Source organism: Onychostruthus taczanowskii, unplaced genomic scaffold (genome assembly GCF_017590055.1).
Source record: "Onychostruthus taczanowskii isolate IOZ18803 unplaced genomic scaffold, ASM1759005v1 scaffold49, whole genome shotgun sequence".
NCBI lineage: Eukaryota > Metazoa > Chordata > Aves > Passeriformes > Passeridae > Onychostruthus > Onychostruthus taczanowskii.
The window spans coordinates 639,423-699,147 of record NW_024502458.1 but is presented as its reverse complement, the minus strand read 5'-3'; the positions used below and the strand labels follow the sequence as shown (position 1 = coordinate 699,147).

Below are 59,725 nucleotides of genomic sequence, written 5' to 3'. Positions count from 1 at the left end.
TATCTTGCCACATTGCAGGACTATGAACACCATATCCCCACCCTCCTCTTCATTCACTTCACTTTTATACTCACCAACTTTGGACAAGTGCCTGTAGGAACAGAACAACTTCCTATGGACACACAGAAGTACTCGCACATGGCTGCTTTCGATATATGGCCTTGAAAAGAAACAAGGCATTTTAATGATCCCTTCCACTCCAAAGGGACACTCTTTGGTGTGGGCTTCCAAAGAGTTTGCAGCTTGCTGCAAGCTGGAGCCTGGAGGAAGGGCAGCATTTCAAAATGAAAACACAGAAGGGTGAAGAGAGGCTTGAGGGAGAAGGTAAAAACCAGGAAAACTCCTTTGGATGAAGTCCCTTCTGACCATGGTAGCATACAGGGGCTTCAGTCTCCAGTGATGGAGAGTCTGTGTTCATAGCCAGGGTTAGGATCACTCAGTTCACAGCACAGCCCTGGGCACAAACCTCACTCCTCTGAGGAGCTTTTCTCACTTCTGCCCAGGACCAGAAGCCTTGGACTCTTCCACAGTGTGGCACTTCCTCCATGACCCCAGGCTGAGTTGGCAGCCCCCTGGAAAGTGAACACCTTTGACAAGCACTGGTCTGTGCCCAGGCCTTCAGCATTTAATGTGTACAGGAGGTGATCCCTCTGGAATTTCCACCCAGCTTGCCCCTGGATAGTATTACTGAAGTGACCCAACACCTGATCACAATCCTTCATGTGTATGCACATCCTCAAAGCCTGGTTAAGACCAGGGTATGACCCAGAACGTGTCTGGAGAACAGGCTGAGACCTCTCAAATGTGCTCAATGTGTGCTCAAATGAGTATGGCTGAAATATGTCTTTGCTCTCAAAAGGTCTTTCAGGCTCTCTGTGCCAAGACAAAGCAGCACCAAGAACATGGTGTTGGTTAAAAAAAAAAAAAAGGCCACAGAGCTCAAGAAAAACTGATAAATCACAAAGCTCTTCTCTCCCCAAGGTCAGCAATTGCTCTACAAACGAGTAGCCATGCAAGGAATGATTCTCCAGAATTTATCCATTCCAAGCACACTGGCTTTTTGTAAACTGCAGACACTTCATTTTACAAAAAACACCTGTCAGCTGCAAAGACCCTTGGCAGCCTCACCTACCTGCACACAGTGAGAAAGCCTTGGGAGAAGACAGCTGCAAGGAGATTGGCCTCTGGAAGCTCTTCTGGAGGTGCTTCTCATCCAGGTTTGGCAATGGAGGGGATGAGCTCAGAGTAGGAGAGGGCTGCGCCACGAAATCTCAGCACCCAACCCCACTGAACATCTCTCAAGAATATCCCCAAAGGAAATTAATTCAGAGTATCTGGAACATGAATGTTCTTTTATGAAGGCAGACCCGAGCAAAAAGTTGGGGGTGGTGTGGGATGAGTGCATCCAAAGCAGAGAAACCTTCAGGAGTGGCCTTTGCAGGTGTGAACACATCCTTTGTCACATCCAGAGTGTACACCAAAGCCAAGTGTTTTAACTGGACTGTCTTAAGTGAAAACCTTCATGCCAAGATTCAGGCTTCTCTGTCTAAACTGCTCTGACTTGTATGTAAAAGTTAAGAGGAAAATGCTCTCTATCCAGGGCAAAACCAGATGCCATCTGGGCTGGTTTCCACGTGAGACAGGCACCTCTTTCATGGGCACTGGCTCTTCACCAGCTCTGCCAAGAGGGCAGTGTTTATTTACTAAGTCAGCAATGACTGATTCACAACTCAAAGTGCCCGTTTCCCACAGAGAGTTTTTCAGGCTCAGACAAGGACATCTGCAATGTCCATGTTCACGAGCTGGGTGATGAAATGCTCGTTTGCAAACCCACCATCTTCCCAGATGCTGCTCACATAATGTAAAATACGATATGGGTTGGGTTGTTTGCAGGTCAAGGCCTCTTTTCAGCTCAGTTAAACTCCTTTTCCTAACTGACTCTGTGCTTGTTTCTGCAGTTGAGTGGCAATAAGTGCCTGCAGGGGTTTCATCACCTCTCTGTGAAGTCAGCAAAGCTGGTTGAGAAATTCCCATCTTGTTGACATGCAACAAGTCATCACTGATGGGTACCCATTCACCCAGAATGCTGAACTTCTTCAGGGAGCACTTTTTGCCCAGCAGCATAAAAGCTATGGAATCTTCATGCTGCTTCTCCTTTGGTTCCATCCCACCTAGACCTGAAATCTGGAGAAATTAGAAGTCTGTTTTTTCCAGGTCTGCCCACAAAGTTCAAATTGGAACTTTGGGGAGCACCTCTGTGCACCCATTATTATTCCTGTTCCTCAGACTGGACTGTCTGGGGCTTCTACCCCTCCCTTCCTGCCCATGGCAGAGCACTGAGATGTAAAGTGGTCCAAACAATATTTCTGTATCCAGAAGCAAAACAAGCCCAGCCTGGGGCAGGAACAGTCCCAAATAGAAGAGCCCCAGCAGCAGTCAGAGCAGGGGAAAGGGGCTAGGAAAAGGGAGGAGGAAAAAGGGAGAGAAAAAGGTAGGAGAATGAGGATAGAGAAAGGAAACTAGTGATAAGGATCCAGGAGCTGGAGCTTTTAAAAAATAAGCCCATGCATGACAAAAGTACACATTTTGCCCATAAAATTGCAAGGCATAGAGATGCTAGCTAAGGAATATTTATAAAGCAGGCATGCTTGCTCCTAGTGAGAAGAGCTTAGATGCTCTCCAGCTCTCAAAAACTCTAAGACTAGCCAAAAAATCTGTGGCTGGAGGACAGCCAGCCCATACCCAGGCCGAACGATGACAGCCCGTAATCATTTTTGTCTCACTGCAGACGACTGGTGACAAGCACATATGAGGCTCAGCCTTCTCCTTGTGCAGCCCTCCCATTTGATTTCCTTGAGTGCAGGGACAAATAACCAAAAAAAAATCACTGAATGAGGGAATAATTAACTTTGGAAGGGACTTCTGGAGATCAGAAGTCTTGGATCTGGATGTAAATAATCGAGATTATAAATCTTAATAACAAACACCTCAATTTTCAGTGCTTCTTGTCTCTTAACAGACCTCTGCTTGGCCCAAGCCCTGCTTTTTGCCCTGCCACTGACCTGCAAAGCTGCTAATTAAATGCAGAAAGACAAACTCCCCCGACAACCACCTGGGCACCTTGGATGGATTGGATTCCTGCTTTTGCCCCCCTTAACCACCAGCAAAACCCTCTTCGCTCCTGTGGCGCAGGATCAGGCAAGGGCTGGCTCCTGCCTCCCGGGAAAAGCCACTGGGACACCTCCAGCATTGCCACATGGCTGCCAGCGGGCTGTGCAGCCACGGGAAGGGGCTTGCAGAGCATCGCTGCTTTCTCGCCCTCTTGAACACGGGCTCCATCTCCGGAAGAAGAAATCCTGGCTGGTGAGGCTCTAACGGGGGCCGCAGACCAGATGACACAGGGACCCAGCTCAGAGCACGTACTGCCCTGCCCTCTAGATGTAGACACGGGAATACAGAACAGACGAAAGCTGAGCAGTTGGTTTTCCCCCTCCTTTACTTCTCCTGTCTCATCTTCCACCCTGCAAGTGCAGGAGGAGCACTGGTGAGGCAGAAGATGCTCAGACATCTGGCTTTGATCGATGAGGGGCAACCAGCCCCGCCAAGGCCACAGGGAGGTGAAAAGGAGATGGCTTGCACACGAGACAGGGCTGTCTGCCTCCCTGCAAACAGGCTCCCGAGCACGCTGTGTTCATTTGGGGTGAAATAAGGCATGAAATGAAGCCCAGATCCACCAGCCCTGCTTCAAACAGCTGCCAGCAGATACTAAGAGGATCCTGCCAGAGGAGGAGAGTGCTCAAAGCCGTGCTGTAAGCACACAAGGCTTACTGAGAAAGAGAAATGATGACGGAGGGAAAAAGCAGCCTTGGTGGTGCATTAAAAACTGGAGCTGGGTGGAGAACATCCTCACCTGCTCGCCTCTCCCTCCTGAACAAACAACCCAGTTTGCTGAGATTTACTGCATAAAGGCTCACTCCAGGTTGCCCAGAGCCAGCCCAGCTGGGTGCTCACTCCCACATTCCCCAGCCTTTCCCCTAAAAGCACCATGGGCTTCCCTCTCCAGCTCTGCTCACCCAGCACTGCGCTGGTGATCCAGGCACTGAGCAAGACCAGAGCTGGAGAGAAAAGGGGCAGGCACTGGTATGGGGAGTAAGTAATGTTTCTCAAGGAGGGGCTGTCTCTGTTTTGCGACTAATATGCACATACTTTTATGCCCAGCTCCATAAATTATGCAGTGAACCTCAAGGCTGTGACTTCAAAATAGGGGGACTGGAAAAAGCACATATACACACACACACACAAAAATAAGAACTGCCTGTTCCAAAAGCCATTTCTAGATGCTGCATGGCCCTAAATCACCACAACAGCATCACCAAAAACCAACCTGGCGATAGATTTGGAATGCCAAACCCAATTCAGACATGTTCCCTTCTGCACAGCCTGTTCTAGGCTGATTCTAATGTTGAGACTGAAGGCTGAGGCTTTAAAACCTCCAAGTCTTTCTCAGGTGACTGATTTCCTCCTCCATCTCATTAGCAGCTGCCAGCAGATGCTGTTTCCCCAGCAGAAGCCACACTTCACTTGTTACAGTCATCTCAAAACCACCCTGTCATTTCTCCCCTCCTCATGGCCACAGCGAAGCCTGGAGAATATTCATCAAGAGGCAGACACAGCAGCAGCTTTTTGTGGTTAAGCTCAGGTCATTAATCTCTATCGAGACTTTTCATAATCTTCCTCAGCTTCATGTTTGTTTAACTCTTGGGTAGTCACTCTGTGGAGCTCTGGTTAATCACAGATTAACTGCTTTTTAATATTAATAGCTTTTCATTAATGTGCCAGGCTCTCTCCCCTCCAGAGTCAAGGCAATAGCTATTAGCACTGAGCCTGCAGCTCCCTGTGGTGAAGAGGACTTTTATTCTTTGGGGCCAAAATTCCACAGCATGAGCCCAGATCTTGTGTTCTGCAGCTGCTTTGTAGCAGAAGGATTTTAGAACAGGAGCAATTCCCAGTGCAGGGAGCTTCCTCCTGCAGATGGCTCAGAAAAGCTGCTCTGGAGTCACCCCAAACTGCAGCATACTCAAGGGCATGTAGCAGCACCACTCCATGCCCTCATCCTTCTAGGAGAGATCTTTGCTTATGTAGCCTCAACACCAAGGCCCACAAAGCAGGGTGGGGCAGGACATGTGGCCACAAAAAGCCTCCAGATTAAACATGAAACCTGCCCAGAAGTGACATGAGGGCTGTAAGCCAGCCTTTACCAGGGTGGTGTGATCACAGTGTGAAAGCAAGAGCCTCATCCCCCTCCACCCTGGCAGGACCTCCAGGTGCCAGAGGTGCAAACCCTGCTGTGCCACTCCTGTAGGACCATGTGGGGTGAAAGGAGGCATGGGGATGGCCACTGGTGAGTCCCAGAGCCTGAATCACATCTTAGTGTGCACAAATCATCATGGGCTGAGAACGGGCTAAGTGTGAAGCCACATTGCTTCTCATTTAGCCTCTAGCCTGGACACAGAGCACACACTGCAGACACTAAAGAGCTAGTCCAGCATCTCCAGCACCTTCCTCATCCACCTGTATTCCTTCTCTCTTACATTCTTCAATATCTTGGTCTTGTTTGAAAGCCTTCACAGGAAACATGAAGCCTTTCCAAGAACACGCTTCTTGCCAAGTTATTCACCACTAAAGAAACTTCCCACCCATGCCACCAGCACGTTAACCCTCTGCTTTATAAATATCAATGGACTCTGTTTTGCATGAGCCTGAAGCTCTGTGTATTTCCCCTCCAGCCCATGAGCAGTTGGGATGAGCTGGCTCCTGCACCCATGACATCCCCTCTAGCACCTTCTGCTCCATGTCCAGCCTTCCTCTGGGATGCTGAGCTGCCCTGACCCAGGTGTAACACAGAGCATGAGCTGACCAGTAGCCAGATCATCTCTTGGCCAGAAGGAGTCCCAGTCCCCTCTTTGCTGACAATGAGCTGGGACCAACATGCCTCGAGCTTGCTGAGCAGAACCTCTTCACTCATCCACAAGCCCACCATCCTGCTCCCTGGGTGGAGAAGGAGACCACCACTATCTGGAGTGCAGGGGCAGCTTGAGGTGGGACTTCAGTCCCAGGGCTTTGTCCACCACCTCCGGGGGCTGCAGGATGTGCCACTGGGCAAGGGGCCGGCGTGGGTTGGACAGCATGTCGGACCAGTGCCGCAGCTGGTTGCCTGTGGCTCGGCAGCCCAGGAAGAGTTTGCCGATGGGCTCATTCTTGGTCACTTTGTCATGATCCCAGACGGAGATGACCACGTCCACATGCTGGGAGGGAACACAAGAAAGGGGGTCAGTGGGAAGAGGTTTGCTGCAGTGGGGACCTGCTCAGCCCTGGGCACTTCAGGGAAACCCACCTGGATCTGACTGAAAGGCACCTCAAAAACAAACACCTCATTGAAGTAAGGGCTTAAAGTGTTTTTCTTCACACTTGTCCTTTTTTTCTTCCATTTCTTCCTGTTCAGTATGAGATGCACCTTGACAAAAGGATCTGAAGAGAGAGAAGGCACACCTGGCACAAGTGACAGTTTTTGACTGAAGAACTCAGCCACAAAACAACTTTCCTGAGCCATTCCCAAGGAGACCACGGCATCCCACTTGTCACTCCTCATGGTGAGAAAGCCACCTCAGAGCTCACTTCCTCCTGCCAAGCTGCCTGTACAATCCAGCCATGGCATCTCCTCCTGGGAGACACCTCCAGTACTGCCCAAAGCTGGAGTATCTGTGTTGGGAATCAGCCAAGGACTGAATATGGTGGTCACAGCAGGAAGCAGATCTTAACACCAAGAGTTTTCAAGGCTTTGCAGCTCTTGGTGCTACCACTGAGGCCTGGGCAGGAGTAGGAAGGTCTGAGCACAAGCAGCCCCCACTGACCTGAGAGTCCATCAGAGTCCATCCGCTTCAGCTGCCTGGCTTCCAGGATGAGCACCGTCAGCTTGCCAGTGCTGGGGACGTAGCGCAGAGAGAAGCAGATCTCACCCAGATGCTCTTCCTGATGGAGAGATGCCAGTAATTAATACCAGGCAGAGGAGCCAGTTCACCTGAGGCTGGAGCACCAGGCTGGCCCCAGGTTTCCTGAATCTCCCCCACTCTCATGCTTGTCCCTAAGGGCTTGCTTCTTGGAGTGGTGGCAAGCCAAGCAACAGCACATCCCTCCCAGCAGTTTCCCACCCACCAGGACCAACCTCCACTTTACTGGCCACCGCCAGGTCACTCCACTGCTCGATGACATGCTGCAGGTTGACACTGGCCAGGGGCAGCCGGACCTCACCAATGATGTCATGCTTGGAAAAGCGGTTGAAGTCATAGACCTGCATCACCAGTGTGGATTCAGACACCTCAGCCTGGGGTACCTGCAGGGGAGGACCCAAAAGCCTGGACTCACTCCTCAGTGGTGGCCCTGCCCCATGAGGGTACTCCTTTCTCACCTTTCCCAGTCCTGATTGCACAAGCATCTCCTAGTCTGGAGAGGTTTTTGCCCAGGGAGCAGTGTCTATGCAACACTCTTGATGGGACCAAAAAAACATCATTGGCTTTGGTTTGTACCTGGAAAGTGAAGCTCTCATTGAAGATGGGGTTCAGGGTTTTGCGGTAAACTTTGGTCTCATATCTCTTCTTCCTATCGGATGTTAGGTAGACAATCACATATGGATCAGATGTGCCTCCACTGTCCATGGCCTTCAGCTCAACTGCCCGCTTCACGCCAACCTTCAGCTGGAGAGGAGTGAGGCACAAGGTCACCGGCTGGAGAAGGATGGGGCCAGGCATCAGGGGGCTCAGTGGGAAGTGAGTGCAGCAGTGAGGAATGCCTTGACACCATGCAGGCATAAGAGCTAGTGGGCTGCAGACAGGTGGGAGAGGGCACGTCCACCTCAGTGGGCAGCAAAGAGTGACCATGCAAGAGCATGGCTTTTTCCCTGCTGTCCAGGGCCATGAGCATCCCCACCTCCTGCATGCGGAAGTTGTACTCCAGGGAGTATTGCAGCTTTCCTCGCCTCTTCTGCTCTACTTCCCGCTCCAGGTCCTCCATCTCGGGCTGGACCTGTGGCAGAGAGCAACACTCAGCTATATCCCTGCCATGCCATGCTCCCACCATCCTGGGGCTGGGCAGTGCAGCAGCAAACCCCTCAGGGAGGAGGGAGGAGGGACCGGGGGGAAGGCAGGACGCACAAGGTTGATCGTGGTGGGGTTGCTGACGACGCACAAGCCAATTCTCTCCTTCTTCTTGGGCTTCCTCTTGGTGCAGCAGCACTTGATGATGCAGATGAGGAAGAGAAGGAGGAGGATGGCCCCTGCCACAGCCACAGTGATGAGCGCCCATTTGGGTACTGGTGCAATGTTCAGGGAGCAGAGTTGGATAAAAGAGTTAAAACAAAGCAAAACATACAGAGTACATTTAAACCTCTTCCTGGTCCTTCAGCATTAAGGGGTTGTACTTTCAAAATTGCCCCTAGAATCCTGGACAGGCCCCATCCAGGGAGACTGAGGCTGAAAACCATTCCCCAAATGGGTAGCAAAGATACCCTCTGCTTCTGAAGCAGTGTGGTACCACTCTGCAGTAATACCTCCCTGATGGAGCCTACTAGAAAATGGAATTTGAAGGGAGGGTGAAGTGAATACCCAGCCTCAGAATCCAGCAGCCCTACCAGGTAACACAGCCTGGGAGAGGAGGGCAGGAGACACTGTACTCACGCGGGATCCAGCTAAGCCAGCTGTCCAGGGAGCCCGGCCAAACCGTGGTGGTGATGCCGGTGTGTGGGGAGGCTGTAGTCCTGCCTTTCCTGGCTGCCACTGCCATGGCTAATCTGGGGTGACCTGGGAACACAGGCAAAATTAACAGGGTGGGGATTTCCTCTCCGGTAGCACGTGTGCTCCCGCAGCCCAGGGCTCTAATGACAGCAAACACAATTAAAATATAGAGCTTAGGGTAAGCGATTAGAGCTTGGCCACATTGACAATGAGATGTGAAATGGAGCGGGAGGGAGCTGCTGGCAGGGAGGGCTCTGCGCCAGCCGGCCCCTCCCATGAAGCCTTCTCCTTCATATCCTTGCAAGTCTGCCTGCTGAAAGCAGAGAGATTGAGGGGTCCAGGGCGTTATGAGAAGAGGAATCATTTGGCTGCAGGGGACAAAAGCCAAGAGCTGTTTTATGCTGGCTCCTCCCTGGCCAGGCAAGTGAGCTGAAGGGTTCACTCAGCTCCAGGAAAGCCCCATCATCAGCTAACACCCCTTTTTGGCTATTTTCCCTCCTGTCGCAGGGCTGAGGAGTGGTAAGGTTGGCTCCTGGGCTTGCAACAGGGCTGGTGCCCTCGTTGCCGGTGGCAGTGCTGCCACCAGGCTGGGGCCACACCAGCTCGGAAACTTTCCGTGAGCTCGGCCTGTGCACATGGCAACGCTGACACAGCCTGGGGAAAGGCTTCAGATTCAAAGCAGGATGGTTTTACAGCATTGCTTTCCCCATGGCAAAGCTCTTATTCTAGCGTGAACACTTCCTCATAGCCAAATTCCTTTCGCGTCAGCAGCACAGGTGTGCCCGCAGCCATGCTGCGCGGTGAGCGGCTCTGCAGCCACCACGGCATGGTGGCACCCAGCCCCGCTGCCCGGGCTGGCAGGTATGTGCCTGTGGCTGCCCAGCCTCCTGCCCTGCCTTCCAGCGGGTCCCTGCTCAAGCAGCCAACTCCACCTCGCTCTGCCCATCCCAAGGTGCTCCTTGCATGGGGGTCATCCCAGGCAGGAGGAGACCACGTCCGCACTTCCCTTCGCTGAGCCCGCGAAGCCAGCATGCACCCTTTCTTTTTCCAGCAGTGTGCTTTGCTGCATGTGGGCATGGGGCTAGAGAGATGTGGGAATTGCTGTCACCCCCGTGGCATCATTGCTGGGACAACAAGTGCAGGTTAAATCACTTGTCTAGAGCCACCTGGGACTTCTGTGTCATTGAACATCCGAAACATCGCTCAGGCATTTTAGAGGTGCCAGACTACAGCTTTGGAGTGAAGGGTGGACAGGACAGCACAGGCAAGCAGGCATACACCCAGCACACAATTAGGAGTGCCAGTACATTTTGCCTGCCACAGGCTGTGTCACATTAGTCTAACATTGACCCTGGTTTAAAAAAAAACCTTTATCCCAACCCCAAAGAATTAACTAAGGCACCACTTTGGGAACAATGGGGACAGCCCTGCTGCAGTCTGGCACAGGAGGCAAAGTCTCAGTGGGCAGTCTGCAGGGAGCATCAAGCATCCATGGTCCTGGAAAGGGGGCTGGGGGAGCCCCGACTCTCACTCCCACCCTGTCTTGACTGGGTTCCCAAATCCAGACTTACCGACAAGTATCCTTCCCAGCGTCAGCCTCCCCTCCCTGCTGCCCAGGCTCCAGTCAAGCTGCCTCGTGTGGCAGGGGCATGCTGTGGGCTGAGATGGGAGCCCAGCAGGCACACAGCTGAGGGTGCAGAAGGGATGGTGGCTGCACTGCACAGCTGAAACAGGAAAGTCTGCTTTGCCAGCTCAGGAGCCGGGTGGCCCCAGCAGCTCCGCTGGCCCCACCTCACCGCTGACCCAAGCAGCGTTCATGCAGGCGAAAAGCCAGCGGGGAACTCCCTGCTGGACCAGGAAGCAAAACCTGCCCTCCTGCCTGCAAGAAGCTGGAGGGCATTGCTGCCCGGCTCCATGCGTTGGGAAATTCACTTCTCCAAGTTATCCCTGCAGCGATGCTGCGCTGGACTGTGCGGCTGCAGGCACTTAGCACAAGGGAATGGACACTTTCAAGGGGATGGGTGCACGATTGCATGCATCCCTGTGAGCTCTGCACTGGGGAAGGACAGCTCCTTGGCCCACAGGGCATGCACTGTGTGAGGGCCTGCAAAATGTGTGTGTGGATGAACAGGAATACTCTGTTACAACACAGCAAGGAGGACAGACAGGACAAGGGGATGCTGCTTGGGTGGTTTCATCCTCCAGCACCAACAGAAGCACCAGGCACACAGCCAGAAGCAATTTCACAGGCTTCCATTGCATTAAATTTATGCTTGTAAACTTCCTCCCTTGCCAATTCAGCAAAACCTACCTTTTTGCCACGTAAATTTGGGGTGATGTCAGAAGCAGGGAGCCATACTGCAAAACTGCCAGTGTCTAGTGGTTGATGTAGTGATGGGAGGAGATGCCCCAGAAACCAGAGCTGTCCCAGCTCTGCCCCACCACCCTGACTCACCAGCCCTTCCAGATTTTCACATGGCCACCAAGGCATTGCCACAGCTGGTGCTTAGCCACAGGAGAGGGGCTAGGGCTGCCCCTCAGCCACCCAAAAAATAGCCACACTCACAAGGGCCTTGCACTCCTGCTGCTCAGAAAAGCACCATCTCCAGGAGCAGGAGATGCAGGAATGATGCTGCAGGAATGATGCTGCAGCAAACCTCTGGAGGAACTTTTTGCACTAAACTGGAAGTCCCAAGGAATGCACAAGAGAAATGCATTATGGGGATGGGGGAATAAGGAATATTAAAATCGGTCCAGGGAAAGGGGAGTCTGCATATGCACACTAAGAGCTGAGCATGTAAGTAGCATTTTCAACAGGTTGTTTGCTAGAGACAGCTAAAAGAGAAGAGATTCAGATCTTAGGAAGAAATTTTTTACTCAGAGGGTAACGAGGCACTGGAACACATTGCCCAAAGAAGTTGTGGCCTCATCCCTGGAAGAGTTGAAGGCCAGGTTGGATGGGGCCCTGAGCAAGCTAATCTGGTGCATGGCATCCCTGCCTATGGTGGAAAGGGTGGAACTAAATGATCCTTAGGACCCTTCCAACCAAAATCACTCTATGATTCTATGACCTCACTGAGACCAAGTTGCACAGGACCCTGGTGCCTTCCCACATTTTGGGAGGAAATTTGGTTATCCTGGTGATAGCCTGATGTCATGTGGGTGGACAACTGCTCAGACTTAGTGCAGGTGAGTTTGGTCTCCATTTGGTCTCCAAGGATGGGCAGGCTGCAGCAGTGGATCTTGTTCCAGCAGTGGGGCAAGGGAAAAACTGCAGGATGGTCCTGGGTCCCTGAACCCCCCTCCCATCATCCTCTTCCCCCCATATCCCTGACAGTCACACTCTTGGACAGAAAAGGGGTGTTGAACTATCCTGGCACCATGAGCCCCACAGGCTGGGTGCCACACCTACCCAGAAAAGTAAAATCCTAGCCCCAAAATCAACGCTACTCAGGACAGCATGTAAGACATGGCTTTCAGAGAAAAAAAAAAAAAAAAAAAAAAAAAAAAAAAAAAAAAAAGGGAAAAGAGGCCCAAAACAATTACAGTAAAATTACAAACGTGCCATGCTCTGCACCTGCCTTTGCTCCCTGCATCCCTGCATCCACCACGAGTCACTCTGGACCAGGTACCCCCATTTTTTTCGGTCAAAAATACAACCATTCAGGGGCTGGGAAATGAGAGGACTAGAGGCACGCTATAAATACTCCAGCTGCAGAAATAAGACATCACGGCTTATGGACAGCGATCTGAGCACAAGCGCCGAGAGGGCTCCGCAAGCAGGAGCAGCGCCGAGTCCCCTGCCCAGGGTGACCGCGGCTGTGTCCGAAGCCAGGCCCAGGTGCCCGTGATCCTGTGCGATGCCAGCTGGGAAATGCAGTCTGGCCCGGGCACGACGCCAACCAGCTGGCTGCCTACAAATCCCAGCGCGCCGGGGAGCGGAGCTGCGCCCATCCCGGCTCCCGCCTGCTTCCTGCAGCGCGCCAGGGGGAAATATAAACAGCGGCGCCGGGCCAGGCTGGGGATGCTGCCGCTGGACGGGCCGGGCCGGGGAGCTGAGGCAGCGCTCGGGGTGAGTGAGTGTGGGCTTCTCTCTCTGGCAGAACCCTGCCTGTGTGCAGGGGAAACATCTGCTCCCTGCTAGGCAGCCGTAGGAGGGGACCGGCAGCACCCGCCGGGAATGTTTTCCTGGGGTCTCGCAGCGAGACGTGTGCCCGTGCGGATCCCTGTGTCTGGATGCGAACAGCCCTGCGGGTTATCGGGGCAGGGAGATGGAAAGGAGAAGTCGAGCTTGGTTTGCAGTGCTTGGAAGAGCCAAGCAGAAATTAGAGGTGGATTCTCCCACCAGGAAGGGCTGCTCAGCTCCGTTGCCTCCTTGCATTTAGTTTTGACTTTCAGAGAATACTTGGCTGAGATTGTGTCAGAGGAAAGCTTCTGCCTGCGCTGGGCTGGTGTTTGCAGCCCTCTCTGGGAGGAGACCCCTTCCCAGCATGGGGCAGGGGGTGGAGGAAGCAGAGGGATGCTCAACATCTCCTGGCTTTCCAGGCAGCCCTGGCTGGGGGAGTAGCCCTGATGCAGGACTTTCTACTCCTGGGACAGTCGGGGAGCGCACATGCAAGCTCTGAGCCCCCCATGGCAAGGCTGTGGCTCTCACGGCTGGCATCAGCCAAGTGTGTTGCCTACTGGCCCAGGCAACATTTTGCAGTCCCTGAACAATAAACATTAATTAAATAAAACTGGGGCACAAGGCAGGTCTCTGTGGACACCCTGACTTGTCCTTTACACTGCATGTTGGCTTTGCTCTTTGCTTGCCCAGCTCCCCTGCACAGTAATCAGGTAGGGCCTGACTGGCTCACGGGGCTGTGGAGGGGCAGACCAACCCCATCGCAGAGGTCTCAGCCTTTATCCAAACCCTCACCACACTCTGCTACTTACTCTGGACTTTTACAGCTGCAGTTGAGCTGCTGATGCAGTGAACTCCTTCATTTGTAGATACAAATTCACCATTCAAGCAGAAGAAGCAAAAAAGACAAGGATGTGAACCAGAAACCTGCCTATAAGATCTAACCTACTGTGGCTTTTAAAGACAGCCTTATTTTGTTTGGAAAAGAGATCCACAACAGCTTTCAGCAGTTCCATACAGAGTTTTTCTTTTTGAGAAAAACAAAAGTAAAAATAAAGCAGTGATCTGTGTTTGAAAAGCCATTTTTCCATCACATTTAATTGGAACTATTAGAACAGTTTTTCTCGGAGCAAAGTGGCTGTCAGCAGAAACAGGTTCATTTGGGCTGCTGTACTTGTTGTGTAGGATGTTTCCTGTCTCCTTTCCACTCTTCCCCCTCCCAAGAATGACTATAGATTGACTACATTATAATCTTTCAGTTTAATTTTATATTTTCTCTTAAAGGCTGAGAGTTGAAGATGGCAGAGCTGGAAAGCACAGTCATAAACACCAATGTAAAACAGGTAAAAGGCTGTCCATTACAAAACACACATCCTGTATTTCCAAACCAAGTCTTGAAATGCCACCACAGAAGAGAACACACCACAACCCAGAAATGTGGTGGCCTGAATTGCTCATGCCTGGGTTTCAGCAGAAGTGGCTGTCCCAGGGCTGCTGGGCACCTGGTCCCAGTGAAGTCCATGTGATTTCCAGTTGCTGGGACTGGGCAGGTACATTTTCTCACACTTAAATTTTGGAGCAACGAGGGAAAAAGCAGCAGCTTCTCTACATACACAGAGACTTTATTCAGCTGTCCAGAACAGACACAAACAAAGGGTAGTACCACCAGTCTATGCAGAGAAACCCAGCACAAACAGATGACCGTGGCTGTGCTGTCCCCACGAAGAACAAAATTATGGAGCAATCCCCTCTGTGTGAGCTGTCTTTGGGGCATGTGGCACTTACCAGACAGGTTAGGGTTTCACAACTGCCAGCCCCATCCTTGGTGGCCTGAAGATGAAGACTGGGTGTGGTATCTCTACATCAGAAACCGTGACACAGGGGTGATACCTCCAGCACCCAACCCTAGCACTGTGGTTGGAGCCCCCTGCTCACCCCACCTCCCTGAGTTCCTTCTCTGCCGTCCCCTGACTCCTCTTTCCTCCCTGTCCTGCAGAAAGACCCCAGTACATCACTGGTCATTGCTGTGACCACCAGAGCCATCTTCAACCTGGAGGAGGAGCACAAGCTCTACCTGGAGAAGGGCAAGGAGGAGTACACAAGGCACCAGCAGGCCAACCAGGACAAGCCCCTGCCACCAGGCACAGCATTTGCCTTCATCCAGGTAAGCCCCACACCTGGCATGGGGAACATGCAGACACTCGCAGGATGGGGTGAAAGCTCAGTTTTCCCAGCTTTAAGTCTCAATTCCCATCACAGGGTGTAGTTTTGCCTGTGCTGATCTCTTGGCCTCATTGCAGGGCATTGAGACCTGTGCTCCTGACCACTCCCTCTCCCCCTGGCTTTTCCAGGATGATTGCTCTGTCTGGCTCATGCCAGCCTTGCCATAGCTGGCATGAGCCAGATAGAGCTGACAGATGCAGCACAAACCACTAACCTTAACTGAAAAAGATCCCCTGCAAAGGTGCTGCAGTCATGCCTGTTTAAAAGAGTCCCATCTCCTCCCAGGCAGTGCAGTATGTTAACAAGAAGATCCTGGAGAGCAATCCAGCAGAGAGGGACCTCTTTGACATCGTGGTGCTCTCCAACAACAGCCCAGAGAGCGGCGTGCGCATCATCAACAGCGCCAAGCACTACGGTAAGGGAGATCCATCCCTGGCAGTGCCTGATGCCCCTGGGAGGCTGCAGGACAGATCAGGCACCACAGTGGATCATCAATGGCAAACAGAGAGCCAGGGGATACAAGAGGAAGTGGGGAAGGGTTCTCCTGGAGGCCAGCTCCCCTCAGCCGTATCTTTCACACCAAGAAGTTGCAGCATTTTGCACAGCCTGGGAATGTTCAGGCAGGTACTGAAAATTTTAAAAAGTTGTTTAAAAAAGCCCCCCTAAATCCCAGAGTGCTGGAGGAATGCTCATTTAAGGGAGGGATGGAGGGAATATTTACCTGCACTCTGCAGTTTTACAGGAGCAAAAACAGGTCAAGAAGATGCAGCAAGAACACAGGCATTGAGAAATTAATTGCCCCGTGCTCTTCCAGCAAAGCACACTGAGACCTGGGGGAGGGAGTGAGGGGCTATGAGGAGGATGTTGCTCCATAAGACTTCACTCATATCCCTTGTCCTGAAGACCTAGAGATCTCCAAGTTCTGCTTTGTCAGTGATGAGGACTCCACACAGTACCTGAAGTCCCACAGCGTCAAGCTGTTCCTCTCAGCTGACAGGACAGATGTCTGCAACGCCCTCCGGAGAGGTACATTCTCCCCTCCATCCCACGTCCCCAAACCCACCACACTTTTTCCAAGCAGCTCAGTACAAGAGACAACACCAGAGCCTGTGATTCACAGGGACAAGGGGTGAATGGTACATTGATTACCAGTACAGTCCTGAACAATTCAATCTCCTCTTCTGTCCTTACCAGTAGCCTGCAAACACACCAGGCTTGCTCAGATGCCCTCACAAGTCACTGAGTGCATTATGCATCAATCTGAACACAGCTCTGTCATGGGCTGGTCATTCCCTGCCTGACATTTAAGCCTTTCTAACCAAAAATGCAATTCCATTCATCAATGAAAGTTTATCAGTGATTCCCAGGACTTTGTGAGGATGCCACAGAAATTTGCTGTCTTGGTACATGCAGAGTTACTGTGTGCTCAGTAAGCACATATCTGACCTCAATGAGATGAAGTGCAGTCTCCCCAACTCCTCTAATGGGGTTAATCACCTTCTTATTAATTCACTTGGGTATGAGCACATCAGCTGGCCACCATCCTTCAAGGTCAGGAGCAAGCCATCTGCAACCTGGACTTTCCTTCACTACACAGCACATTCTTGGAACCTCCTTGAGAGAATCATTGCCCTGACAAGTGTCTCCCATCTGGGAGCCTGGGTCCACATATGAGGGTGGGCAGGGAGCAGCTTGTAGGAAGAGACTGTAATTAAGCCAATTACCACAATCAATGGAGATGCCAGCCCGTATTATTCACACCACAGTGTGCTAAATCTGGGCATTAAAGATTGAGGCTTGGCAGGGTGAGCAAGCACCAGGAGGAGGGGTGCTCATGTCTTGACAGCCACCCACCATCTCTTGCCACACTTCAGTATCTCCCCAGACCTCAGTTTCTGATCAGCAGCACTTTCTCAGGGGATAACACAGCCATGGAAAGGCTGGGCTGACTCCCCCAGAAAGCTCCCTGACTTGGAGGCCCTGGCATGGTGATGTGGGACAGGGCTGTAGCAGATGTGTGGGGAGCAGCTGGCTGTGCATGAGCTGCCCCAGGGAGGGCTGTCTCTCCTGACCCCACCTTGCTGTGCCTCACAGGGGTCTCAGCGGCGCTCGTCTTCCAGCAAGAGGTGCAGGCCCCCAGCACTCCACTCCGCGTGGTGTTTGACGGGGATGCCGTGCTCTTCTCCGACGAGACAGACCAGATCTTCCAGGAGCAGGGCCTGGAGGGGGCAGTGCAGTACGAGTGGGCGATGGAGTCCGTCCCCATAGGAGAGGTGAGCATGCCACCTCGCTTCCATGGGCACCCGCAGGCTCTGCCATTTCTCCTGCTAGGGCTTTGGCATGAACAGTCACAAAAGCAGAAATCCTTACAGAGTCCCTATGCATCCAGTACTCAGTCCCTGGTGTGGGCCTGATCTGGAGTCTCACTGGAAATGGATCTGTTATTTCCTGTAAATAAGCCCTAAATATCTAGGACTGTGGCTAATCCCAACACCACCTTTTGTAGGTTGTGCCCTCTTGCTGTCCAAGTTCCTGCAGGACTCAGACCCAGAGGCACTGCTGTCTGTGATGGCACCTTGCTGCTCACTTTAGGATTAGGATGAGCACCACAAGGCTCACCTTCCTCCCAGGGACTGCAGTGCTCAGCCCCCGTCCCAGCATTGCCTGGTCCTGGAGCCCACAGGCATTGTGTGCTCTGCAGAGCCCTGAGAAAGCCTGTGAGAGGAATGAGTGGCTTGTACAGGCAGAGTAGGTGTTTCCTTATTTCCCACACACTCCCAACTGTCCTGCTGTCCTTCCAGGGTCCCCTGAAGGCTTTTGCCATGCATCTCGGGAAGATGCGTAAGAAGTTTGGCCAGGAAGAATCCCCCATCCGCACCTACCTGGTGACAGCGCGCAGCGGCAGGGACATGGGCGTCCGAGCCATCAAGACGCTCCGGGAATGGGGTCTGCCCATCGACGAGGCTTTCTTCATGGATGGGGCTCCCAAAGGCCCCATCCTCGCCCAGATCCAGCCTCACATTTTCTTTGATGATGGGCTTCATAACATCCAAGGGGCCCAGAATGTGGGGGTACCCTCCGCCTGGGTCCCTTCCTGCTGCTGATGGGCTGCAGGCCAGCAGTCCTCCCTCCCAGCAACACAGAGGACTGGGTCAGTTGGAGGTAAAACTTCTGGTGGAGAAGGAAAGATCTCCTAACGTGCAGCAAGCAAATCTCAGGGAAAGGGGACGAGAGCATGGACTCCCATGCAAAGCTTGATTGGGTATTTCTGCTCCTGATAAGAGGTTCTCTACGTCTTAGGATAAAGCCAAAAGACACAACTGCCCCAGGATGGGAGGACACCTTTGTTGTGACACTGAGGACTACACCTACCTGCCATGTAGGACCTGGGGACTTCTCTCAAAGAAATTAGTGAAGCTAATGCCTCACACACAAGCAGAAAGAAGCAAGAAAAAATTGCTAGTTTTGGCTGTGCTCAGACAGTCTCCAAGATTGAGCAACACAGGAAGGACATCAGCCTGTTGAGCCGAGTCCAGAGGAGGCAGACCAAGATGATTAAAGGGATAGAGCACCTCTCCTGTGAGGAAAGACTGAAAAAATTTGTATTGTTCAGCCTGGAAAAGAGAAGGCTTCAGGGTAACCTAACTACAGCCTTCCAGGACCTGAAGGGATCCTACAGGAAAGATGGAGAGGGATTATTTACAAAAGCATGTAGTGACAGGACAAGGGGGAATGGCTTCAAACTGAACAAAGGCAGGTTTACATCAGATATTAGGAAGAAATTCTTTTCTGTGAGGGTGATGAGACACTGAAATAGGTTGCCCAGGGAAGTTGTGGATGCCTCATCCCTGGGAGTGTTAAAGGTCAGGTTGAATGGAGCTCTGAGTAACCTGGTCTAGTGAAAGGTGTCCCTGCTCACACCAGGGTGGCTGAAACTGAATGATCTTTAAGGTGTCTTCCAACCCAAACCATTCTATTATTCTGTTATTCTATGATTTATTCCCATCTGCCTAAAGGGAGCCCTCAAGACCCTGCCTCACCGGACATACTCATCTTGGTTTCCTGAGGAGACTGATGTGCTAGTGAGTGCTTCAGGCAGCTCCAGCCAAACTCAGAAGAGGGAGAAAGACTTCAAAACTGTAAAGGACCTACAAACCTTTTAGAAATGGGTGAATGGATTGAAGAAAGAAAGCCCAAGCTATTCCTCCTCATAAAAGAGATTATAGCACAAGACAGCTTTCCTTAGACATGCATACTGCTCAGAGTGCTTTTAGGAGACAGACCTGTGGGACACTCAGCTCCTGGAGCTGCAGGACGGGGACAAGGCTACAACCCAGCACTGAGGTCCCACCAGGAGAGGGCACTGGAGATAGGCTGCCTGCAGCACAAGCCATGGAGGGGCCCGGGCTGCAGACCAGCACTACGGGGGCTGGGGCAGGACTGGGAACTGTGGCCAGCCTTAAATGGATCTCCAGAGCCGTGGGTGAAGGGCAGGCGTGGGGGTCTCAAGAGCAACTGCTCCTTGCACATGGGGTACGTGGGTGTGCTCGGTTCCCTGCCTGACATCACACCACACCCCGAACAGGGATGCCTCTCCTCTGGCAGTTTGGACTCCATTCTTAATTTTCCTGGGGAACAAGGAACCTGCAAGGTTCACCTGCAGGTTTCTTTCCCCAGGGCTGGATGTGAATTGCCCCTAGAGGCCACTGTGCTGCCTGGGGACATGGCACCTCAAATCCCTGCCAGCTGTCCAGAAACACCTCCTAAAAAAACAAACTGGCTGCTCAGGCAGCAGCGGGATTATGGACAAGGAGATAAAGATGATGCTGACTTTTTTTAATCTCAGTGTAATCAGAAAATAATTCTTTTTAAAGGCTTCACAAGTGTTGCTCTCACCAAAGCTTATTTCCTCCCCAATAAATAAATAAACAAGCATCCCAGTGTGACTGCTTGTTCCTCATGCCTGTGTCTAACGGTGTGGAAGGAAGGGTGGAATATCTCAGTGCTCCTTTCCATACATTCATTTATTTATCAGATGTTTGACATGTTCATCAAAATGGCTTAAATACACAAGAAACCTTCAGTGGGCTTTGGATTAGTCCCCTGAATGTCATCTTGTATCTGTCTCCAAGCTCAGTCCTGCTACCTTGAGCACGGGATTCTGCACTTCTTGCCTTAGCAAGGGCAGCTGCTGGCCCTGACATGCCATTGGCAGAGGTCCTGTCCCTGCCTTCGTGGCCATCGCTTGGGTCCAAATTCGGGGCTGCTAGGGCAGGGCATGTGCATAGATTTGCTCCAAAGAAGCAAGGCCTGGCAGGGTCTTGGCACCAGCTGTCTGGCCCCTGGCCCTTTTGCTCAGTACAGATGCTGAAATTAGATGTTTCGAGGTAGCAACATCAACAACATCAGCCACTCATCATTTGCTAATAATGCTAAGCAGCCATCAGCTGAACAAACATTAATTACAGGATGCTCCAAACATGCTCAGTAAGCAGGTGCAGATATTTGTCCCACTTTTGTGCAGGTCAGATACCACCAGGCTCCGTGCGGGGATCCAAGCCCCCCTCTCCAGCCCTGCCTGCCACACACAGCCAGCTGCTTCTGTGGCAACTGCTGCTGGACACGGACCCAGTGCTGGAGGTGATGGTGGTCCTGGGCATCTTCCACCATCCTGACCCATCACATTTGCTGATGTCTGGACGGGGCCAGCAGGAGCTTGGTCACCGCCTTGGGAGAGAGGAAATTAGCTGAGTCAGGGGTGATGGGGACAGGCGCACGTGAGCCACTGCAGTGTGTGGGATGCTAAGGCAGCGGGAAAGCGCCACATGCCTTCCTCCAGCACTGTCAGCACAGTGGGGGATGACAGGGCAAAATGTGCCCAAAATAGGAAAAAAGGAAGGAAACTCGAGGCTTGTGGGGTTGCATCATATAGGGCCAAGTACAGCTGCTTCAGGCCATAGTTCAGCTTTGTAGCATCAAAACTGCCCTTATTGCCCTGCTCCAATGATGTGCCATCAAAAACACCCTCTGTCAAGGACTGCTGCAGCTTCATGCCCTACTGCAAGGACAAACTTGCTGTTTCTGTCTTACAGGCAGCTGTAATAAGTTCATTTATGCTTGGGATGCTCCTCAGGATTTGGCTTTCAGAGGCATCTTAAGCTCCTTCCTTCAAGGGATTGCTGACGCCCCAGGGTCTTGTGACGCGGCTGCGACCTGAAGAGGGTTTAGCTGCTGGGGCTGGTCATGGCATGCTTCTCTGATACCATTTCAGGTTTTGTTGGCCAGGGCAAGGCAGGAGCAAACTACACTGCCGTGTCACCACCACACACAGGCTCCCTTTGAACCCTGCTGGGTTTCATACCTTTCCACTCTGGGAAGAGAAGTGCAAAGGGGGCTCTGAGCACCTGCACTTGATTCCGACCATTGCGTTCCAACAACCCCCCTCAAACCCAGCCAAAGCTGCCTGGTGTCTGGGTTCCCCTCTGAGACACCCTCCTGGCCCAGAAAAGGAAGTGGGCCCCTACTCTTCCCAGCCACAGGCAGGCCAGCTGCCTCTGCAGGGCCCAGTTCTGCCAGTGATGCCAAACAAGTGGCCCTTGTTTCAGGGTGGGGCGCGTGACCCCAGGGATCAGAGGCTGCAGCTGGTTGGCCCCGAGGAGTTGTGGGAGACCTTTGCCCAGGACCGTGCCCTTAATCCTTCCCTCACTGCACCAGTCAATTTAGAGTTGCAATGCTAAAAACAAAACAACTCAGTGCTAAGCAAGAGAAAGGGTTTTATGAAATGGTGGTACTGCAGGGAGGGAAGATTGGCAGGTATTTGTCTGCTAATAGAGATCTGCAGTGGCAGTGTCCAAGCTGTTCAGCTTCACTGACTCCTGGCTGCAGAGGGAAGGATGCTGGAGGCTGCAGGACCTGGGCACAGCTGCAGTGTCTGCCAAGGATGCTCCCACACCTCCCTAACCTACAAGCACCTTTGCTCATGAGCACTGAGCAAGGCATCTTTACATTTTTGACCATAACCCTAGCCCTAAGTCACCCTGGTGGCAGTGTACCTTGAGAAACACTCAGGAGTTCTCAGCCAGAGAGGCCGAGATGCCACGTCCCACGCTACAAAAAATTATTAACAGGCTGTTGTGCATGTGGAAGGTCAGAGAGAGGGTGTGCAAAGCCACAGACTGTGTTTGCCAATGTGCTTAAAACTGGTTTCAAGATCTTAACCCCAGGCAGTCACACTTAAAATAGTGGTTGTGGTGGCAAGTAAAGATGGAGCTTAGCAGAACGGTGACAATAAATTAGAATTCAGAGCCTTTGTGGAAATATTGACACAGCAGAAACTGCCCCAGGAGGTCCAGACTGACTCACCAAATCACCAGTGAGAGCTGGTTGCTCCCACTTCAAGAAAACACATTGCAACTTTTAAGCTGATCCTTGGGTTGCAATGGGGTGTTGACCCTCATCCTTCTGAGCCCACACTCCTCTGAGGATCAGAAGTGACAATTACTTCAGTGTTATGTGGAAGAGAAATTATTGTATAAATGATGGTCGTCTTAGGGCAGCTTCTGCTGGAAACTAAAGGAAATAATTAAATGACATCTAGTGCTGCAAAGGAAATGAAATGTGTGCTTGGATGTGGCTGGAGGCATTTCTCTGCATCATGATGGAAACTCCACCAGCATGCCAATACCCCCCCTCCCAAGTCAGGCTTACATGGGGGACAGAAGCAGTAATTGCTCAAGGTGGTGACAAGGTGAGTTGGGTCCCTGTGTTCCCCATCACATCCTGGCGTGGGTGGGGATGAATCAATATCATCATTGTCACTTATCACCCCATCCTGTCAGCCACGGGTCACGCTGCCTTGCTTCCAGGGTCTGCCAGGATTGTTGTTGCCCTTCCCTGGCAATTTCAGCCTGCTACAAAATAACTCAGGTGAAGCAAACAACATGAGATCCCTGCCCTGAGGAGCAGACAGGGCCAGCAGCCAGGGAGAGGCAGGTCTCCTCCTCCCCAAGGTGGTGCCAGGTGTGTCACTAGCCATGGGAGAGGATGGGCCAGGGGATGATGAAGAACATCCAACGCCGAGCAGGGTCAGGAGCGGACAGGAGGTGTGGGGGTGGCAAGGATTTGGGCAGGGCCATGAAGTGCGTGGGACACAGGGACAGGCGACGTCAAGCTTGGCAGCAGCCCACTGAGACAAGGCAGTGTGTAAGTAAACCCTAGTGAAGATACCAGAGCAGCTCAGAATCTTAAAGACAGTAAACAGATTTCACTTATGAAATCCTTTCTGGGTTTTGTTTTTAAATAGCTAGGAAAAAGATGGAAGAGCAAGATGTGATGAAAACACTCCACATTTGAAGGCTGCTGCAAATGGCCCTGATGAGGATGGAGCCATGCTCAGGGCTCCTGCCTGTTATGACATCCAGTTGTGTCACACGGCCACAATGAGCCACCCTCGCCCGCCAGCAGGATCACGGTTTGCAGCATGAGGGACACCAAAGGAAAAAATACCAGCCTTGGCCTTTTGCAACTCCATTTAGCATTTCCCCAAGGTCACTGCAGCCCATGATGGCAGCCAGAACATGTTTCAGCAGGCTGCTGGCCAGCTGTGCCTCCAAACCAGCCCCAGCCAGCTGGTATGAATGGACTGGGGATTGCCACCACCCATGATGCCAAGGACATCTTCCCCACTGGGACACAACGGCCAGGGCCTGCATGAGTCACCTTGTTGTGCTCAGCGCAACCCCTCCTCTGCTCCCAGGTTTCCCACCACCCAGAGCTGCTACTAAACCACCTTTTAGTCTTGCTTTTGTGGGTGTTACCCTGAAAAAGGGTGTAGTTTGGGATGTGCCAGTGCCACTGCAAAACGCACCCTCACCTTGTGAATTGTACATCAGTTTAGGAAACGGTGTAGGGAGTGGGCGAAGTCCTGGCACTGTGCCGGGAAAAAGTTACCACTGCTTCCCTCAGGATCTCAGGGATGGTGAATCAGGCTCTGCTAATGAGCTGCATCCAGCACCTTCACAGCGGCACCAGCACCAGCAGAGGCAGGCTGTTTGAAACCAGACTTGCCCAGGCTTGTGCACCCGTAGGCTCTGCTCAGCTCAGATGGGAGAATGGTTTTCTTTTCTTTTAGCAACGAGCTTCAAAATCAGAAATGCACTTTCTTGAATTTGAAGACGCCCTCTAAAAATCCCACCCACAGCTGAGCAAAAAAATAATCTGCATCTTTGAGCTGAAGCTTTCCGTGCCATGTAGGTCATTGCAGTTCACAACATTGGTGCTGCTGTGATAAATAAGTTTATGAAAAAAACACCAAGGAAAGGGTGAAGGCAAACACACAGCCATGTGTAAGGACAAAGAGACCACTGCAGCAACCCTGGCAGAGGTCTGCCAAACTGTAAATGGGAGACCTGCTAGAGGCCCCCAAAAATAAGGCATTTGAAACTGAACATGAGCCAGTGTGCTCTGGTGGCGAAGGAAACCAGTGGCATCCTGGCCTCTATCAAAAATAGTGTGGCCAGCAGGGCTAGGGCAGTGATTGTCCCTTTGTACTGGGTGCTGGTGAGGCTGCTCCTCCAGTCCTGTGTCCAGTTCTGGGCCCCTCACTACAAGAAAGTCATTGAAGTGCTGAAGCATGTCCAAAGAAAGGGAGTGGAGCTGGTGAAGGGCCTGGAGCACAAGTCCTATGAGGAGAGGCTGAGGGAGCTGGGGGTGTTTAGCCTGGAGAAAAGGAGGCTCGAGAGACCTCATCACTCTCTACAACTGCTTGAAAGGAGACTGCAGTGAGGTTGGAGCTTGTTTTCCCAGGTAACAGATGACGGGATGAGAGAAAATGGCCTCAAGTTGTGCCAGTGGAGCTTTAGACTGGATATTGGAAAAATTTATTCCCTGAAATGGTGATCAGGCATTGGAACAGACTGCCCAGGAAAATGGTGGAATCACCATTGCCAAAGGCATTTAGAAGCCATGCAAATGTGGCACTTAGGGACATGGTTTAGTGGTGGACTTGGCAGTACTGGGTTAATGGTTGGACTCGATGATCTTTCCAACCTAAAGGATTCTAAGTTTATAAACTAAGCTGCATCAGGTTCCTGCCTGTGGGGCAAAGGGCAGATGGCACAGCCAGGTGTCACTTGCAGAGGAGACCCCAATCTCCCAGAGCTGGGGTGCTCTTCCCAGCTGGAGCTATTGGAGCTGAGTCATTTGACCCCACCTTGGGAATCCTCTCAAGCAGGCACCGAGGTTGCGAAAGCATGGCTGGGCCCCAGGGGCGTGTCACCCCACACCCACAGCTGGGGCTGCCCGGGGAAGATGCGCTGGTTCACCCCTTGGAGCCACGGGGGATGCAGGGGGCTAAGGAGACAGAGCAGCAAGGAAAGGGGTGTCATCCACTGTGACAAAAATAGGAGTGAGGAGGGATAGACCCCTCCATAGTGTCTCACACGTTCTCTAGATACCTCAGCCATGGCACTCCCTGTTTGCTCCACAAACAAGGAAAAGTGTGTAAAAAACCTTAAGCCCAGGCTCGTGCTACTCTATCTTTTTAAGATAATATAGTGCAACTTTCATGGTCCCAGCCTATAAATACCTAGACGTGCTCCCAGCTCCTGGTTAAACATACCCACTGTGCTTCTCAAGGCTTTAACATCAGGGCAAACATTCCACAGAGGTGCTGAGGGAGCCTGAATGCAGAAATCCTGTCTCCTTGCTGGAGCCACTGGCCTCCCAGCATGCAGGCACTGCAGTGTCAGCTCCAAAACTCTTGGTGCCAAGGGACAGAGACAGATTAAAAACTCGGGGGATAAGACCCCCAGTCCCTTCCCATCCTGCAAGCACCCAGGAGAGGATCACTATTGTAACATTCCCTGACACAGCCCCATTCTCCCTTTTTCCCAGTAAACCATTGGAAACAGGGGACATGTAAGTCACTTTGCTCAAAAAGCAGCGAGCCTCTTGCAGGTTATGAGAGCAGTCCCAGATGAGGACACAAGCCTTGCTACCATGAAACTCAAGATAAGACTCATTCATAACAGCAAAACTTGCCTCTAATCCCTTGGAATCAAAAAACCAGACACAGCCTGGGTCCAGAGTTCTTTATTCTGCTGAAGCACTTTGCTGCATTGTGTGATGGTACGTGACTAGTGTGGCATGCTGTACTCACCGGCCCATCCCTGCACACTGGAACCCACTCCATAGCCACGGGATTCTAGCAGAGACTGGCCAGACTGGAAACGCTCGAGGAGCTACCATATGTGCCCCAGCCTGGGGGCCAAGGTGCAGGTTGTCTGGCCAGCTACAGTTTCCCAGCCACTTCAAAGAGAAGGGAGGAGGACTGGTACTTCACTGGCTCTGCCACAGGCTCCAGGAAAGCCTATAAGGGACGTAGGGGAGGCCTGGGCCTGGTGTCAGGGCTGTCCTTTTTGTCTGCAAAGCACATTTGTAAAGGGGTTGTTTAGAGCCCTTTGTGAGGGTGGGTTTGCTGGGATGGGGCCACAGTCGGGCTGGTTTATGTCTGACCCACTCCTGCCCACGATCTGATGGGGGCTGAGAGGAGGAGACCCGTGAGCTGGAGCCCGCAGCAGCAGCAGCAGCAGCAGCGATGCCTCTGGGGTCAGGTACCGGTGCTGCCGACCCGCTATGCCTTGGCCCCTTGCCCGAATGAGCCACACGGGATTTTGCTGAGTCATGCAGTGCCTCGGGGCCGGGAGGACAACGGGTTTTGCTGACTCATGGTCAGTGGCACTCGGCTTGACCACACACCCGCAGGGGCAGGAGGGAAGCAGGTGCTGGCTGAAATAACGGGACCCACCAGGTTCAACCAATGCCTCCAGAAATCCTCATCCCAAAGGCATGTGTGTCCCACAAGCAGGCAGCAGGCTTCCTGAAGCCCATCAGCTTGACCAAGATGTGGCAATTTGGAGAGCTCGTGGGACAAGATACAGCCCAGGGTAGAAATGCCCTCTAAAAATACTCAGGATGGATCACGGCTTGGGGGGTAGCATGCATGGACCTAGGGCAGCAGGGTCCTGCATGAGGCCATGGGAGAATGGAAGAGGCTTAGGGACGGAGTATGGGAAGGAGATGGTGCAAGTGAGGTGCCAGTGACATGACCCAGCAATTTTACAGAAGTTGCATGAACACAAATGTGATGGGAGAGGGACAGGAACCTCATTGCAAAGCTAGGGGTCCCCCACTCCAACAATGCTCAGTTCGTCCCACAGGCTGCTACTTTCCCATCACCCCGACTAGGCACAAGCAGAGCAGAAAACAAGCGCCCTCAGCCCTCAGGACTTGGAAGGGAAAATTACTGTAAATCCGATTTCATTTTTACTCTTTTTCCAGCAGATCTCGTGGCTCTGTAGGAGCTCTGTCGGGACAAACTGGACAGAGATTAGCTGTGGCCTCCTGAGTTGGTGGGGTGACACCTCTGAACCCTGTTACCACACTCCAGTGATGGTGAAGAACCCATCCTGGTACTCAGTCTGCATTTTGAGGAAGGGGCAGACCTCAGGGACTGCTGGTGGCCAGTGTCCCCCTGGCTCTGCCCTGCACCAGCATCGTTCTCGGTGGCTGCAGGTGGCACAGTACCGCCACAGTGCATTTTGACGGGTGGGAGATGTGGCTTGACATCTCCTACTGGCTCCCCACCACACCTCCCAAAAAAGCTGTGGCCTATGATATGCCCATCTTCTCCACAAACACCCAGCTCAGACAGATTGGAGGGATGAATCCCCCAAACTGGTGGTGTCCTGGTGCCAGGGAGAAACGCAGGGCTGGGGGCTGCCAGGGCCCCTTGGGCAGGGTGCACAATGAAACCCCCGTGGTGACAGTGGTGGCCGAGGTCCGTGAGCAGCCGAGCCCCGCGAGGAACTGGGGGTCTGCTGCTGGGGCTGTGCTGGTGTCCTGCGTCCCCCCCTCTCCACTTCCCTGGGAGAAAAAACGCCAGATAACCTGGAAAGAACAAAAAATGCACCAGCCCCGCAGAAGGAAGTTAAAGGCAGTCCAGAACGGGGCACGCGCGGCCGGGCAGGCATCTCGTGACTGATTTCATGGTGTTTATTCCCCTTTCCCGGGGGCTGAGTCACGGCCCGAGACGCCGGGGGTCAGCCCGGGGAGAGCCGTGAGGCGGCGCCCCCGGCCCCGCTCCCCGCCCCGGCCCGCCCTCACGTGACGCCGCTGGTTGCAATTTTAGACCGTCAGCTGACTCCAGAAATCCGTGGAGAGGGGCCGCTCTGCCTACAAAAACAGGGACGGAAAGCGGCAGCGACGTCGCGGCCTCTCAGCGTCGGGACCTCCAGCCTCTGACCCCTCGTCACTGTCGCCAGCAGCGCCATCGCCGCCATGGGCCCCCGCGGCCTCCTCCTGCTGCTCGCCCTGGCCGGGTCCTGCGCCGCCCTCATCAGGTGAGAGGAGGGGGTTCCTCACTGAGCTGCTGAGCCCCCCGGGTTGGGGGGACATGGGAAAAGTACCCCCGGTGCTGCTGCAGCGGTGGCCTCCGAGCTCCTGTTATAGCCCTCCATAGCGGGTGGCTCCCCCGCCATCAAAGCAAGGAGGGGAAGGTTCGGAACATCCCCCCCATCGTGCGCATGGAGGGGCCTCGCCCCAGCTTCCCCTACACCTGGTGACCCTCTGGCAGCCCGCCGGCCTATCCCCCTTTCCTCTGGCTTTGGGAAAAACACTGAACGCAGCGCGGCGAGGGGGATCTAGCATAGGGTGCTGGCAGGAGCCCAAACCTCACCCACCTCGTACCGGCGTGTCCCCTGTTTCGAATGGAGCCCTGCTGCCCCCCTTCCCTAGGCATCCCTGCCCTACGCACCCCCTCTTAACAGGTGTGTGCTTGCCGTCTCCACACAGGATCCCCCTGACCAAGTTCCCTTCCATGCGGCGGATCCTGAGAGAGGCAGGCAGTGAGATCCCAGATATGAATGCCATCACCCAGGCCATCAAGTACAAGCTGGGCTTTGCCGAGGAGGGTAAGCCCACTCCGGAAATTTTGAAGAACTACATGGATGTGAGTAACAACCCCCCTGCAGACCATCCCCTGCACTGCAACAGACCCCAGCACAATGTCACCTGTAGGGGTACCCATCCCGGGGTGGGGGTGAGACATGCCAGCCTCCCACCAGCCAGGAAGGCAAAGGAGGGAGAGATGTTGATCCTCTAGGACATTCATGCACCTCCGTGGCTTAGTGAGTGCATACCAAAAGGTGCTTCCCATCGTTACTAAATTAAAAATACTAATACTAGTAATTATAACAACAACAAACAAGCGGCTGCCACCCAAGCAGGAGCTTTTCAGTTTGTGACCTATTTCCTTTCCCCTTTGTCACTAATTAACAATCCTAAATAGAGGGCTGCTGACTTACAATCCTTTCTAGCATCTTCTGGCTGTTTGGACTCTACTTCTGGCAAGACAGGGGCATAAAAATCATGCTCCACTCCTTGAGGATGCTAGCTTACTATGGTTCTGGGGATGCAGGACCCTTCCTCTGACTATCCTTCACCTTTTGCACTGCCCTGGGAAAAGCCACCTTTTATCTCCACTTTCTTGTCAGCAACTTAGGGAGCAAAGCGAGCTGGGTGGTGGCAGAAGGAGAAGCCAGATAAAGGGCATGAAGTTTGCCCTTGCCCTGCTGCCAGACACGTGTGGGGTTTACTATTTCAGGGTTCCTTACCGGGCAGTGTAGGATATGAGCATTAGCTGGCAGAATAAAACTGGGCCCAGATATTTAGGCATTAATTCAGTGTACGTTCCCCCTGCTGCCCTTCCCCAGCGGCTCTTGTCACCCAGCCAGCGCCGTCCTGTCCTGGGAAGGGCCACCGGTGTTTCAGTTGGCAGTGTTGAAAGCCAGGCCGAGCGGTTGTGTCACAGTGCTGTCTTTTGCAGCCACAGCTCAGACCGCCACTCAGGGCTGCACTGTTTTCCCTTGTCACAAAGGCACTAATCCAACCTGTGGTGGCAGATAAGGGACCACTGGGTCCCTCCCAGCCTGGCTGAATGAATTTTGCTGCTGAATGTCTTGGGACAACCCTCACTAGCCTGCCTTGTATGCTTCCTGCCCTGGGACCCTTCTTGGGTCTGTGTGTGTGAGAAACGGAGCCCCTGTACCAGGGGTTAGTTTTCAAGCCCCAGCAATAATTACAGAACCACTGGAAGCAAGTGCTGCCTCCCCATTATGGCTAATTGCAATGTTGCAATGGATTGTTAATTAGTTAGTGAGCAAGCCTTGCAAACTAAGCGCACAGGAGGTGAACAGCTTTGATAATCCTGTTTTCTTCCCCTCCCCCCTTTCCCCCCTCTTAATTAAGTACACGTGGGGTTTGGAAAGGCTACTGGCTGACTTCCCTTGCTAGCAGCCTTCTCTCCAGAACCCTGAACCAGCTGCTCACCAGGCAGGACACAGCTCCCTGCCTGTTCGGGAGGACTGGGGAAAAATGAGTCCATGTACCACCTGCCTAGCATTTTCCATTCGTCCTCTCCTCTGTGGAGAGAGGGATACTTTGCCAACAACTCAGCCATTCAAGTTTCTTCCAGTCCCAGCAGAAATGTAGTCTTAGAGCAAAGGTGTATCCACCACATACCTGTGCTACAGGGACTTCCTCCAGTCCTTTACCCTGGAGGCCTAAATCCATTTCTGGTGATGCTGCTGCTCATGCACTTTGCTCCCACCACTCCTCCAGTCTTCCACCTCTCGAGACTGAGCATTTGTTTATTCACCCCCCATTCCTGGAGCTCACCAGCAAGCACCAGCTGTACCTCCACCTGCAGTGGGCAGTGCTGCTGCTCGCTGCAACCCACAGTTTCTCTGCAAACCCACGAGCAAAGCAGCTTCCCAGCCAGTTTCAGCTTTTCAATAACGCAGGTGTTTTGCTTGGCTTTCTTCCATCATTTTTTCTCATCCTTGTAGTGAACTGCATGCTAGTCTGCAGACCTTCCCCCTTCTCTTCCTTCTCTGTCTCCATGCCCCAAATGTCCTCCCCCGCACACACCCATCCCACTTGTCCTCAATTTATCCTTTTCACACCCACTGTAATGAACGCTGGAGGGGAACCTCCCTTCCAGAGGACAAAGGCCGGGAACCTATCGGTGCCAAAACCAAGAGGAGGGCAATGTCTAGATAAGAAGCTGATTTTCTATTCAACCCTAAGAGATTTTTTGATCTTTAATCCCTGCTTTTAGCCAGCTGCTTCTGCTTATGGTTCCCTTCTTCTGCCTTGCAGGCCCAGTATTTCGGTGTGATTGGTATTGGAACGCCGCCCCAGAATTTCACTGTGATCTTTGACACTGGCTCCTCCAACCTCTGGGTGCCATCCGTGCACTGTTCCATGCTGGACATCGCCTGCAGTAAGTGTCACAAGTGCCAGAAGCTGCTAAACAGCTTCTCCTTCCCTGCAAAATGCAGAGACTTGTATCGCAAGAGGAGAAACTGAGGCAGCAGCATGAAAGGACTTACCAGAGGCTGATGGGCTTTTTAGGGTGAGAGCTGGAAATACAATCCCAGCTTCATTAGTCCTTTCCTGGGTTTCTTTGCCAAGTAACCCCTATACAGGGCCAAATCTTCCCCAACAGCTTCAGCCCTACAGCAGGGGAGCAGCATCATCGGCTGTGATGTTTCTCCCCAAATTATAGACCAATGCTGCTGTTATCCCATTGCGCAAGGCTGACTTTTTTTAAGTCAGCCTCTTGCCAGATCTGATAGAAACTGTCCTAGTTTCTGGTTTATTGCTGCACAGAGCATGTGTGTGCATGTTTATGGAGTTATAATTAACGAGAGCCAGGTAGGCACAATGAAATGAGAATGTCTTAGGGACTACAAGTTGGTTTTTTTTATTCTGTGGCATTCATTCCACAGCTGAAGATGTCAAACCTGGCTATGGCAAAATGCCATTCAAAAGCCACTGGTTGTGCTGCTTAAGCAAAGTGGGGAAACCTGTGGAGTCAACAAATGCAACCATGAAAGGCATTCCACAGTGCTCATTGGGAGTAGAGTAGAAATTTGGACTTCTTTTACACAGGCCTTCTCTTTGCATATGTGAAGTGAGATTTAGGACACTGACAGGGTGGTGAGGTTCAGTCATGGGATGCCTAGGGGGTTCCTGATTTGTAGCAGGGAGATGGTTTCTCAAGGCAGTGCCATGCCCGGGAGGTGCTGGGACCGAAGGGCTCGTTTTGTGAATATACAAGGAGCTTAACCTCCTGCCAGACTGGAATCCAAACTGGGACCCAGACAGCCTAGCTGGGAAACTCCTTGTGTAGCTCTGTCACATTGTGTAGGGCTCGGCTGGTTCATCCTCAGCTGCTGGCTGCACCACTCAGCAACCAGCCATGGGACTGCGCTGGCCAGCTCGTGACTCGGGAGGAGTCTGGGGAGGAGGAATCTGCCTGCCCATAAAACCAGGGATATCCTACAGCTCCCAACCCAGCCAAGGGGAAAAACAGCTTAGACTAGGGGAAAGCCCTTCTCCTCTGCAAATAAAAGAATATTTCTAATTCTTTCTGTACTAAAAACAATATTCGAAAAATTTCCAGCTACTCCTGTAAAAGAAACAGATAAGTCCATGAGGTGAAAATGTTCCTGCCCAGAGTAGGCTATATTTAAAGCCACCCTGGTTCTTTATGGCATGTGGAGGAATACATTTTGCTCTGCTGACTAACACACCACACCAACCACATAGCCTCTAGGCTTTTAATACCCAGTGGCCAAATCGGATTTAACAGCCTGAATTGGATCTGCCCACCTAATTCCCCAGACACTGGAAATGCTTTATTAAGCAATCTGGGCTCATGAAACCCTGCATTCAGGCCCATCTTCTCATCATTGAGTGTCCATTTGTGTGGATAAACTGGATGGTGTGGGGTTAAGTTTTGGGGAACTGTAGGTGTAAAGGAGCACTAATGCTGTGTGTCCCCTTGTGTCCCCTTTCCCACCTGCAGTGCTGCACCACAAGTATGACTCTGCTAAATCCAGCACCTACGTGAAGAACGGCACCAAGTTTGCCATCCGCTATGGGACAGGGAGCCTTTCCGGGTTCCTCAGCCAAGACGTAGTCACGGTGAGTTACCACTGCCCCAGACTGCTTTCAGGAAGTGCTCGGAGCTCTTAGATTTCAATGGATCTCCTTTCCTGAGTGTCCTACTCGTATAGAACATCCTTCTGTGCTGTGTTTCCAAGTCCTTTGAAATGACTGACTTTGTAATGATGACTGTAAAAGGGAGCAATAACCATGGCTGGCTGAGAAGGGAGAAGGTATTGATCTGCAGGTCAGCAGGCTTGGAGTGGGGACTGCTCACATGGTGTCCCTGCAAATATGGTCTCTGGCCATCCCTCCAACCTTTTTTCTGGTGACCCCAAAACTTAGCAGCCCAAGCATATGCCAACACCACTTCACAGACTGCTGGTGGTGCCCAGCTTGTTGTTGGCCAATATCCACACATTAGTGGATGCCCACATGGGCAGCTGCCCAAACACAGACCAGAAAAGGTCTCTTTACTGCCCCATCCTGGTCTCACGTCAAGAACTGGTTCTTACGCTTATACAGGCTGGGTAACACCCTGGGGAGAGGTTCTCCAGCAGTGTTCAGGGTGCAGTTTGAGTTAGCTGGGTGGTAGTTGCTTCACAGTTTGCTTTTCAGCAAGCAAAGACTGAGCTTTCTGTCCTGTGAAGGACAAGTGCCTTTCATGAATTCCTCCCAGGTACAGATGCTCGGGAGAGTTTGCCAGTTGCCAAACATCAGGGGTGCGTGTGCTCGCAGATTACTCGCTCTCCTGGCAGGGGATAAGAGCATATGTTTGCTTTGCAGGGGAGGAGAAACAAAGCAAAAGTTTTGAATAAGCACATAAATCTGGGGATTTGGACGTTTCTGTTCAGGTTCAGCTGAAAAGTATTGGCTTACCAATTTCATCAGAATCAAAAAGTATCCAGGAGAAGCTTAAAGTCTGTGACTCTTGCAGGATGCACTCTTTAGCCCATCCTTACAGCATGAAGATTTCAGGCTAGCCTGGAAGCATCAGTCATTGCCTCTATGCTGCATCCAGAGATGCAGTAAGACAAACATCAAACTTCATTGTCCTTAGAAAGTGTGGGCTTAATGCAAGGGCTGAAATGAGTCAGAAAGAAGATTGCCGTTTTTTCTCTTTTTGCTGGTTTGTAATTGTCACCCTAGTGCCTGTTTGCTGATTAGTTCTCCACTTCCCTGCAGCTCAGAGGAAGGATTTTTTGCCTCAGTTTGTTTGGGAAGTGGGGATGGCTCTTGTCAGACAGCATAGCTTGTAGCATTTGTTTTCTGTCTGTGCAGAAACAAGAGAAACCTCTTGCATGGAGCTGAGCAATGTTCGACTTGTAGTAGGCAGGAGCAGGGGTGACTCTGAGGGTCAGGGACCTTCAGCTTGGACACAAGGATGCATCCTCTGATGCACAACATGTTGTAGGCAAGCTCCCAGTCAGCTATAGTGTTGAAAGAAAGACATTGAAATAACCTTCAGGGTGTCCCTCTTGGCTCCAGCCATGCTGGTGGGTGAAAGCAGCCACAGCAGCCTCTGCTAGCACTGATATCTGACCAAAGATGCTTGTTGGCAGGTAGTCCAGAGTCCCTCAGCCCTAGTGTTTTTTTGAGAGGGTGATGAGCTCATGTTGAACATCCTCTCTCGTTTGCAATGCCCTGTAGCGCCACACTCCGCAGTGCTGCTTGCTCTCCAAAGAGCAGCAGGTTCAGCCAGCCCTCTGCTGCTCAGACATCTCATCTCTTTATCACAGCCCAACCTTGGGATGTCCTTCAAGGACAGCAGAGGAAACTTAGCTGACTATGGGGCACAGTGTCTCTTGCATGACTGCAGTGCAGATACACTGTACAGGAGATTACTTTCCTTGCCTCTCCCTTGTGCCTCTACATCCCAAGCCCTGGTACCAAGCTGTGCCTTAGAGGCCCTCACCTTTTGGCCTTTGCCATCCAGTGCTTAACTGCTGGCTGAGGCCACAAACAAGGCCAGGCGAGCTGTGGAGCGCTGACGCCTGTCTGCAAAGTGCTGGAGTGTGCCCACCACACAGCCATCCACTGGTCATGATTTTTGGTTGCTCAGTGTTGAGGCAAGAGCCAGCCAGGAGACAGAGACGAAGGATCTGTGACCTGGCAGGAGCACTCTGCTAAAGATAGTCTTGGGTCTCAGCCCTGCTGAGGACCAAGTGCAGGCAGGGTCTGCTGGGAATCCATGACTGGGCAGAAATCTGCCTCCCCCTTGGGATGTGCAAGCAGAGCAATATTCAAACAAACCTGACACTCAGTGTTATCAGTCCATTGCATTTTACTTTAAGTAGAAGCTTCATTGAACTGAGGATCAGTGGTGCCAAGGGGTGGCTTTTGTAAACCTGGAGTGTACAACTGGGGCAGGCGCTGGCGAGCGGATGCATTGCTGTGTGCTTTCCCCCCACATCCTGCCCTGTGGCTTTTAGCTTTCGCAAGGCTCGATCGCCCTTTCCTAGTGCAGTCCTCCAATGCCATTAAAGGCAGCACTGCTGTCCCAGCCTTGCACTAGCCCTGGGGGGATATTAGTAATTTACAGGGATCGTTATCTGCCATCAGGTAGGAGAGGCCAGCTTGTCAGTCCAGCCTGGCTCACTACAGGGCTGCTAGCTGCAGGCTGAGAGGCTGAAATTGTCCTAGTGTGGATGCTAAAATTGCCTGTGGTCAGCCAGAAGCTCACAAGCCTCCTGAACTGCTAGAGCCAGAAGCCAGCAGATGCATCCTGCTCCCCATCAGCAGAGCTATCCTCCTTTCTCTGATCATCTTCTTTCTGGGGATCTGCCCTTGGAAGGCGTTTCAGCTTTCCGGCGGGGAATGCCAGTCCTTCTCATGGCTGGCAAGGGAGGTGACCTTTGAATTCTCAGTACTCTGCATGCTATTTTCGTGCTTCATGCTCAACCTCACTTTCTTGGCTGGGTCATCTCCGCTTTCACGGGAGGTCTCTGCAGGCTGGTGGCTCTTGCAAGAGATTCAGCAATGTCCCGGGGATGTTTCTTATGTGGGGGAGATCACAGGGATTGTGGGCAGAGGTGGGAGGGATTTGTGCTCCCAACCAAGGATGGGTGCAGCACCCAAGGAGGTAGGATACACAGATGACTTATAAGATGTCCAGAGTGGAGAAGAGGATAAAAAGAAAAGCACAAGAGCTTTTCAGACTGGGAGGAAATGATGAAATAGGTGATAGAGGAGGAAATGGAGGAGGGACAAATGAATATGGGTCCTCTGTGCAAAGAGGAGGGCCTGCAGAACAGCAAGGCAGTGCTGGGGCACTGCAAAAGGCTAAAGGGATTCTCCTGCCCTTAGAAGTATGCTGGGCTTTGCAGGGACTTGGGAGGTTCCACTGAGCCAGAGTTGCCAGTCTCTTCCCCTGACAAGAGTGGCACCAGGGTATCTGGTTTCTGCAGCTGCCTACAAATGCAGTGGTGGAAGCAGGCAGGAGTGTGGCAGCACGCTGAGGGACGTGCTACAGCCTGTGTTCAGTGAGGTTCTGTTACCCAGGTCCCCTGAGTCAGTTTTCTTTACAATCTGCTTTTCCCTTCTCTCCCCATCTCCCCACAGCTTGGTGACTTGAAAATCCTGGATCAGACCTTTGGGGAGGCCACAAAGCAGCCAGGCATGACATTCATCGCTGCCAAGTTTGATGGCATCCTGGGCCTGGCATTCCCAAAGATCTCTGTGGAGGGTGCCGAGCCTTTCTTCGATAATGTCATGAAACAGAAGCTGGTTGAAAAAAATATGTTCTCTTTCTACCTAAACAGGTATTGTTGAGTTTGGTGGCACACCTCTGGTTGCGAGGGCAAGGCCAGTGGGCTTTTCTCTGTTTTCCAGTAGCACCTCTTGTCATCTGCTGTTTTACACTCTGGACAGCACTTCCCAGTTGAGGAAGTCACAGCAAGTTCTGCTTGCAGGAGCTGTCAGGCCAAAATCTCTTGTGTTTGCTGTTATGAAGTAAGGAGAAGGGAAGTAGAAATGCAGTTCTTTTACTGATAAAAAGCTGGGTGGATCTGTGACCAGATTTCTTAACTGATGAATAGACAGAGGATGTTTCCAGAGGAAAGAGAAATAAAAATAAACAGGGCTGTGATCATGAGTTTGATATTAGTGCAGTCCCCTTTAGAGAGGTAAACAGCCCCAGTCTGCTGCCAAAATCCATAAGCCATGTGGTCATCACCATGTCGCCTCCTCGGCAAAGGTGTCCCCCCAGCAATCATCACTAATGAGCGGGCCAATGCTCTAACCACTCTGGGAAATCCTCCTCTGCAGCTGCCAGCACCTTCCCACCCGCTCCTGCTCCCCACAGGACACCCCATCAGTTTTCTGGCACCACAGCAGCGACTCTGAACTACTTCAGCCCAAAAAGTAGCATGCCAAGAGCAGGTAGGGCAGAGAGGGCTGCTGCTGGCCATTCAAGCACCAGCCCTCCCCCATCACCATATTTCTTCCCATCTGCTCACCAGTCAGCTCTTATCTGATGGTAACCTTGAGGATTCACTTCAAGGCTGCTGGTTGGTAGAGTTGAGGGCAGATAACCTAACCCTGCAGCAGCTGTGACCAGCCCTGCATAGGCACTTTTTACAAGCTGATTTAGGAAGTCCCTGTGTCAGTGCTTAGTTCCCCTTTGCCATCCCACTTCCTGCCATGAGTTTCTCCAGGTTTCTGTGAGAAAGTACCAGGTGAAAAGCTGCAGGTTGCTTTGGCTGGGCCAAAATATTCCCATTTCCCCATCCCAGCCTATCTCACAGTATCTGTCCTTATATTGGTAGAACATAGCATGACATAAGTTATGTGTCTCCAGTACTGTTAAAGCTGTGCTTCACCTCCAAGCACCCCAGCAGGTGTTTTGGGAGGCACTTGAAGCAGGTTGTTCTCACCCTGCCCTTGATGTTCACAGGTTTGGGTATTGTTTTTCAGAGATCCCTCTGGTGTCCCTGGCGGTGAGATGGTCCTGGGAGGAACCGACCCCAAGTATTACAAGGGCGAGTTCAGCTGGTTTAATGTGACACGCAAGGCCTACTGGCAGATCCACATGGACTCGTAAGTTCCCCATCCACCTGACTACATGTATGGGGTCACATGTGCTGACAGCACATGCCTGAGGCTTCAGTGAGATCCTCCTCGAAAAGGAATCATCCCTGCAACACATCCACACTACAAAAAGCAGATTAAATCCCACCCTAGGGCTGGGTTGTTTGTCACTGGAAGGAGACAAAAGGCAGAAGCCGTAAGGAGATGTTCTGCAAAATCCTTTCCTCTTGTTTGTGGCTTGACCCTTGACCTTTGAAAGGATGCCTGCTGCATCCCTGCAAAGCAGAGAAGAATGCCAGTGTGTCCTCCTTGCAGGCAGGGCGAGCCCCATAGATTAAGCCCCAGTTTTTCTCAGCTCTCAGCAAGGCCTGAGCTGCATGGCTGTCCTGCACACCGCTCCGGAGGAGCAGGATGAGGCCTCAGGAAGCCAGCCCTTGACTGAAGGGCACGGCGCAGCAATCAGCGCGCATTGTTGGAGGCAGAGGGGAGGAGAGCCGGCTGAGCTGACGGCCGCCAGCCCCACGTCTATTCTGAGCTCTCCCACGTGATGGGAACTTAAAAGTGCCCTGTGATCAGAGTGTGTCCTTTTCCTGAGAATTGCATCCCTCCCCAGTGTGGCGTTTCAGTTCTCATTTTCCCCCAGAGCTGCAGCGTTGGCAAAGTATGGCAGACCCTTAGCTAGAAGGCTTTGTCTTTCTGCACTGCTGTGAAATGCAATGCGGGCGAGGAAGCCAAGCAACTCCTGGCTTGCCTTTCCTCTGCACAGGAACCCTTCCCTTGCCCATGGCTGTAACACCACCCCTTTAACCCTTTTTTTTCTGCAGTAGCACAGGCCATAAAAGTCCGTAATTCATTGTCCTTAGCTCTCTCCCATGTCCATTAGCTATGACACTAGCTCTGGAGTGCAGGTAGCAGGCAGGGTACGCAGGCAGCATCCAGACTCTGCAGAAATGCAGTTACACTTCAAAGCACCTGCTCAGTCACGAGCAGACAACAGCGAGCCGGGGGGTCTGAGTTGGTGCTGCATCAGTGTTTCTGAACATCTGTCCTTCCTGGGTGTCTGTTACAGCCCTCCCTTGCCTGCCTGCATACTGCTTCCTGCAGTCTTCTCTGGGAGGTCTTTAAGGGTTGTCTAATGTCTGGGCATCTCTCCCCAGGGTGGAAGTTGCCGATGGGCCAAGCGTGTGTGAGGGGGGCTGTGAGGCCATTGTGGACACAGGAACTTCACTCATCACTGGCCCCACCAAAGAAGTGAAGAAGATACAGGAGGCCATTGGTGCAAAACCACTCATAAAAGGCGAGGTGAGGCCAGGCTGAAAATGTGGGGGTCTATGGCCATCACAGCACCTATGCTTGCACTCTACTTTGTTACCCAAATGCTTGTTGAGACCCTAGTCTTTTGCTCCCTCTCATCTTTGTTCTCAGCCTGTGCTCCTGGAAAAGCCACTGGCACAGCAGGGACCCCTTCATCTTTTCACCCTGGGCAGCATTCACTACCTGCTCATGCTCATGGTAGAAAGCCCAGCTCCCGTGAACTTTGGGAAGCTTTGAGTCACCTCTGCCACCCATCTCTGGAAGGTGGAAGAGAAGGGATCTGAGTTGCAGCTGAGACGAAGGATTCACATTAATATGAGTCCAGAGACACTTTAATAAAAGTATATTTCATGCAAATGGCAACCCTTTGCATGAAAGTTTTCAACTATCAAAGCTAATATCACAAGACTCTCTTCCCTCCCTAAAATTGTGGAAGAATATGGATTATAAAGACCCTGTTGAAAAATGCCTGCTCTGAAAGTCCTCCCGAATCAGAGCCATAAGCATTTGTTGGGGTTTTCTGCAGTGTCAGAGACCCCAAGCTGCAGCAACAGTTGGCTTAGACCTGCCATCATCCCCAAGACTTGCCATTGCTAATGAAACTGGTTTTGTCCTTGTACTGAGCCACAGCTGCCTCCCCTCTGGTAAATACCCCCAGCCATGCTACATCAGCTGTGGCACTCTGGGACTCAGCAAAGCCAAAAGCTGAATTGCAACATCCTTTGGCTCTGTGCCCATCCATAAAGCCCTCTTGCCCCTCAGCTTGGAGCCCTAGGCAGGGAGCAGCCTGCTTATCCCAGGGCGAGCTTCTGCAGTCTGAGCTGAGCTGGTTTAATGAAAACCACAGCAAAGATATGACTGTGCTCAAGGAAGACTGTGGGAGAGTGTGGGAGGTCCAATCTAAAGCCTTTACTGTTGGAATTTCAGTACATGGTCCCCTGTGAAAAAGTGCTGACGCTGCCTGTCGTCTCAATGAAACTAGGAGGGAAGTCCTTCAGCCTCACAGGAGACCAGTATATCCTCAAGGTATGTCCAGGCAGATTTATCCAGCCTTATGCTTCTTCCCCAAGGCCTGGCTTTTGCTTCCACTACAACAAAACACAAGAGCAGCCAAATCAGTGCTGGAGCTGGTGCTCAAGAAGAAATCTAAAAGGTTGGGGTGTCAGGGAGGTGGCACTGCAGATGGATCCAGGTAACCTCATCAAAGTCTCACAGAAATAAGACCCCATGCATAGTGCTCGTGAGGGATAGCAGGGTGTTTAAGGAAGGTGAGGCAAGCTGTTGCATCACTTCAACAAACATTTAGCTCTTTTCTGCTGTATTCTGGTGCCATGAGGCCAGCCTTATTATAGCAGGGGCCACCAGCCTGTCATTTAAGCCATCAGAATCAACTTGCAAGGACCATCTTGTGCAGACCTTCACCAATGGCTCTAATTCAGAGCTGTGTGGGCTGGGAGGTTTGTGGCCATGTGCAGCTTTGCTTGATGCTTTAGTGCTTAAGGGAGGGGGAGCTGGGTTTGCAGTCATAGAAGCAGTGGGTTGGGAGTCACTTTTGCAATCTGTGGATCTCAGTTTGGGAGAGGCTGAAGCAAAGGCAGCCTTGCAGGTGTTCTTGCCAAGCCTGCAAGGTTGAGGAAAGGAAACGGCCTGCTTAAATTGAAGCTCTCACTCTTTTTTCTAGATTGGTGCACAAGGAGAGACTATCTGCATGAGTGGCTTTTCAGGCCTGGACATCCCACCCCCTGGGGGCCCTCTCTGGATCCTGGGAGATGTCTTTATTGGACCCTACTACTCTGCCTTTGACCGTGATAACAACCGCGTTGGCTTTGCCACAAGTGCCTAAAGAGCTGCCCCCCACTGCCTCTGCCACACACACACTTAAAACACACACACACGGGAGCTGTAGAGAAAGGTTACCAGTATTAGAAATCCAGTGAGTGGAAAGGAGAAAAGAAAAAAAAAAAAGGAAAAAGAAATGGAACTAGATTTAAAATTACATGGGAAATAGTTATTAGTGCCCTGCTAGCTACTTTTTCCACTCTGAGTAAGTGGTCCTGGGAGGTCTCTAGCTGACAACTCCAGCTGGAGTAGTCCCTTGCTTTACTGCTAGGTCTTCCAGTAGTTCTTTTTGAGAATGATTCTCAGAGCTGAACAAGGCCCTCTCACATCTCCCAGCACTGGTGTCCTTCCTGGAGGGTGGGGGGAGGCAGCTGGCTGAAGCCAGCCCCTGGCACATCTGTTTGTGCAGAGAGGCTGTGCTACTGCTCTTGGGTTTGGTCTTCTGTGCTGGGGGAGAGGGACAAGGGAGGGCTGTCCTGCACATTAGTTCTTACTGCTTTTTCACTCCTGAAGTAGGGGAGTGAATGGCCTGGGAGAATCTGTCTTTGTGACCCCTCCGTGGCAGGTTGAAGCAGTAACCAGGAGGTCATTTCTCAAGGAGTTTGTGCTGGTTTGGTCCTAGGAGAGCATGTCCTGAGTGCAGTGATGGGGAAGCACGGTAACGTGCCCAGAGGATGAGTTTCAGAGCCTAAGGGCTGTGGTGGTGTGTTTTGCTTAGTGATGGCATTAGTGAGAGGGCTGGGAGGCATGGTCCACATCCCCGACATAATGGGACATGGGTTTGTAGGGGGGCTCTAGACAGTGGGACTTTTCAGTCAGTATGAATATTAAGGGGGTCAAGATAGGTTATAATAGAGGTTACTTGAATTCAGGGCCATGAAGGTCCAGCCTTCTGCTGAGCAAAGTCATGTGGCACAAGTTCTCTTGAGTTTAGTGACCTTCTCCCAGGTTCCCCAAACACCAAATCTTCCCAGTTTCAACCACAGCCAGCGAGTTGAGAATAATGTTTCCTGAAGCAACTAAGTGAAACAAGCTGAAATCATACTGGTAAAATCTTTGTTTGTCAGCCACATAAGAGCTTTTGGAAACATGATTCACAGCATTTTGAACTGCCCAAAACTCAAGAGACAGTTGGCAGAGCCAGCAAACCTCCTGGGCAGGAGGATGCCATGGCAGCTGCTGGACTTACATTCACTTTCCCTGCTGCCCTGTCCCAAAATCCAGCTGCTTTTAACACCCTCTGTTCCTGCTTTCCACTTCACTAACACTGGTGAGGTCTGTTCATGTCCAGCTGTGTTGCAGAGAGTGAGGCACAATCCTGCTTCAGATTTAGCTGATTTAGCTGTGCACACAGATCCTCCCAGAGAGCCGGGATCTGCACATGTGGAGCCACTTGCTGGGCTGGCACTGGTAGGCAAACACTGGTGGAGCTGGGAGGATGATAAAACTAGTTTTAAGCAGTACTGGAAAGCAGAAGAGAGCCTGCCAAGAATCCCAGGCCTTGTGCTGGGAGTAAAAGACTCTCTTCATTTTCCCAGTGTGCTGGATCAGTTCCTGAAGTTAAGGGAGTGGCAGCAGATAAGGAACAAAGCTTGGAGTGGCAAAAAGATAAGATCAGTGGCGGCCATGACCTCAAACCAGGTTAAACAGATGGCAAAATCCTGGCTACCCACAATTCACTGATAATCCTGCCAGCAGTAGCAGTGGGGCCAAGAAATTTTTTGAGAAAGGTCTTTGGGCAGTGAAAGAATAGACAGTTTTGCCTAATGGAATAAGCTTGGCATTATAACCATGCTTCACCTTGGAGGGGTCTGGCATGGACAGTGGGGACAGGCGTAGGCACACATGGGACACATGCATTGTCCCCTGCAACCCCAGATGTGACAAGTGCTGCTCCCCAAAGCTTGCTTCTGCCTCCTCATAATCTTCACCTGGAGCTCTGCATCTGGACACCAAAGGACATCTGTTTTAGACTGGCCAGAGAGCAGTAGCATGTTACCAAAAAAAAAAAAAATCTTCACTAGCTGCTCCAAAATTAGCAAATATTCAGCACCTCTCCAGAGACCTTCAATTTCACACCAGTTAAGTTCCCCCAGCTCCTCCAAGTTGTGCTACATCATTTCCCAGCTGCAGGATTTCTTCAGCATGGGAAGACAGAGTTGGCCTCTTGGGTACCTGCTGACCAGACCTGATGTGAGGTGGAAGCTTGACACGGACCTGGCAGTGGCTTTTGAACATTTTCAGCATCGAAGTGGGATGTGCAGCACAGCCTCAGATGGAGCCCTTGGGCCGTGGCTGTGCTGGGCGTGCGCTGCCTCCCGCTGCCTGTGTGTCCCAGCACAGTGACTCCAGGTGGGACTCCAGGGTCTGTCAGCAGGCAGGAGGCAGCTGCCTGGGAAAGCATGGCCCAGAGTGATGCCCTGAGTGACACACTGTAGGATAGGCTGGAGGACCAGTTCACTGCAGTCTTCCCTGAATAGGTCTCCTCCCCCTGTTCTGTTATTTGCATTTTTAAACCCATCTCTAATCGTGTGACTGGTTTTTTAAAATTATTTTGCTGTCAGAATTAATTGTCTCTTCATAGAAAATTGAAAAGAAAATACAGTATTTTCCCCATTAATTCTGAGAGTGGTCATTCCTTTTGCAGTTTGAGATGCCAAACTTTGTGGGTGTGCAGAGTGTCTCCCTGACCTGTTGTCCCTGGACATCTGGTCACACTCTTGGGTGGACTCCTGTGTGTTTCAGAAGGGCTCCTCCCCTTCTCTCTGATAAGGAAACATGCTAGGACCCTGTTGGATTTGTCTTTTTCAATGGATTAAAACAACTCAGCCTCTGCAAGGTGACAGGACAGTGCCACCTGCCTGACCCAGCACCACTGGGGCAGCGGGCGCTCCCAGCATCCCTGCTAGCCTACAGCCTTCTCCTGGGGCCACACCTCCCCAGCTGAGTATTGCCAAGGGTAGTCCATTAACAGGGAACTCAAGCTGTCCCCTGATCATCTGGACCTGTTAGAACAAGCTCCTGCTTAGGATTAGAACAAGTTCCTGCTGAGGATTTGGAGTGGTCCTGTAGCAGCCAAAGTAAAACTTCAGTTTCTAAGTTTGGCCTAAAATCAACTAAGGTATGAAGTCTGGGGAAGTCTTGTAGCCCAGTGATGAACATGGTGTAGGGTTTTTTCAGCAATGTAGGAAAAGTCCATCCCTCTTGCCTAGCTGTGTAATTTTTCGTCCCAGCACTGCCGTATGGGAGCTGGAGACTCTGAAGCGGAATGAAGGACCCATGTGCCAGGTGGAAGATAAGAGCTAATCCCTACTTTGAAAACAGCATCATCTGCATAAGCAAGATGGATGCAGCCAAGTCCCATCCCATCTTCTGAGCGCAGATCTGAGCAAACAGCTTAGCTGATTTCCCTGCTGGCATGTCCTCAGCCTCTGTTCCCCCAGGATGCCTAAATTCCCCAATCAGCTGTTCCCCTATGTTAAAGAGATGGATTTAACCCAAAAGGGCTGGCTAGGTCCTGAAAACCAATCATACAGCCCACTGTTCCTCAATAGCCCAAGGGCTAAGTTATCTGCTGCCAAATATTTATTGACAGGAATATGAGGGCCCTATTTCTGCTGGGGGGATTCTGCCTAAGTCTTCAGTTGTGCCTTGTGTACTGAACATTACATCCCAGTGGGAGCAATCACAGCCTTGATCTTGGCCAAGAGCAGCAGAAGCCAAGAGCCAGAATTGCCCACCCATGCTTTTCCAGCAGGGAGCAAAGCGCACACCCTGCCCTAGGAGCAGTTTGAATGCAGACCCACACTATCTTGCCCAGAAAGTCCTCAGGTTTACTTCAGCCCCCTGCTTACTGCGCCATCTCTACAGAACTCCATGCACATGACAATTTAGCTCTTCATTAAATGTCTCCGTTGATGCAAAAAAAACCCCAAATTTTTCATTACATGTTCCCTTAAGTAGTAGGGCGCTTGGCAATGACCCCCAGGGCTGTCTTCATGGACCAGATCCTTCTCCAATTCTGCTTAGGGCTTTAGCAAAAGCCCATTAACACAATGGCTTCCTTCTCCTGCCCAAGGAGAGGGAAGATGAGACCCCTCATTTATGGAGATGACTTGCTCATCTGGTTGGCTCAGCAATTTGTTCATTTGGGAAACTATTTTTACTCACCATGAATGACTAAGCACATCGTTTTGGGGGCTGATGGCTTTTCCTTTTTCCGCTCTTTCTTGGATTTATTTATTTTTAGGTTTCTTTGGGAGGGAAGAGAAGCAGAGTGCAGAATGAAAGCTCAAAGAACAGGAGACAGAGATCAAGGGAGAGTGGGAAGCTTGGATTTACCCCTCCCATTCTCAGGCTGCCTTACTGCTTATGGAACATAGCAATCCACGGAGCAATTTTATAGGGGTAATAGGAAAGGAGCATTCGGGAGGCTGTGGACTTTGTAATTCAGAAATAAAAAAAAAAAAGCAGGGTCAGGTTCTGCTAATGGTTTCTGAAGAGCCCGAGTGGGATTTGAGCAGAAGGTTTTCTCACAGGTCTTACAGCACTTGATTATGCTACAGCCCACGTGTCTCTAACGTGATTAGGGGAGAATTACTTTGGGGCAGCAAGCATCCTTCTGTTCTGTTTGTCCCGTGCTTAGCACAAGGGGAGGCCAGCCTTGATGCCACAGTAATGCAGGCGATTATTCATACCCACCCCACCTTTTATTTGAAAGGAAAGTGGTCCTAGACCATACGGTTGAGGGTGTGCATGACCTTTGAAGATGCCCAGAAAATAGAAGGAGGGTTAAAATAATGTAGAATATTGAGGGGTTTTATTCCTTCAAATTTTTATGTCAGTTCCCTGGGGTCACATGAATGGTTGTTGAACCAGTGATGCTGCATAGGTGCCACTGTGATCCACATAATAAAATTCTCACTACTCACACTTAACACTGAGGAAGATGATGAATCACTCACCCAAAGACCAAAAAGTACTCTGCAAACTGTAGGGATGTCCTGGTACCTGGAGAAGAGGAAAAGGAGCCGTTCAACCTCCCTGACCTTTCAGTCCTATTCATACCAGGGAATGTGACTGTCTGTTGATCTCATTCCCCTACACCACCCTGCTGCCTCCTCTTGCCTGCTCCAAACCTCCTCTGACCTTTTTCTCTGCTCACCCTCCATCCCTGCCTGACATTAAGAAGAGGAGCAGCTTTACCCACACAACTTTCCCCAGACAAACAAACAGCAGGCTCATCAGCAGCTCCAGTCTGCATCCACAGGGTTTCATTGTTCCTCCTGAGCCTGCAGGGAGGATGCTCTGCACAGCTGAGTTTGTCCGAGCCCTCTAGAAAAGCTGACGACAGCTGGCCATGGCTCTGCCTCTCCTGCAAACCTCTTAATCCCATAGGAGCATCACTCTCACCCTAGCACTGCCTCTGTCTCTTAGCAGCTTCTTGGAGAGAGATCTGGATCTCATCACAGGCAGCCGTAGCACTAATAAAACCTTCTTTACTTTGGCAGGACACAACACCACTCCAGCAGCGATAAATCCTGAACCAGAGGGCAATTTGTCCTTTTTTAACCAATGCAGGCTGCAGCAGGATTAAGTTGGTCTCATGGAAACTGGACCTCCTCAGTCTCAGAGACCTGTAGATGTGCAAGAAGTTCCCCCACATCAGGGATGAACCACAGGGATGAGCACAGGGTGAGTGCCCCTACACTGGAGCCAAACCTGCCTGTGAAGAGCTGAGTGAATTACCATCCTTATTTCTTAGCTCAGCACTTTGTGGGTAGGCTTAAGGCTTTTCCAGAGGATTTCCCTTCCCTTGCAGTTTCTGCTCACATGAACTTTTGTTTTACCCACCCCGTTTCCAGTATTCTGGGGATTTCTCTGCTCCCCTTCCCCAGTGCCGCAGCTGAACTGCCTGCTGCAACAAGGCCACCTGCGCCAGGCTATGTCACTGAGGGGTGACACGGCGTGTCCTTGTGTCCTCACCCTCCCTGTGCATCCTCCTGAATGACCTGCAAGCTGTCCCTGCACGGCACCAGCTGCTCTCCATCATCACGTCCCTGGGGGAACTCTACCGCAGCACCCTAGAGCTGGGATTCCGTGCAGCTTCCAGAGTGCTAGCAAGGGGAGGCAGCAAGCACATCCCTGATCCTGTGCTAAGCCTGGGCACAGCCAAACCCTCCCGGGCTTGAACAGCCTTTGTGACACCCCCACCCCCGTCCCCTAAAGCAGCCACATGCCGTGCATCCTGCTGCCGGCGTGCTCCCACCCCTGCCTGCGCTGGGATTTGCTCCATGCCAGCAGGATCTGTTACCTCACACACAGGATTTATGCCCCTTCCATTCATCCCCTGACGACCAGAGCCCGTTTTTCCCCACAGCATTGCATCACCACCACCTCCCCTTGTTAATTCCGGTCGTCCCCACACACTCCTGCCGCGCTTATTTCAGTTTTTCACCCAGGTCCATAGCGGTGAACTCGCAAACAGGGCTGCAGTGAGTCCCCGCTGCAAATGTCTCTGTGGGTGACACTGGGGAGAGCAGGGCCGAGCATCCCCTTCTGCTGCTCGGGGAAGCCGCTGGGCCGGGGCCCAGGAGATGCCCTTCTCCAGCGGGGCGCTACCAGGATGCTCCAAGCAGGAGGTGACGTCCCAGTGGGGGGGACACGAGGAGAAGGACTGAGACACAGAGGAGCTCTCCTGCGTGAAGCATGTTCGGGGGGAGACAGGGGGCTGCAGGTTGACCTTCCCATCCCGTAACTCCCTCCCTGCCCATCCCTAGTCCATGGGTGCCCCCCTCCCCGCCCTCCCCTCCTCCTTCAACTCCAGCGCCGAGGAAGCCGAGCCGGAGGCAGTGCTGAGCCGGATATGCAGCGACTCCCCGCATCCCTCCTTGTGAGTATCCCTCGCTCCTCCCGATGCCTTCGGAGGAGACCGATGGACGGACGGACAGGCAGCCAGAGGTGGACTAGTCTCTCCTATTTGAAAAGCTAGGGTGGAGGGGAACTTCTTCTAATGTCCCCTTCCCCATCCTCTGTCTTCATCCCATCTTCCCCTCCTCCTCCTCCTCCACCTCCTCAGCCACGATACCCTTAAAAAAAAAAAAAAAAAAAAAAATGTGGAGGGAGGGGGGTATAGGAAACCTGCTGGCAGGTGGAAGGAACCGGGAAATGGAATCACCGTAAAGACTAGGACTCAGGGAAAAAATAATAAATTCCCCCCCCCACCCCCCAAAAAAACCCACCCCCCTAAGGAAGGAGGGAGGGAGGGAGGCAGGGCGGAGGGGCGGGCTGCCCTGCCGCACCGGGAGACCCGCTCCGCCCGCAGCCGAGGCACCGGCTCCCATCCCGGCATGGGACAGAAAGGAGAAGGCCCGGACAGACCGACAGAGAGGCGGGCGGGGAGGGCTGCGGGGGGCTGCAGCGCGGCCGGCTGCCAACTCCCTCGCAGCCCCCGGCGCCTCCCAAGTGTTTCTTTCTGCTTTTATTTGTCTCCTTTTAAAAAAAAAAAAGATTATTTCCCCAGTGGTGGCTGGAAGGCGGGTCACGCAGGCAGCGGGCAGCGGCGGGGGAGGCCGTGGCAGGGGGAGGGAGGCTGCCCGCCCCCCGCCGCGGGGCCGGGGCCGGCGGCAGCTCCGCGCCGAGGCGGCGGCGGCGGCGGCGTGCTCCCCGGGTGTAGCGGTGCTCCCTCCTCCCTCTCCTCCTGCCCTACTCTCCTCCCTCTCTCCTCTGCCCACTCCCTCACTCCTCTCCCTGCTCTCTCCCCGGTCTCCCGGTCCCTCTCTGTCTCTCCTGCCTTCCCCCCGCCTCTCCCCTTCTCTGCTCCTTCCCCCCTTTCTCTTTTCCCCCTGCCCCCGGCCTTTCCATCCCCTCACCCCCATTTTTGACGGGGGGGCTTTTCGCTTTGCCAGGGCAGAGCGCGGTGACGCCGCGGCAGCCACCACGGAGAGGACACAGGACCCCCCCTTGGGCCCGCCATGCCCCTTTGAGGGGGTGGCCTGGACCCCGAGACCCCCGCAAGGCGCCCCGCAGGGCTGCTTCGCCTGCATCGCCAAGCCCCCAGCTCTCCGGCAAGCTTCGCCCGTCCTGTCTCCTTCTTCTGCCGTTTATCTCATGGAGAGCAAGAGCTGCAAAGGGGACAGCCTGCGGCCAGCGGTCCCGTGCAAGCACTCGGTGGAGAAGAAGACGATGACCAACCCCACCACTGTCATTGAAATCTACCCCGACACCACCGAGGTGAACGACTATTATCTCTGGTCCATCTTCAACTTTGTATACCTCAACTTCTGCTGCCTCGGCTTCATCGCCTTGGCCTATTCACTGAAAGTGAGTACTGAGCACCGGGCTCGGGGAAGGGGGTGGCCAGGCAGCGGGGAAGCGTTTGGTGGCTGTGCCTGATGTGAAACCCCACTTTGCCATCCGAATGAGAGGCTGCAGACAATGGGGATGGGGATGGGGATGGGGATGGGGATGGGGATGGGGATGGGAAGAGCTGAGGAGCCTGGGATGTTACTTCAGGTGGGGAAGAGATGCTTTCACTTGCTCCAAGTACCCTCAGAGGCTCCTCTGTACCGCGGCGGCAGGGTGACAGGCAGGCAACACAGGGCTGCTTTGGCTCATGCTGCACCTGCAGGCACGCCGGCACTAGGTCTGTTATTTGGGATCCTGGCTGTTAGAGATCTTCAGGATAGGACCCAGCAGCACTGGATGGTCAGGCAGGAACAGTAAGAAGCAGCCAGCCAGGATCAGCCATCAGCTGGCGAGTTGCAGGGGTAAGAAGCTTACAAAGTGCAGGGCAATCCTGCCTGTTTCTTTCTTGCCCTCTCCGTAATTAAAACACTAGAGCTCGTGCCTAGCTTCCCCCACCCCAAGCCCTGTAAATCCCAAAAGAAGGCCTGGAGACCTGCCAGCATCATGGGAATGGTGAGAAGATGGAAGAGAGTGCAGGGGGCTTCCCACAGTGTCAGGCTGGGGGGATAGAGATCTGTTGTTGGAGAGGGTGATGGCGTGGAGCACAGCCCATGATGGGAATGGGACCAGGTTATTATTCCTGATGGCTGCAGGGGAGAGCAGCCCGGCAGGGATGGTGCCTGGCAAACAGGCAGCACCTTGGCAGCTGCCAGGAGAGAGGGGCCTGGGCTGCCCTCCCCTTCCCTGCCTGCCAGATGCAAAACTAACTGAATGGATGTGCAGAGAGCCCGGGGCGGCTGGGTGGCCCGGAGAGGAGCTGGCTGATTTGTTTTGGCAGGCAGCATTTAGAGGAAGGCCAGGGTGCAGACAGGCTTCGTCACAGAAGCAGATCAATTAACCCCATACAGCTCCTGTGAGCTGGACTGTGAGCACCCAGCACTGCAAGGAGGCTGCTCCCAGCACTGCCAGGGTCTCCATCAGAAAGGCTCAGGGACAAGTCTGTGGCCCCCTGTCTTGGGCTCACCGAGCACAGCCTGGTGGTGCCTGCCTCAGTTTCTCATTCCTCAAGATGGGAGGTGAGCTCTCATCCATTGCCCATGCAGGAGGCTCTGCGGCTGCCTGGGTGAGGCACTTAATAACTTAAATCATCCTGGGGCGAAGCATCACCACAAGCAAAGGGCAAATCCAGTCAGCAGCAGGCTAGTATGAGTGGGGGGAGCAAGTTCCTTAACACCCCCCACACCTTGGTCCAGCAAGAGAAGAAAAATCTGGCTTCCTCCTTGTTTTTTTAAGCCTTTCCTTGTCTGTATTTGCCTTGAACAATTGACACTTTTCCCATGGAAGAGGCTACCATGGGTATCTGGGTACATGTGTTTCCTTGCTGCTGCAGCAGTGAGGGCAGGACAGCCTGAGAACAGGGCTGACCCATCTCCTGGTGACAAGGTAGAGTAGTGTCTGCCACCCACAGAGTTTTTAGAGGCTGGACCCTTCACTATCCTTGGCATGGGGTGGAAGGAAAGGCAAAGCCCAGAAATAACCTGGGGCCTTGCACCGGGACAGAGGCGTGGGCTCAACATCTGTCTGCAAAGACCTAGAGGACACAAACTCAAGCATGAAAAAAAAAAGAGGCAGTGGTGAGGGAAGGCAAATGGGCAAATTTTCTCCAAATTAGAGAAAGGAGAAAGGAAGATGGCTGTCAAAAACCAGCCTTGGCTTTCGGGCTGAGAAGGCGGTGGCTGATGGGATGTAACCGCGGTACCCAAACAGAGGTAACGCTGAGCGGGTAGAAATAACTCTGCTCTGGTTTTGGAGCTCCCCAGTGGCTGTGACTCTGTGGCAGGGGGAAAATAGAAACAAAATGTCCCTCAGAGGCAGAGGACAGAGCTAGCAAGTGGCTGAAGCAGTGCTCAGATGAGCTGCTGTTGGGGTGGGTGGTGAGAGGCAATGCAGATGCTGGGGCAGTAGCAGGTCTGTCCTGGGGAAGCCTGGGATGTTCAGAAAGGCAGCTGTGTTCCTTACCCAGCTACTGCAGGGATCTTCACAACACCCTAGGCAGGCTGGGTGTTATGGTTATTTCTCCAGAAACATGTTTTCTTCTCTTTTACCATCAATAATGTTTTTCCCAGAAGTTCAGAGAAAACAGGAGCAAGAAATGCACTGGGGACAGATATTCCTTTAAACAGACTTCTCTTGTTCCTCTGCAATTAAGTGTAAGGAGATTTGAGCAGTAGGCACTTAAGTCTGGCCTTTCTAGGCTGTCTGTACCCTGAAGGGACTGAGTAAGGGGCAGTAGGAAGAAGAATGAAGCTGCACCTTCCTCTCTCTGAGCTTCTTCTGGGACCCCTGACAGCAGAGCCCTCAGACAGTGGAACACAGGTTCCCTCAAGAGCCATCAGTGCTCTGATGTTAAGTGGCTCCTGGGTTACAGCTTTTACACTTCCTTTAAATAACTGAAATATCTAGCAACTTCAGGAGTTGTCATTTTCATTATCAGAAATAGCATTTTCAATTCCCTGTCATAAAGGTCACCTGCTTCTGACAGATTCATGCTGTTAATAAAGCAGTATCTCCTTCGTGACCCAAGTCCATGAGAAGTTTCAGTGTGTATCTTAGCACACCCTAGCATTTCCTCTGGTTTCAGCAGCATAATGCCCACACTGGAAGACAGATATATCCTTGGTACACTTGAATATTACTGTGAAGCTGTCTCCTTCCTCGTGGCCCATTTTATTGGTTTCAGCCACATCTGGGAAAACGGGCATGTCTGCCTGGCCTTTTGCATGCCAGCTACAGCCTTCTAGATTTCTTTCTGCAGGGAAATGCTATTTCGTGGTGAGAACTATCTACTAAAAACTGTCAAAAACCCCCACCCCAGCACCAAAGAATTTGTGAGGAAAGAAACAGATGAAACCAGGTGAGGGCAGAAACTGTGACATACAAGGCAGGTTCTGTGTGTGACGGGAGTCACTGCCAAGGAGTCTGAACAGGAGTGTGGCAGCCTGCCTCATCTTTATTTACCCCCATAGCAGGCCAGATCCTCAGCAAACACAGCTTGCTGGGCTACAACGGGGTCACACAACTCATGGATCCCTCCAGGGGTCATTTCTAGCATGTCAGGCTTCTCAAGGTCAGCCTCCCAGAGTGCAAGCAAGGCACTTGCATCTAATCGTGTGTGCAGGACGCTGGGGGAGAAGAGATCAACAGCAGGACCAGGGAAGTTAGAAAAACCCTAAAGTAACCCTTACCCCAGCCCAGCACAGATAAAAGTATCACTCCAACAGCAGTGCTTTGGATTCAGTTGATTTTGATCAGAAGCAAATGTTGTGGTCTGATATTCAGCAGCTCCCTCCCTTCCCCTTTCCCAGCTCCAAGTGGTAATGAATGATGCATCAGTGCCTGGTGGCAGGAGATCTCACTTCAGTTGTTCAGTCTCTGGAGACTGTTGGGGTGAGCCAAGTGCTCTGTACCCATTGTGCCATGAGGCAGTAGATCAGAGGAGCTGGGATCTGAGATGAGCCGCAGTATGGATGTCTCGCTGTAGCTCTGTACAGATGAAGATGCCAAGGAGCCTTGCTGGCTTTTTAAGCCTCACCAGCAGCCCACAGCATTGCTTGCAGAGTTTTCTTGCCCCTTGAGGTCATGGAAATATGCCAAGCTCTCTTGCCCACTCTCTGCCCAGCCCTTAGCACACAACTGTGGGCACGATTGTTTGCCCTCCTCTCTTGCCACTTGTTGTTCTTCCTTGTTTCGAGTGGAAGCAGACCAGCACAAATCCACAGCTATTTATTAACCCTGAGAAGCTGCCGCACCCAGCCTCTCAGGCAGGCTCTCCTCCTGCTTTTCGGAAGGAGCAGTGGTTTATGGACGTGGGTGAAATGCAGGGGTGACAGTCCCGTGATGCCAGTGCCGGTGTGGTGGAGGCACGTGGGCTGGAGAGCTCTTGAGCAATTCACAGAGCAAATAAATCCAAGGATCGCCTCCAGAGCTCCTTCTGTGCAGGGACATGGAGCTCTGCATAGAAATGGGTTTACTGACAGCCAGCTGTGGACTTCCAGGCTGCCTTAAAAACAGCCTCATTAGACTCGTTATCAACAAACCATTTGTCTCCTTCTGCAAGCTGAGGCAGCACTTTTTACTAGAGCAGCAAGTTTGCTGCTCCCAAAAACATGAGGGGCTGAGCCTCAGGGCAGAGAGAGGGGAGGTGACTGCTGCGGGAGGGACTGGGGTGGTAGGAGCCAAGGGGAGCACTTGGAAAGGAAGCAGAACATAAAAACCCAAGGAAACAAAGGGCAGAGGATGGTGATGAGAGGGAGGAGAGAAAGAACCCTTGGGCACTGACACGCTGGAGGTGTGGGAGGACATAGTGAGATGGAGATATTGGAAGACAAGGTGAGCAGCAGGGAGGTGACAGGCAAGTAGGGATGGATGGATGGATGGATGGATGGATGGATGGATGGATGGATGGATGGATGGAAAGGTCACACCACCTTTTGTTGGTGGGAAAGGAGAGGAGAAAGGTTTGCATGTTAGAGCACAAAAGCTGGCTGTATTTCATGTAAGGATAGGTATGGAAGAAGAAGGAAATTGTGTAAGTTGCCAGCCTGGATCAGAGGTGAGTTCTGCCTTGTCCAAGGGGGGATTTCCGAAGATGCCACCACATAGTGCTTAGAGGTGCCCAGGGAAACCCCAGTCAGCAGGTGTAACTATCCTCACACTCCAGTCATCTCAGTGCAAAGCAGGGCCAACAGTCCCCATCTAGTTTTAGGCAAGGTGAGAAGGGTCAAAGGGATGATGAGAGGAGCCTGTGGCTAAGAAAACACCACACCTTGGTCTGGGGTGGGGGTTCAGCCGTTTGACCTTGAGGACCTGTCCCTCACTATGCTTCATCTCTCTGGCTATGGAAAGAATCAGCTTCCAGGGCTCCCAGAAGCTCGTGCACCAGCTGCCAGCACATTATGATGATGGTGGCCACAGGAGCATGAAAATAGGAAAAGCTGAATCTGGGCTCTAAGAAAGACACCAGCATCTCCTTAAGGACAAAGCTGGGAAGGAGCTGAAACACTTATCTGCTCTCCAGGAGAGCTCCTCCAGAGCCTGGCTGGAGGAGCCTTGCCACAGCAGGACATTAAAGGGAGACCACTTATCTGCTCTCCAGGAGAGCTCCTCCAGAGCCTGGCTCAGTTGCCACAGCAGGACATTAAAGGGAGATATCTGGAAGCATCTGGGGGTGCAAAGCCATGCAGGAGGAGGCGAGGCTGCTCTGGAGAGATGTGAGAGGCTGGAGCTGTGAGTGGTGTGTAAGGAGAAACTCCTTTTCATTGCACTTTTTTGCCATGGGGGCCCTTGCACTTGTCTGGTGCTTAGAGGCTCCATTTCAGTGTAAATGATTATGGGCAATCAGGGATGATTTTCATGAGGGTGACCACTGAAGCCACAGGGATTAGCAGGAGTGTGTGGGTGGAACCAGCTGGAGGTGCAGGGAGAGGAGGCAGCTGGGTGCCCTTTGGTAGGAGTCAAAGGCGGCCATCATTTGGACTCAAACAACAGGAAAGAGAAGAGATGGAAGGGGTAAAAAAAAGGAACTGTGGGGAAATGGTGTCACTGGGGAGAGGGCAGCCCCAGGCACCCCTCACCACAGCAGCAGCAGCATGACAGGAGCAGGGCCAAAGGGAGAGCCATGGGAAAGTCAGGGAGAGGTGCTGCTGAAGTGTGTCGTGGGAAAGGGCTAAAGCACCAGTCACGAGTGTGAGCTGGTGCCAGGTGGGAGATGCTGCTGGGAGAGGCTGCTGGGAGCACTGGAGAAGGCTGAGCAGGGAAATTAGGGTTGTAGGGCGCCCCAGGGAGAGGAGGAACAGGAGGTGAGGAGTAGGAGACAGCTCCTGGGGCCAAGAGGAACTGGCCTCACGAAGGTGAAGCGCCTTGGCTGCGGGAGGGTTGCAGAGCTCGGCGTGCCGGCCGTGCCGGTCTGCTGGAGAAAGCTCCGTGTGCCTGGCAAACGCTGACGGCAAACGCCAGCTTGTCTGCGGCACAGGGCACCGGGTTACAGTGCAGGAGGGGGCAAAAGGCATTTGCTCCATGGCGGTTTTGCCTGAGGCAGCCCCACTGCTGGGAAGAGGAAAGTGTGTGAGAGCTTCAAAGAGTCTGCTGGGAGCAGCAAGCGGGATTTCTGGCCTGAATCCAGCACCTCTGGGGCTTCTCACCAGTGCGTGAGGAGGTGCCAAATGTCTGGTGCTGCTGAGCCCAGGGGTTTTTGGGAGGATGTTGAACTTACTGAATAATTTCAAATGTGAGTCATCCCGGACATTCAGCTGACACAGAAAGGCATGTGGGCTCCCAAGCTGCCGGCTTGATGCCTTCCCAGAGATCATCTCCTCTGCTGAGAGCTCCAGCCAAGTGTGCCCCAAAGACACATACAGTTTGTGACTGTCCCCTCTTCCCGATCCCAGAAGGATGCTGAGCTGAGCACTCCACAGCAGGGCAATGGTCCCAGCTCCAGCTCCAGCTCCAACGAGCAGGGCACATCAGAGGCCGAGGACATGGCACAGTTTGATTTAAGTATGAAAAATGGGCTCATTCTTGCCTATGTGCCTGCCAGCACCAGATCCTGTGGGTCTCATGCCAACAGCAGCTTCCCTACCCACAGTTCAGAAGATCAGGGGTTGCTTGTGCAGAGAGGTCCTCAGTGGTGTGATGGAGAGGAGGAATGTTGCTTGAGGGTCTGAAATGCAGTTTTGGAGGACCTATGAACCAGCACAACTCAGTGAGGACAAGGGGTGCAGCAGCCCTTCCCCATGTCCAGCAGAAGGCTTTCAGGACAGCCCTGTGGGTAAGCACTGCAGGAGGAAGAGAGAAAAGTCTGTAAGATGTGGTCTGAATCTGTTGCAGTGTCTTCAGAAAGCTCCTAATCGATAAAAGCCTTTTAATATTCCTCGGTCTGACTCTGGTGCTGGTTTTTGCAGCTTGCCACCCACATCTGGTGTCCATCCAGCAGTGCCCAGCGGGGCTCTCACTGCTGGCAGCAGGGCAGGCCAAGGGCTCACAGCCCCACTCCCCACAGCCCCCACCCAAGAGAGGGCAGTGGGGCAGACCCTGCCACACCCTGGGCACCCCGCTTGGATACGAAATGGATGAGAGGTCAAGTGTCCTGGTCCTTTTGTCCAGGTCCTTTTGTTCATCCTTGTGGCTCCAGCTGCCTGAGTCTGCTGAGTGCTGGCTGAAGGGGCGGCCTGGGGACAGGGACATATCCCTGCTAGGAAGCAGTGGAGTCTGACCCCTCCTGTGCTGGGATCCAGCTGCAGAGCTGCTGCTGGTGGACAGTGCCATCAGCTGCCTGTCTGTGCCATCACTGCCTGCCTGGCTGTGCTGTCACTGCCTGGCTGTGCCATCTGCTGCCATGCAATGCCATCATTTCCTTACAGTGCCATGTGCTGCCTGGCTATGCCTTCTGCTTCCTGGCAGTGCCATCCACTGCCTGGTAATGCCACATGCTGCCTGGTAATGCCATTGCTGCCTGGCAGTGTCATCTGCTGCCTTGCAGTGCCATCTGCTGCCTGGTAATGCTGTTGCCGGTACATCGGTAATGCCCGCTAGTGGCATTGCTGCTGGCAGTGCCATGCACCGCCACTAGCGGCCTGCAAGAGGTGGGGACAGGCCGGTGACATGGACATGCACAATCATCGCCCACCGCAGAGCTGTCCCAAGGAAAGCCCATAAAGTCCCATAAAGCCTGCGGGATAATGAAGGGAGCAGACTGTGCTGTCAGAATGGAAAACTGCCTGTGGCAGAGATGCTACACAATCCGCATAAGACCTGCACAAGGAAGGGAACTCATTAACCCAGGGCTGCTTAATATGCTGGAGGCTCGTGCACAGCCCGGGAGCTGCAGTAGGATGCCGTGCCAGGTTTCACCCACTCGGCCCCTTGGTGCAGAGAGAGGCACAGGGATGCACACCGAAACTGCAGCCAGCCTTCTCCCTTGAGGGCTGGGTGGGCCCAACCTGGCACTGCAGGGCCAGGGCGCTGTGACACGGTGGGAAGTGTGCTTTGGTGCCTGTGTGCCTGGGATGTACAATGGCATCTCAGTTCCCTTGTGCACCTTCAGGCTCCAAATGACACTGCCCCACTCCAGGGACCATGGGGCTCTGGTTTGCCTGGTTGGTAACAGCAACGGGTCACTCTTTCTTCTCTGCTTCCAAGAATTTCCAGCCCACAAGTATTGCAGTGCTTGGCTTCACAAGCTCAACCCATAGCAGAGACAGGGTGAAAACCTCACCTCAGGGTGTTTTATGGCACCCCAAGTGCTCAGACACCGAGGCCCAGCCCAGCCCTCACAGTGCACCTGTAACCACATACAGGTGCACTGGGTTTTGTTTTTGTGGCTGTTGCTTGAAACAAGCTATGTCTTTCATACATGTTGCAATTACTTTATTTAATTATCTTTTTGTCTCAGGTCCGGGATAAGAAACTCCTCAATGACTTAAATGGAGCAGTTGAAGATGCCAAGACAGCCCGGCTGTTTAACATCACCAGCTCAGCCCTTGCCACCTTCTGTATCATCCTTATCTTCATCTTCCTGCGATACCCTCTCACTGACTACTGAGTGAGGCCAACAGCAGCTGCTGCCGCCAAAATGCCTCTATGCCAGAAGTGTCTGCAGTTTCTTGTAGCAAGGACACACAAAACAAGCCAACCACTACACCTTGATTGCCAAAAAAAAAAAAGAAATCTCAATTAAATATATAAATAAATGTTAAATTAGTTTATCAGCCCAGCTGAGCATACCTTTCTTGCCCTGAAATGGTATGTGAACAGCTGAAGGAAAGGGTCTCGCTCTTACACATGTACAGGAAGAAAAATAGATGAAGAAATATTTGTTTTATGGCCAACAAGCTGTGTGAAAAGAGCGTGTAAAGCCCAGAGCTGCACACACTTAGTGGCAGACAGCTGAGCTCTAGGAAGCAGTGGGGTCCTGTGGAGCTGGAAACACATACAGTGATGGATGGGGATCATGGCAGGGCTGGCTTACAACATATCAGGTGTGTTCAGACTGCCCCACCACCCCCAGCTTGTGGGGGTTTCTTTTCCTTTTTTTTTCTCTTGAATTTCATCCACTGGTTCAAACAACTCCCAACCCCTGGAGAGCTGAAGGTGTTAGGAAGTTTATGCTGGGGAGCCCCAAAGCCTCCAGAGAAACCCCAAAGTGTTAAAGGGCAGGTTTCTCCTTAGGATCTCCCAGCAGTGCTGAGAAGGAAGGCACCTTCTGGAGAACTCGCCTAAGCCACCTAATTGGAGTGCTACTGTATTTCTGTAAACAGTCAATAAAAAGATACCTCTGATACGTGATGCTGCTGGGTTAATTCCTTCCTTAGCAGGGCTGGTCTCCTGGTCTCTGTGGGCTGGCAAGAGAAAATGCTAATGTCACCAGCAGCTGCTCGGGAGAGATTTACAGCAGGAGTGAGGGATGCTGCTGCAGGTCGGGGCCGCGGGCAGCTGTGAAGGAGAGCACAGAGCCAGACTGAAGAGCAGAGACCTCGGTGGCTCCTGGATGGAAGATCTATGGCAAGCAGGCAAAGGCAGCCAAGCGGGCAGGGCCCCCTCCCCTGCTAGGACCAGCGCTGAAGAGGGAAATAAATCGCCGCAGTCTGAACCTGCTGCTACTGCAGCACTTCCCAGGGTCATTATGAAGAGCCGGATTTTGGAGACGACGTGTGTTTGCCACTGAAACGGGCAGGAGCTCAGAGCCCAATAGCTGCCTGCAGCTGCCTGTCATGCTGCAAACCAACACACCCTGACTTGAAAACACCCATAAATGAATGACAAGACCAGGACTAAAATACAGCCTATCAGCCCCTCTGACCCTCCATCTCATCTCATATGCCACAGCTGCCTCATCTTTCTCCAGCTGTAAGATGACCTCATGCCAAGGGGCACCAATCACTGCAGACCAGCCATGGAGCTGGGAGAAGGCATCAGGATCCACCTTTGCACCCACCCT

The 59,725-nt window shown here is 52.3% G+C and overlaps 4 protein-coding genes across 5 annotated transcripts; 3 read left to right on the top strand and 1 right to left on the bottom strand.

Annotated features, from left to right (window-relative positions):
- Positions 1-6,071: 6,071 nt before the first annotated feature.
- SYT8 (synaptotagmin 8) lies at positions 6,072-8,843 on the bottom strand. Its single transcript, XM_041415116.1, has 9 exons — positions 8,730-8,843; positions 8,208-8,365; positions 7,984-8,079; positions 7,584-7,751; positions 7,223-7,390; positions 6,912-7,029; positions 6,676-6,759; positions 6,395-6,528; positions 6,072-6,305 (listed from the first exon to the last, which is right to left on the bottom strand). The coding sequence occupies exons 1-9, from the start codon at positions 8,833-8,835 to the stop codon at positions 6,072-6,074; spliced, it is 1,266 nt and encodes a 421-aa protein (XP_041271050.1). The 5' UTR covers positions 8,836-8,843.
- A 3,911-nt stretch (positions 8,844-12,754) lies between these two features.
- On the top strand, positions 12,755-18,799 carry LOC121341531 (cytosolic 5'-nucleotidase 1A-like). Its single transcript, XM_041415081.1, has 7 exons — positions 12,755-12,858; positions 14,194-14,252; positions 14,906-15,073; positions 15,418-15,547; positions 16,036-16,158; positions 17,227-17,405; positions 17,934-18,799. The coding sequence occupies exons 2-7, from the start codon at positions 14,208-14,210 to the stop codon at positions 18,234-18,236; spliced, it is 948 nt and encodes a 315-aa protein (XP_041271015.1). The 5' UTR covers positions 12,755-12,858; positions 14,194-14,207; the 3' UTR covers positions 18,237-18,799.
- Positions 18,800-28,184: 9,385 nt separating this feature from the next.
- CTSD (cathepsin D) lies at positions 28,185-43,945 on the top strand. Its single transcript, XM_041414991.1, has 9 exons — positions 28,185-28,532; positions 28,984-29,140; positions 31,351-31,474; positions 33,065-33,183; positions 36,706-36,905; positions 38,059-38,181; positions 39,330-39,474; positions 40,414-40,512; positions 41,168-43,945. The coding sequence occupies exons 1-9, from the start codon at positions 28,471-28,473 to the stop codon at positions 41,327-41,329; spliced, it is 1,191 nt and encodes a 396-aa protein (XP_041270925.1). The 5' UTR covers positions 28,185-28,470; the 3' UTR covers positions 41,330-43,945.
- A 125-nt stretch (positions 43,946-44,070) lies between these two features.
- On the top strand, positions 44,071-59,068 carry IFITM10 (interferon induced transmembrane protein 10). 2 transcript variants are annotated; one of them, XM_041414993.1, is made up of 3 exons: positions 44,071-47,019; positions 49,233-49,647; positions 58,181-59,068. In XM_041414993.1, exons 1-3 carry the CDS (start codon positions 47,009-47,011, stop codon positions 58,328-58,330), a joined length of 576 nt encoding a protein of 191 aa, XP_041270927.1. In that variant the 5' UTR covers positions 44,071-47,008; the 3' UTR covers positions 58,331-59,068. The 2 variants fall into 2 exon arrangements, with proteins under 2 accessions (XP_041270927.1, XP_041270926.1); XM_041414992.1 differs by lacking the exon at positions 44,071-47,019 and adding an exon at positions 47,561-48,217.
- The last annotated feature ends 657 nt before the right edge of the window (positions 59,069-59,725 follow it).

What these genes read in the sequence shown, in the direction of transcription:
- IFITM10 (XM_041414992.1), top strand. Translation starts at nt 48,108, where the DNA reads ATGGGTGCCCCCCTCCCCGCCCTCCCCTCCTCCTTCAACTCCAGCGCC. An exon ending in GACTCCCCGCATCCCTCCTT is followed by an intron (nt 48,218 to 49,232) that starts GTGAGTATCCCT and finishes TCGCTTTGCCAG; the next exon opens with GGCAGAGCGCGGTGACGCCG. An exon ending in CCTTGGCCTATTCACTGAAA is followed by an intron (nt 49,648 to 58,180) that starts GTGAGTACTGAG and finishes TTTTTGTCTCAG; the next exon opens with GTCCGGGATAAGAAACTCCT.
- LOC121341531 (XM_041415081.1), top strand. Translation starts at nt 14,208, where the DNA reads ATGGCAGAGCTGGAAAGCACAGTCATAAACACCAATGTAAAACAG. An exon ending in CAGCATTTGCCTTCATCCAG is followed by an intron (nt 15,074 to 15,417) that starts GTAAGCCCCACA and finishes ATCTCCTCCCAG; the next exon opens with GCAGTGCAGTATGTTAACAA. An exon ending in CAACAGCGCCAAGCACTACG is followed by an intron (nt 15,548 to 16,035) that starts GTAAGGGAGATC and finishes CTTGTCCTGAAG; the next exon opens with ACCTAGAGATCTCCAAGTTC.
- CTSD (XM_041414991.1), top strand. Translation starts at nt 28,471, where the DNA reads ATGGGCCCCCGCGGCCTCCTCCTGCTGCTCGCCCTGGCCGGGTCCTGC. An exon ending in TTTTGAAGAACTACATGGAT is followed by an intron (nt 29,141 to 31,350) that starts GTGAGTAACAAC and finishes TCTGCCTTGCAG; the next exon opens with GCCCAGTATTTCGGTGTGAT. An exon ending in GAGACCAGTATATCCTCAAG is followed by an intron (nt 40,513 to 41,167) that starts GTATGTCCAGGC and finishes TCTTTTTTCTAG; the next exon opens with ATTGGTGCACAAGGAGAGAC.
- SYT8 (XM_041415116.1), bottom strand. Translation starts at nt 8,835, where the DNA reads ATGGCAGTGGCAGCCAGGAAAGGCAGGACTACAGCCTCCCCACACACC. An exon ending in ACCCCACCACGATCAACCTT is followed by an intron (nt 8,080 to 8,207) that starts GTGCGTCCTGCC and finishes TCTCTGCCACAG; the next exon opens with GTCCAGCCCGAGATGGAGGA. An exon ending in ACAACTTCCGCATGCAGGAG is followed by an intron (nt 7,752 to 7,983) that starts GTGGGGATGCTC and finishes ACTCCTCTCCAG; the next exon opens with CTGAAGGTTGGCGTGAAGCG.